At 45.9% G+C, this 60,001-nt stretch overlaps 1 protein-coding gene across 1 annotated transcript; it reads right to left on the bottom strand.

The window, feature by feature from the left end:
* Positions 1 to 29,328: 29,328 nt before the first annotated feature.
* Positions 29,329 to 44,448, bottom strand: LOC119434407 (alkaline phosphatase, tissue-nonspecific isozyme-like; the record flags this gene model as incomplete). The annotated part of the gene is made up of 4 exons (XM_037701565.1): positions 29,329 to 29,431; positions 32,113 to 32,246; positions 38,857 to 39,090; positions 44,114 to 44,448. Coding segments are annotated over 4 exons (806 nt in total), but the record flags the coding sequence as incomplete, so codon positions are not given.
* Positions 44,449 to 60,001: the final 15,553 nt, after the last annotated feature.

The following is a 60,001-nucleotide window of genomic DNA, read 5'->3' on the forward strand; positions in this document are numbered from 1 at the left end:
GCACAAACCTTCCCTCGCAGCTGGTGCCGCGCTTGCCCACGCATGCGCTTTCACAGCGGTTGTCTGCGGTCATCGAGAGTGATCGTGATCTATTCATATTTGCTTGTGCGCTCTGACACCATGTTTGTCGATTCAGTTAATATGCCCATGTATACAAGTTTACACGGCCGATAAAACTACTATCCTTATTTTGTATAGTTGTCCACAGCATGATAATAATGGTATCGTATCGCCTATGTGACGACGACGGCATAACTAGTGTCGGATCACGAATTTAAAACGACGACGAGGGAACGACCACCACGGCATCACTACGATGGTAGGACAACGAATGCATGATGACTGTGTACGACGACACAATCAGCCCGATGACATGACAACGCTATGAGGACAACATGATGATGAGTGTATAATGACAATGGCGTGACGACCACCATATCACAAACCCTTTATGACGAAGGTGGCGTGATGACGACATAACTAGAGTCGGATAACGAATTTGGAGTGACCTCGATCAAATAACCATGGCGGTATTACGCAGGTGGTGTGAGTTTGAATGCACGACGAGTGTATGACAAAAATAGCGTGAAGCCGTTGGCATGATTAGAGTTGCGACAAAGCTGCAATGATGACCATGGTGCAATGACAACCATGGCATCCCGACCACGAGGACGTATGAAATGTCCTAAGCTATTAGGCAACTGAGCTGCTGAAATGGGCTAGAATGCGTTACGACGAGGGTATGAAGATAATCAAACCCCGGTAGCCGGAATGGTGACAATGGCCCGACCATGACAATTTAACGACCACGAGCACGTACCTACTGGCGCAAGGAGGCAGATAACTTGGGCCACTGGTTTAGCGCAAAAGGCTGCATACATAGGTAGATAGATCGGCTCAACACGATCGAATAGGCAAATGATGCTAATCCCATTAAAAGGACTCACTTTATGTTTCTGAGTCCTTCTCCACCCAGTAATTCCCCAGGGTTCATATATTGTTTTTACAAGTGAGACCTCATATGCCTTACACTTAATCTTTTTACAGTTTCCAACTATACAAAATAATCGTATTTCCAATCCTCTTTTGAATTGCAGTTCGTGGCTGAGAAATCGCAATCCTGGACGATGGAAACCATATCACTGCTCGTCAGCGCAAGTTTTTGAAGAGTTTTTCTGAGCTACGACAAATAAAACTATTCCTGTCATACAATAACAGCTGTGTCAGTATTTTCCTGTCCGTAAACCCACAGTCTCTTTCGGACTTGCCCCTTATGGCAAGAGCATGTAACACATGGATATTTAGGCTTGCGTTTCTAATTTTGTAAAACCAAGGGAGCTGTAAGATGACGGAAAGAGACAAGAAAGTCAATAAAACGAGAACTTGCCGCAACTTCCTTCCACGTAAAACTGGCAATGACTATATTTAAATTTTGTTTTCATGCGAAAGCATTATGGCGCGAAAATCTGTCGGCGTCACCGAAAGATGGCACCAAAAATAGTAAAAACGCGTCAGAAATTTTATTAGTTGACGCCACATTTCTCAAAAAGGTTTCTGTAAACAAAGTAAGTAAATGGATGTGGGAATAAAATTTCGTACATTTCGGTCTGGGTGCGAATCAAACACGGGCCTCTAGGGTGCCAGGCGAGCGTGCTTCCCCGACGCCACGGCAGCTCCATGGTTATGGCATACTAAACGTGTGCATAGTGCGTACGTCATTGCACACATCATGTCGCAGCCATCTGGCTGACTAAAGGTGTGGCCTAGGGAACTGATCCTGCCCTTGGGAACTGATGTAGCTATGCAAATTTCTGGGAATACGGTGCCTATGCTTAGTTTATTTGAAACACGTATAAGCAGCTAAAGTAAGTAAACATTACAAAAAACACAAACTAAGAACGGTGTGTAAACTTGTCTATATAAAGCCACAAGTGAGACACAAAGACGGGTACAAACTGTGCACTGTTTAGTTTGGTGGGTGGAGCGAGGACTGAAGGTTTCGCGGAAGTGCAACCAGCCTTCTTTTGTATTGTTTTCGGCGTTCGATTATTTGTCTAAGGAAAAGAAAAAAGAACGCATTTTCTTAGATCTATCAAATCATACAAAAATATATTAACAACTGTAATGCTGCAGTAGAGACGGAGGTAACAAATTATTTGGTGCACCGCTTTTTCCTGAATACTACGGTGAGTCTCACATGGGAAATTAATGGGGAAAAAATGCACACAGAAACTCCTCTGGGAGTTGTCCAAGTATGCGTAAGCACTTAGAGCGCTGGCCCCTGGATTCAAAGCAATCTGCTATGAGGACATAGCGCGCCAAGCGGTCAAACGGGCCAAACTGTCAGCGATCAACCAACCATGCTACGATCAACCAGGTGCAAGTGGCACGTAAAAAGAAACTCCTGCTCTTCCCGAGTGGGGCCGGCGCAATGTACCGAGAAAGAATGGTTGACAAAGAAGAAGTAACACTGCTGATGGCACCCACGCGGCGATGCCTGAACATCGGTCAGCAGTGTGGGCAAGGAGGAGAAAGAATTAAACGGCACTTCACAGACTCGGTCGAGCAAATGGCGCACAATTATTGTACTCAGCAAAAATCAATTTTACGCTCACTCTCAACTCAATATCTCGAAAGTAGCAGAACAGTGCGCGTTGCGTGGAACCGGCTGGGTAGGTTCGCTGGAGCCGGAGATACGGGAGAGTTAACAGTTAAAATGATGAATGAGCGGCGACCAGCCGGTCGAAAAAGTGGCGGTTGCGGTCAGTACTATTCAGTCGGGGAAGAAACAAACCTCTATCACTTGGTCAGATTTTGTCATTGGTTCATTTGTTTTAATGGCCCAAAAGATAAAATACAATAATATAACAAAAACAATGGAATATCTTTACGTGGCACACGCAGCTAGTCTGAAGCACAGACTAGCTGCACTAGCATATAGCACTATGTGCACTCCAACATAAAAGTCGATAGAAACTATTAAAAAAAATCACCGCCCATGCACTCCGTACAAATCGTTAACCAGCGAAGCTAAAAAGTGCAGCGCTGGTGTTTATCACTGGTATATTCCCGAGGGTTCATTAAAATATTTCCCAATTATAGGTTACGTCTTCGTGCTTTAATGAAGTTAGACACACGTCGCGCTGTGATGGAGAGAACGACATCACTGACGGTATGCCCGCAGTCAGCCGTTGTCGCTTGCGTTCGATGTCTCGAGTTTGCTCGGCGGCGTAGTTAGCAGTATTTCAGTATTTGCCCGCCACTGTCGCTTGCGATTCTTCGAAATTAAATTGCTTACAAATTTAATGCCTCCGTTACGTAAGACAATAAATGGCTCATACCGCCGTAAACGCGGCGTCCCCATTATGACGACAGAAGAGCAGTGAAATTCTACAGAGAGAGAGAGATTTTTACTGATTGCCGGCAGATTGCTGGGCTGGGCACCCACCTCGGAGCGAGCGGAGAGACCGTGTCTCTCAGCAGCTTCCTCAGCCTAAGGGATCACCCAGAGTAGCTGGTCCAGCATAGGCGGACAGTTTTCATTGTGTGTGTGTGTGGGGGGGGGGGGGGGGGGGGGGCTGGCCAGCTTTCCGAGCCCTACCCATGTATGCATATATATATATATAAGTCACGGGCTTATATGAGCATTTGCAAGACCTCAGAGTAGGAGACAATTCAGTTCTACGATAGTCTGAGTCCCCTCGTACCACCAAGAGAGTGGCATCAACGAGCCATGCAACAAGCGGATTCAGTTACAATTGTTAGGCAGTTATCTTTGTTTTGTGCGCATTACGTCGCACAAATACACATTAATGAAAAAAGTCATGTAACGCCTTGTATACGTTTTAATACAAAACATACAATCAAGAAATCTTTTCCTGGCGAAAGGTCAGTTACTGAGAAGATAAGACATAACATATATAAAAATTAAGCGATATAGCACAATTTCTGAACACAACTTATGACGAATTATTACCATAAGTTTAATGTGATTTCATAACTTAATGTGATTTCAATACTTTCATTACTTGTCAAAGCATGCCTTATGTCCCTGGTTTCGTTTATTTTATTGCGATAGCAATTATATGGACACTTTTACCGGATTTCTGCCGTCGCCGTCGTCGTCGCCGTCGCCATCGCCGTCGCCGTGAGGTTCCCTATAGATAAAATCTTCGCCGCGCGCCGTATGCCCGAGCGGAAGCGTGCGGGGACGCGCGCTATCACGGAGAGCGAACGCACTCAATTACCCACGCGCAAGCAAGGAAGCGGGAAGCCAGCGCCGGAGGGTGCGGGGGGGGGGGGGGGGGGGGCGCACTTCTACGCTGCCAACAACCGCGCTCGTCGCTCGTCCGCACCGTCTCTTATCTCCACACGGCTCTGACCTTTATGCGCCGCGCATTCGCCGCTCAGTTTCCGTTGAAGCGATAGACCGCACGTACCTTCGCCCGCTGCTGCGGCGTATATATGCGCTTGCTGCCAGTGTTTTGACAGTCGTTGTCTGCAGTCATTCAGTGTGATCTATTCATGTTTGTTTGTGCGCGCTCACACCACGCTTGTTCAATCAGTTAGTAATAGTCGGGCCACATTTTCCAACGCACGCTACACATGCAATGCTGCCCGGGTCGGCAGTGCAGCGCTACAGGTGTGTCCCTTCGCACGCGCTGCCCACGGGAAGCGCTTCTCATCAACACCACCGTTTCACACGCGCCTCCTCGTGGTCATCGAGTCTCTCTTCATGTCGGTCTACTTACGCCGCAGCACACCTGCTTACTTAATCAGCTCATGTTTACTACAATTCATATTGCTACCAAAGCCGCTCACCTTACTTCGTATGACATTGCTGTGTTGCTATCGCATTCACTGCTTCGCCCTTAGGGCGAAACTGTGACCTTTTTTTCGGGGGCAGAATCAAAGATTATAGAGTAAGAATCATCAGGTTCCCAAACTTATAAGCATATTAACAAATAAATAAATAAGACAGCGATATCTCTAAAGCGCAAAAGGACTCGATAGCAAATATAGGAACAGCGTGGATTGTGTTATTGAGCGGCAAATGCAGCATATGACGAATAAAAATTAATAAGGAAAATGGACAGCATGAACTGGGGAGGTTTACAAATAACGCAACTAGAGCACTGCACGGGCCGATTTTACATTAGGCTGCCCGCCCGAGCCCGACCAAAAGTTTATGGCGAGACCCGGGCCCAGCCCGGGCCCGAAAATAATCTACGTTACCCGTCAGGTAACGTAGATTATCTTTGCCTTAGGCCCGAGCCCGGCCCAAGCCCGGCTCGAAACCGGCCCGAACCCGGCTCGAGACCGAAAAAGATCACCGAGTGGCATTAAAAAAATAAAATAAAGAAGATATTGGAAGGAATCTATTCTTAAGGCATAAATACATGTCATACAATCATTGCATTCTACCGGTGCTAACATATGATGCAGAAACTTGGAGGTTAACAAAAGCTCGAGAAGTTAAGGACCGCACAACGAGCGATGGAACAAAAAATGTTAGGCCTAACGTTAAGAGACACGACGAGGGCGGTGTGGATCGGAGAACAAACAGGGATAGCCGATATTCTAGTTGACATTAAGCGGAAGAAATGGAGCTGGGTAGGCCATGTAATGCGTAGGATGGATAACCGGTGGACCATTAGAGTTACAGAATGGATACCAAGAGAAGGGAATGCGCAGTCGAGGACGGCAGAAAACTAGGTGGGGTGATGAAGTTAGGAAGTTTGCAGGCGCTAGTTGGAATTAGCTAGCGCAAGACAGGGGTAATTGGAGATCACAGGGAGAGGCCTTCGTTCTGCAGTGGACATAAATATAGGCTGATGACGATGATGATGACATGTAAAATGCAATTATGAACACCATTTGAGTGGTCTGAACGCAAATACCAGTGCGCGAAGTATACGAATGACCCTGCCGAGCAGTATCGCCAGCAGTTTACAACGGCGCGACCTTGATGCGGCCCAATCCACTTCTGTCGCCGCGCCGCCACAGTATTTTTCCATGTCGGGCGCCTCACTGCAAAGCATGCGCCGCCCCAGCCGCTCGTCCCATTCAACCGTATTCTATAGTACACTCTAGCCGAAGCGCAGCCACGAACGTGAGAAAGAAAGCTTCTCGGTCGTCCATGGTGCAGCGTATTGCGCTGCTGCTAGGCGGCCGGTTGAGAACATGCATGCAATTTTTTCGATTAGGTGTGCCTATATCCGTTTCAGATTTCCCCTTTTTCCATTCGCAATCACCTTCGGAGCAAACTAGAAGCTTCGCTGCGAAAGCCATTACATCCTGATTTAGCGATGGAATTCACTAACCACGATCTTTGTTGTTTTTTATGCTAAGCAATATTTGCCTACCATTTAATCTTTTCGCCTTTGGTCGGTCTGGCGGCTGGCGATCGGTTGAAAAGTAACAGCGTCGTGTTGTTCTTTGCCTAAGTCTTTGTCCGTTTAGCGCTGTAACTTTTCTGACTTGCAGTGAACCTCTGGCTATATTGAGTCATCGAGTATGTGCCACTCCTTCTTTGTCGTTGCAGCCAAACACACTCCATGCCTCTGGACAACATTTAATCCTCCGCACAAATATAGAGTGTCGGAGGCGCGACAGAATGACTGTGCCTCGAAACTGCGTGTAATTCCTAGCTTAACAAGGACACGACATCTATTCTTATCCTTCTTACACACAACTGACATGTACGTGCCCTCAGGAGGTAAGGCGACAGATCAATCTCAACAAATAACACTAAGACAAAGCGCATGTACTAAACAATAACACTCATATTAGAACGTCGATATTATGTTCACTTCAGGGCCCACTGGAATGTCTGGTTCTTCTAAAACACTTTGGCTGTTTGATATTCCATGTGCACATGGTGATTGAAACGGTCGCGAGAACATACATAAACCACTTGCTGAAGCCGCAAGCAGTTCCCTCTGGCACATACCTAACTTCCAGGCGAGCATGCCACCCTCATGAGGCAAGCTCACACTGGAACATTTATTCCCTCAAAAGGTCTGCCTCATCTACCTCTTCTGACCCTCCCACCGCGGCCTCCACTGTGCGACGTATGCCCTTAGGCCGCACGTCCTTTGGAAATGCACCGCCATCTGGCCCCCACTCGACCTACTACCATAATCAGAAATCTGAATTGCACTTCACCTAGCCTAGCTGGCCCAGTGACATTGGTCGAAGGCCTGCACTATCTCGTGGCAAACATCCTGCGGATGCTGGGCATCTGCCTGTAAAATGCCAAGAAGTAAGGGTGTTTGTCCCTAGCGACCAATGAACATTTCATCATTATCATCCTAGGGGTGTCGTGTATAGTGCGCCATAATTACGAAATGGATTGCTACAGAAGCACACTATTAATCATAATCAATGACAGCTTAAAACGGTTTCTGAGAGTATTTGTAAGCATGTTCCTTGCCTCTATGGGTGCAAAGGTGTCCAAGAACGTTCTTATTTTTCTCAGGTTTCTTGATTTATAAGTGGTTCTCAGAGAACTCCCTTCTAAATTGTGTACCGCAAGAGGCGGCCACACATTTTACAGCAAAGCTATTTTAAAAGGTTTGGCCGCCGCTACCATGTGGCGAAGGCTGGCGAGCGGCGGCAGGTCTACGTCAAACCACAATGCAACCAGCGTCGAAGTCTGAAATTTATATATTTTATTTTCGCCCGTATCATTGTTGAAATTATAAAGTTCGTTTGTGAAATAAGGTCTGCGAGAGCTCTCCACATGGAGGTAAGGTTATGAAAGGAAAAAAATTCCTTTGCCTGACTGTAGTTCGAGCTACAAAGCAAACCCATAAGGATTTCTAAGAAACAATCCAGGCTAGGACAATTGTTCCAGCAAATATTTTTTTCTGTGAAACATGTGGGTTTCCATTGTTGCTTCATGCTAAATTTTGTTGGATGACAATTTTTGCCTTAAATAAAGAATAATTGTCATGCGTCGCACATAATTCAACAAAACTTTGCTCGCGTGGATTCAGCAATTCGTATTTTTTTTGTCATATCGCGTTTCAGTGGCTCCAAGTTGGAGGCCCGCTAGGAGCATGTGTGGTGTGGTAGTAAAGCGCAGCCGGAAACTCACCGTATGTGGGAGTCCCGCAGCCTCCATATTAAACCGGCCTAGGCGATGAATAATCTCGAAAGACATCCAGCAAACACACCTCTAATACTTACATTGCGGGTAGCAACTAGCGTATACAGGTTCCGTGTCTTTGATGTGCAAATTGTACATCAAATGTACATTTGACGCACAAGTTGGCATACAACTACAAATAAATATATTACCCACCGTGGTGACTTAGTGGCTATGGTGTTGCGCTAATAATCATGAGGTCGCGGGGTCAAATCCCGGCCGCGACGGCCGCATTTCGATGGGGGTGAAATGCCCGAACGCCTGTGTCCCGTGCAGTGGGAGTATGTTAAAGATCCCCTGATGGTCAAAATTAATCCGGGTTCTCCACTATGACGTCCCTCATAATCAAATCGTGCTTTTGGCATGCAGTACCCGCAACGTCAATTCAATTCAAGAATTCATTCTGCATTAGTGCGATGCCATTACAGGCAGACCTCACAATATTTTTTCTGTATCCTTCTGACAAAAAAGAACTGTGGCTTCAATTCATGCTGTGAAGGTGGTTGGACAGCGAAGCTGTAAACGAAACTCACAACGATTACCCATTGTCACGTCACTTGAATTCACACACGTGGCTCTACAAAGAGTGAAACCAGAGACAAATGAAACATACTTAACCACACCCTTTATTACTTCACAACGTCATTAAATTCACGCTGTTCTTCTGGCGTCTTTACTTTCCGTGGTCTACCCATGGTAGCCTGGAATGAACTGAATGAGTTCCTAGACCGTGGGGACGTCAATACGTGATTTCTATACTGTTGGGTACTTTTCCACCCGGAGTAGCTTACGCAACCGTAATCTTCACCGGGAAACACACGCGGGAGAAGGAACGTGTTTCGCATTATTCGCAGACGTCATTATCATACATCATGTACGGTCTGCACTTCACACGAGTGATTTGAATGACGTCAACCCCTTTAAAAGCAGCTGCAAACCTAATCTTTACCGTGAGGCGTCGGAGGGTGTTCCCTTTGTTCACGTGCCTTATCATTCATCATGTGGTTTTGATGTTCGTTTTGTGGTTTTTCTTTTGAAAACTAGTGCTGAGCTGTATGCTGTATGCCGGCTTTTAAAGGAGATATGCTGTTTGTATTCAATTTTTAGCCTGAAGTTATTTGCTTACGCCAACGACACGAAAATGTCCTTGGCTGTAAAAGTGTAGGCAGATCCTAAAGAACCTTGCGCAGCATCTGAAAGCGCCAGCTGTCACTAGAGAATTTTGCGAGAAGCTGGTGCATGCCGTATGCACCAGACTTTTCAAAGACGTTGGCACGATGAGATCGTGCTTGCGATTGTAGCCTAATGATTTCCGCACATGGGAACTCTGCAAGAACACAGCGGTCTGAACCCGTCTTCGCTCACACCTTTTTAATAGCTTAATAGGCCGATTTTGCCCAATTGATTTAACAGAAAACTTGAGGTGCGATGTGTGCATATGATGCATTCACAATGCATAAATCTCGAAAGAGGAAAATTAGGTACAATAAACGTCCCATTCACAAAGGTTTGTGTACATATGGCGTTCTTTTTATCCAGCAAAATAGAAGATTTTACGCTTTATTTCAATTACTAAAATATGTAAGGCTTGTAAGGCTGTAATAAATTTCTAAGGCTTGATCGGGCTCAGCAGACTGCTGTGCAGAGAGCATTACAAGCCGCAGCTCGCCGTCGATGCCGGGCGGAAAGTTCGGATCGTTCTTGTCAAAACGAGGCGAAGAGACTTTGCGGCGAAGACCCTGCTGAAATTGGTGCTTCTCTTGAGCTGCTCCACCAGCTTACGCTGTGGCTTTGCTGCGTGTGCCGCGCAGGCCTGTGACTTTTTTTCGTTAGTAAAATGAAAGTCCTCTACCTCCTGTCAGTGAATTAACTTTTTAATAGGCACGATAGACGAACGCAAAACGTTTCGTTTTATCCACTACGCAGTATTCTAAAAACGTATACATTATAATAAATCGACTGGGCACTTTTATCGACACTTCAGCTACATTGAAGGAAAAACTTAGAAAAACATGTTTCTATTTTTGGGGGGATATTTTGGCAAGACCCAACAAAAATGTTGCACTATGAAGCAAGATAAACAACGACGCGACCATCATAATCCACGCTAGATTAATTTTACGGCTTCGTTATCTTTTTGGTTGGAAGGACACTTTGACAAGGTTTAAAACCTTGCATGACAAGCTCACCTTTGTCACATCAAGATCAGTCACCAACTAGCCTTTTGTACAGGGGGGAAGCATACTAATGAATAATTCTGCATCAGGGTTTGTCAAAATATCGACTGTTATGCGCAAATAGCAGTCATTCGCTATGTGCTCAAGTATATAGCTGTCTGGCAGAGTGACCAGGAACGCCTATGTTCGAATGTCCACTCTGCTTCATCCGCAAACGATGAAAAAATGCTACAAAGCATTTGTTGAGTATTAATTCAAGCAGTCTATTTGGCATTTGTTGCCAAGATCCGAGCAATCATAGCTAGCCGTCACACTATAGCGGAGATCAGCTTAAAGTAGGAGGTGGAAACAATTCACTTGCAAGACCAGACAAGTTTAAGTGGTAGACATCTTCTTCCATGCCTGCCAGGGGACAGATTGTACATGTTTCGCATTTGTAGAGGGCAGCCTGTTTGAAGTACATTTTACAGCTGGTTTAAGGGTCAACCGCAACCCACGGTCATCTAAACCCAATTTTTTTCGCCCTAGTAAGGCTCTGTAGACGCATGGTGGATAAGACAGCGTTTGCCACGCAAGTCCAAAAGGGAATATTTAAGGGCGCTAAGTACCATGACGAGGTCGGAGGGGGTATAAAGAATGTCATGCTGCCAACATGTTGGGCCAGTAGGTGCTTGGACATCGGTTGAATCAGTATTCCAAACGGATCTTATAACTGTATTACGCCGCTTCTCGACGCCTATCACGCTGAAAACAAGGCAACTTAACCACGTTAACACACAAAATTAGCAAAACAAACGTGATGCAATTAATGATGTACATCTACTATTTCTAAATAATAAAATATTGGCCTGACTCGAGCTAAATAGTTAGCATAAGTATTTTCACTAACAGTTGCGAACACAGGGTTTTCTCGAACAATACATTTGAACTTAATAAACCTGGTCTAGCGGACTTAAAATTGATTTGAACTTAATAAACTTAGACTAGCGGACTTTTACAGTGCTAAAGATTGACCGTGTATTTCGACTTCTGCAAAACGCTTTACTAAACAATGCAGAAAATATCATAATTTGTCAACTTATTTATCTAAACAACATTGTTTTTCTACAATTTTAAGCATAGCATTTTTATAATAAAATAGTAATCTTATTAACAAATTTTCTAATTCTTGTATTTTCTAAACTTCTTGTTTATTTTCCTCTAGTTCATGGACGATTCCATTTGAAGAAAAAACAAAGTAGAATAAGAAGGCAATCTTTCCTGTCCGAAAATGATGATTTTGGAGTAACTGAGTTAAGAGCCGAAGGCGTAGTTGGTTTGCTGCCTTTACTTTTTCACATGTGTTCCTTTCTTGAGCGCAGCTCTTTGGCTATCGTTCCTGCGTTGGGTGCCTGCGCCCCTCGATGTTCCTCGTAACCGAGCGAACGAGTGCAGCGATTGATGAAAGAGCGAACGCGGAGCGCAGCGTGAGATTAAAGACGTCGAGAGCGAAGAGAGTGCAAGGAGGAACGCGGAGGAGGAGAGTGCAGCAGAAGCATGAGGATGAAAGCGGAGGATGGGAGCATGGACGAAAGGGTGAGGAGGAATGCGGAGCGATGCATGCTCAGTGGCGGGGACCAGGCATGCGGGGAACACTATGTAAACAAAGCGCTGGAGTGGGCTTCGGACCCAATGCGTATGCTCTACTTCGCCTGCGCCGTCGCCGCTAGAGAACGCGCTCCGCGCGCGCCACGGGTTCTCGTGTTCAGGCTCTCTTTTTGAGCCATTAGCGACCCATCCGGTTGAAATGCTTCGTCTGCCGCTGCTGCTAAACTATATGCTCCCATTGGGGAGCATAGTTCGGCATCTGATTGAACGCGCCGCTTGCGCTCCTATTCGCCAAATCTGGTCACATGCGCAAAATTCATCCCTTTGAGGGAAAACCAACTTCACAGCTGTGCCTGCACCATAGAGTTTCTATGGCCTGCACTGCCGCCTGCCGCGCCACCACGTTCGAGGAATGAAGGAGCAAGCACTATCGGCAGCTGAGCCGCGCCATACCTTGCATTCAAGAGGAGTGGCTTTTCTGCTTAACAAAGATGCATCGGCGGACAAGATGGCGGACCTTTGCGCAACTCTGCTCACGTAGGGCGCATATATGCAGTAACTCTCGCCCGAGCCGAGGCTCAGCGCCGGCTCGGGCGAAGAATACCGGCAAAGAATATGAAATTCTTTGACACAGTATACCACCAATTCAAAACCACTGAACAGCTGCACTCAAAATTTTCATTATTGAGTATCGCAATCGTCGGTGATCTTTGTGCACGGGCAACGAAGCGATTGAAAGTTCAGTGACTTCAAACTACTTATAAATGCTAGCCTTCAGTAAAATAATCGCTATTTTGCTATCGAAAGCAATATGGCTGGGTCTTGAACAACTTCTTTTACTTTCTTTTGTTCGCAAACAGAAGTGCATGAGTGCATAATATATTACAAATCTTACCTAGGGTTAACGTCTTAAGTGCACAAAACTCAGCGAGCCTTACCTTTGGTATCGAGCAGTCCTCATTTGGCAGCGCCTTTTTCGCTATTTGCATAAATTCGTATAAGCAAATGTAAGAGATACGTCAAAAAAGTGATTTCAGCGAAGTTCTATGTGCCTCTACAAGCACTCAAAACGATTAAAAAAAACGAATTTTTACGATGTAGAGCGACAGCTTTCAAAGTATAAGAGCACACTACAAATACTCACACAAACAGTCCGTAAATTTCAAGGAATTTTCAAAATAAATATCACTTGCGTTGAACACCGCTGCATTGCAGAGTAAAGATATGCAATGTGTGAAGGGGCGCACCGACACGAAAGTGTCACGTATTCCGCATGGTGTGGCGCGCTCTCCCAGCTCGTATGGTCGGCCTACGGGGCGTTTACAGTAGTTAAGCTGACACATAAGATTAAATGAGTAAGACATTGTTGAAGCAATCAATTATCTTGCACTGGAAAGAGTTGTCTTATAGAGCCGATATGTTTGCTACCTTGTGATTTACTAGATTAGCCTTTCGCGCGGGCCCGGCATCCTTTTTAAAGCAAGACACACGAGCAGCGTAGACGACCATGTTATTGCAACATAGTAACTTTAGTCTAGAAGGAAATTCAAAGTGCGTCGCCCCTATATTTGCGCTATTACTCTGCTTGAGATCTCTCTGCGGTTGCTAAAGCTATTTGAATGAGCTACTTTTAACTTTGAGGACTGCTTGCCAAAAAAAGATGCATATTTGGCAGCAAGTTAGTTTTGAGGAAGTCCGCAATTTGAGGGAAGGTTTTTGAAAGACAAAATGTTATTTACCCGATTCTAGGATGAAGCTAAAATACTCTTTGTAATACAGATATATATTTTATCTTGACGCTGAATGAACATTTTAATTTACTGTTGCTATTTTCTGTCTGACAGGGTGAGCGCTGTATCTCTGAGAATGCTTCAATAAGAAAACGCAGCTTCAATATCTACAATACGAAACATGGACCATGGTATAAGAATTTGTCACAAGCGGCAATTCTAGAACTAAAGTAGCTGTTAGACCAAGGTCACGCTTTATAACGAAAACTACTTAAATACGCTTCGTAAAACTTCCAAAGCAGCCAAGATCTTTCTGTGAGGTTAGCGGGATCAATGATACTCTGTGTTGCATTTGCTTCCATAGAAATATGCACCAAAAGTACGGGATTAAGTGACGCGATGACGAACAAAGTATGGTGTCTCTACAGGTGCGACAGAAATATAGCCGTTGCATGTGACATCTTCCTTGATAATCGGTATGCAGACCATTTAACCCCAAAAATTTTTGTTTTCCAGCATAATATAGTTCGTCGTAAATATTTATCGTGGTAAAGCGAAAAGTATTTCCATCCGACATTTACTACTGCTGATGGGGCCTTGTTTACGAATCATTGGACCGACTTCTGCATGGCGGACCACAGCCTAAGATAGCAATTCATCCAGCCGCCTTACAAATATACTATAAATAGCGCCACAACACGAATAGAGATTCTTGTACGTAAAATGGCAGTAGCGTATTTTAACGAATGCATTTTTTGTATAAACAAGACATCTGACGCGCACTTGGAGTTCTATTGAACTTTTAATTTCTCGCAGATATCCAAGTAGATTACAGAATATCTGTTCAGCAAAATTTTGTTAATCAGTTGACTGACAACCATAATATTCTTAACATAATGTGTGGGAGTAATAAGTAAAAACACACTGTACATATTTACGCACTTATCAAAGCATTGTGAGCGATCAAGTGCCCAACTAGGGTTTCTGCAATCAATGTATATGCTTTCTTTTTTTTAGACAAGTATGGATCTGCTTAGCTTAAGTTTCTTTTGTACTGCATTTAAATGTACCCCGTTTTCGTAAATTTGCGCTAAATTTTTTTTCACAATGCCTCCAAGTGCATGTGCCATGTCAGCTGCACACATTTTGTTGAGACATCAACACCGCTTTCATTCTGCGTAAGTTCAGAATGTCATTCTTGTTTAGCAATATGACAAAGCGTCAGCGTTTTTATTTTCACCTAATAAAAAGCTTGCCAGTGTCTTATTTTTATTGGCTGGTTTGAACAAAAATATTCTGGCTTCATTTGACACTTATCGCTTTCACTGCGACAAAGGCAGCCTCTCATAGATGAAACAGCCACTTTCTAAAAACCACAATGCACACAAGATTCTCGTCATATGCTACATCATTCCCTGTTGTGGCCTCGGAAATACGTGCACCAAAGCCACCATTCTGAAAGCATGTGTGGCGTGCAACACCCCACCGGGTGTGAACGTTGCGCGAAGGCAGAATGGTTAGGGTATAAAAATTGCGTCTATAGAATCGACGATGCCGAATCATTTTAAAGTGATAGGCATTAACGAAACTTCACGCATATCGATAAAGAAAAACAAATAGTACCTCTTTGACATCCAGATTTGATTATTATTTACGCCTAAAATTACATGACCATCTGTTAACTGCACTGAAATAGACGGGAGTCAATTTCAGTGCTGACACGAGCATTTTGTATGGAAATAGACGGAAGTGTCTGGGAAGCATGATAGAGATCAAGCTGAACTGCACGTGTTACAGATTGTTGTAGTTAACGTTGTTTTGGAGCAAATTTACTACAGTTTATTATTTAAGTCTTTTCCTGGAAATTCAGGAGGAGGTGTCGTGGCTTGGTGGAAACATTATCATTCACTGCTGTAACATACGCTGCTTCGCATGCAATAACGGTTTGTGTACAAGATCCTCCTCTCATATAGTAAAATCATTTCACTTGTGAATTTTATTGCCTCAAAATGCCTTTGTGGTTTTTGTACGAAGCCAGTTCACGTGATTCACTTTTTGTGCAAGCTTTTTCAAGTATACTGCGTGGGCCCTCCCTGAAAGTACGAGTGATAAGGTAGAAGGAGGACGTAATAGCGGGCTTAGTTTCAGTCGGTGCTAATGAAGCAATGTTGGTAATGAATAATAGTACATTGAACACTGCCTTATTATGGCAGCCCGCAAAATTATCAACCATCGCTTAAATGGGCTGGTGCACAATACTCTGATTCGCAAACGAACACTAGGGTCTCTAGTTTTGTTGAAGACTTCGCGGTGTTCTATGATTTTCTTCCACTTTGTGAATTGTTAGGCTTATGCATCTTCGTGCCTCCTGAAAGAATAACCACCCCGCACCTCGCCCTAGGCACCTCGATACAAAAGAAAGTGTTATATATTAAATCATAAAAAACATTCTTTTTACGTCAGGCCCTACACAGAATAGGGCATATGATAGCTGGGGTAAACGCACGAAGAACAAATGCGCACTTTTTTATGCATCATAACGCCTATATAAACGCCTGTCACTGAAAGCCGATATTATCAGATGTTTGAAATCGTTAGTTATGTCGACAGTTTCAAGCATGAATGTTGTTGTCATTGTGGTTGCATTTACCTTTCTACTGACTATGGTGCAAGTACAGGTTGGTGCATCTCTCTCGGCAGTTGTATATCATGTTGAAATTGAGGAAAGATCTGGGTATGGGAAGCGTCCTTCACAGCCTTCTACACCGCGTCCTACACCACGTCCACAGCCGCGCCCAATTGTTAGAAAAGGTGAGCATATTTTGCTATATTGTTCATTAGAAAATTCATATGACATGTTCATGCCTATAGCCAGAGCTGGGAATAGACATTTATCAGAATAAGCACATAATATAAAACATCGACGTGGCAATAAAAAGGAAAGGTCAAGTGAATAAAGAAATTAGCAAAACGCAATGATGACAGCTGTCCACACAAGTCATATAAAATTGAGTGTAATGTTAATTCAGCTCACAATATTTCACCTAGAACCCACAGTATAATACGCGACACTACAGAAAAACACATAAAAAAGGACAAAAAAAACGTCCAAACCCTTTTCAGTTGCTTTTGAGCGTTAATATTTTTCGCTGAGTCATTGGCATTTTTGCTGAGTCATTGTCATGACTATGAATTCTACTACCGTCCGTTTGTCTTTCCTTCACTTGGTACCCACGTCTGAACCCATTTCAGTAGTTTTTGAGTGTAATCTTTTTTTTTTCGTTGTGTCACTTTAATTTAGGCGGCTGTTTCATTACCTACATGACACGCATGTCATGGCATTCATATCATGACCTATCATTTATGTTCTTCATACACGCTTACCATGCTATGCCAATTTTGGTACCTATCCAGTTAACGAAACGACTATGAGAGCACCAAAACCTAGGCGGTTGTTTCATGAGTCATGACCTACATTAATGCATGTCATGACATTTATGTCATGATCTATCATTCATGTTCATCATACACTCTTGTCATGCTATACCAATTTGGTACTCACCAAGTTAACGAAATTCGGTACCCGTCCGGGACAGTGACCTTGGTAAACTGGGCGGTAATGCAGTTCCACTCAACGTCAAAGCTGAAGATGTACGAAGAAGTGATTTGCCGGTGTTTTCCTTGTGTTTACTTGGGTTTATCTTGTTTTATCATTTATTTATCGTGTGTTTAGCAATCCATCACCCGTTTTGACACTTGTGCTAAGGCAACAGCTTGTGGGAAACCGCCATGAAAATGAAACCAAACAACCACGCACCTGAAGCCAACACCTTTGCTGCACGTTACCCGAGGAGGCTTAAACCTCCTTTACGTGACCACAACGACATGTAGTCACATTACAATATTTTCACGGTTTTCACGAGTTTCTGCTAATTAATGCGCTTAATGGTTGTGTATTCCCATGTTTTACGTTATTGTGAATTGTGTTAGTTTATTTTGAACCAGTCTTCATCAATTGTGCACTCGTTTAGACCGTTTTTGCGCGTGACCACAACATTACACGCCGACAGCCTGGGCCCCTAAAGTGCTTCGCACTTAAGACAGCTTACAGCAGATGATTGAAACTGTAATATAGGTGGTATAACGTAAAGATTTTTCGATTTCTGCCAGCAGCGCACCATGATTGTTCGGAAACGTTTCGTACACGCAGACTTCCCTTGCCTGTAACGCGACGTCGCGAAAACTACAATAGTTTTGCATCCGACATAGCGACTATACACTAATCACGCATGATTAGACCAGGCAAAAGATTAAAAATTAGCGGAACTCCCCTGAACTGGAATTATGTAAGATATGCCTAGCTTTACATTCGGCTTCGGCTTGCTTTTCATGCTGTTGCGGCTGTTTTGTACACGTGTTTTGGCAAGAAGAATGTTTGCCTGTGTGTATGGACTTAAAGGCAAAGTACATAACACTCACGTTGTTTTGTATTTCACATTTGGCATTCCATTCACAGTATTCTCTTTCCCGCTCGTATGCCTCTTGTAATTATTCCTCATTTTAACACGAAAGTGTTTTATGCCGGGGTCCACCAAGACTTCACTGACGTATTTCCGTCACGGAAATACGTCAGCTTACAATGTACACGAACATAATACAAAGAAAGAAACCAGAAGAAAAAGTTCCACAAACATGCAAAATTTGGAAATCGAACCCACGACCTCTCGGTCCGCGACGATAGATCGCCGAGCGTTTAACCCATTGCGCCACAAACGCATTTGCAGAGAGCTACCCAGACGCGCCTTATATATCTAACACTCCTCCGTGTACCCGCGCTCTTGCTCGGGGCGGTGCCGCCGCCTACGAGCAGAAAAGAGAAGTACTGCATTATGACACTAAAGCCCGGCCCACATTCAGCGTTTTCACCGGCGTTTCCTGCCGTTGCGTCTCTCGGCGTCGTTGCATCAACGGCGCCGGAGAGGTCACCCAGCCACATGAGACGCACGCAAACAGCGCCAGTCCAGCGTCGCACAATGTGACCAGACAGATTTAACCAGAAGCAGTGTGCAATGTCATTCAAGTGAACTATGAATAATGTTCCCGATTAAGGTTTTTAAGCCCTGTTTATAGTTCTGCGGCACACACACACACACACGCACACACATTCACGGCAGCGCGCTCGAAGGTACGAGCGGCTGCTTTCTCAGACGGCGCCGCCTCGCCGACGAGACACTGGCGCCACATGGTGGCACGCACGCGAAATGGTTGCTGCGGAAGTCGCTTGCAAAAGTTGCCAGCAGCGCGGCCGCAGCCATGCGCTGATTGGTCGGCGCCAAGTCGGCGCTCATCGATCCGCTTCCGGCGGCGGCGCCGGCGCCGAGATTTCTGGTGTGCCTTGAGTACGACGTTTCGGCTTGGCGCCTCCCTCAGCGTCGACGCTGAGCGGCGCCGGGTCACGAAACGCCAGGAAACGCCGGGAAAACGCCGAATGTGGTCGGGCGTTAACGCGCACCGACAGTGAACGCTTCGGTGGTCTCAGCACTACGACGCCTCGATGCCAGCATTCGAAGGGACGCTGGCATCAAGAAGCACTACCAACGCCACCTAGGTGGCGTTCACCGTACTCAGCACAGTGGAGCGTGGCCTCCGCAATTAGCTCTGAAAATGTTTCTGAAGTTGATCGCGGAGGCTGCAATTACGACGCGCTGTACGCGCTGATTTGACTCGGTGACGATTCAGTTACGTGCTTTGTCTTGCGCGTTGTATTAGTGTGTCAGTTACGTGCTTCGTCTTTCGCGTTGTGCTAGCGTGTGCAGCGTAGTGCAGCTTCCATATGCACGACGGTTGCTCATGGTCATCGACGTTGGTAGTCGTGATGGAGGAGACGTGCCACCAGGCGTCAGCGTGGGTGCATCAACGCCTAAGGGCGCTTTAGCCACAAAACACCAATAGACATTATATATCAATGTGCAATAAACATTACACTACTTCTGTGAAGACACGTTTCACTTTCGTGTTCTATACCGATTCCTATATAAGAGGGATCAACCACTTCTTTTTATTTTGTGGCGCGCCCGAGGCGCGTAACGCTGCAGCGTTTGGCATCGTTGATCGTGACGGCATTCTGAACTCGATGCGCGTGTGTACTTGAAATGTTCAAAGATATCTGAGGTGGTTTAGGGGCGCTTTAGAAAAGTTGCAGAGGATCCCTAAGCATATCCTTATCAGATGAGAACGCGAGAGTGTTTCTTCTGGCTAGGTTGTTACGGAGGGCTGCTGCAAAGTGGTGTTGGCGAGTTGTGTTATAAAGAATGTGGCAATATGAGAGGTGCGCGCTTTCGCCTACCTAGCCAAGAAAAGCTGCCGTGGCTGCAGGTTGTTGCGGCGGTGGAATGGAGCGCACCCCGACTGTGGCTACGGCAGGCCTAGACGCCGGCGTCAGTACTGGTGCGTGCTTTCCGGAGGCGGCTTTCGCGGACGCCTTTTGCGTACGCCAGCTGCGTGCGCGCTTTCGCCAACCTAGCCAAGAAACGCTTTCGCGTTAAAATTCGGGCAGAAAATCTCAGGACGTCTGTCGACCTTAATACATTGAACATTGAAGCAATGTAGTGAAAAAACTTATTGCCACTGTTCAAACGCGAGGTATACGTATGTGGCATGCACTGCAGCCGGGTCCTATCCCGTGCTTCCTTTTGGACACATCGAGCCATCTAGTGGTGGCGCCGGGAGGTGCATGGGTTTGCGCGTGTCTGAGTATATATCCAGAAAAGTCTTGCTACGGGGAGCGTGGAAGCGTTGCAGAAAGAACTGTAGGCCACCCTAATCTTTGCCGAAACCAATCGAGCGATAGAGGAGCATTGCAAAACCCTCTCTAAGCAACAGTGGGATGAGGTTTGCAACTCTATGGACGGCCGAATGAGAAAAGGAGGAACCTGGAATCTCCCGAAGCACATACTAGACGAAACTAACACGAAATCGAATGAACGCAACACGTTAAGCGAAATGACTCATCCAAGTCAGAAGTTATTGTACAGCTAGTGAATAGGTACATATCCGTCGAGAACACGCAGCAGCCCCCTCCTCGATTGGAATATACGGGAACACACAACCCAACTTTAGATCCTGAGTTCAAAGTAGGAGAGGTCAGGGCGGTTTTACACGATCTTAATGAGAAATCTGCCCCCGTTCCCGATAGGATAACAAATAAGATGCTCCGCAATTTGGATGACGACTCCATAGAGTATTTGACACAGCTGATTAATGAGATGCGGAAGAGCGGTGACGTTCCTGGCGAATGGAAGACCGCTAACACCATTTTAATCCGAAAACCGGGCAAGCCCCTGGCCTCGGGAATCTACGACCGATCTCACTCACATCGTGCGTGGGAAAGGTTGCTGAAGACGCAATACTGAATCGATTATCTCGGTACCTGGAAGAGCACGAGGTTTACCCTCACACGATGATCGGCTTTAGACCTGGTCTATCTGCGCAAGATGTCATGCTCCTACTCAAGAACAAAATAATCAGCCACAAGACTAGGGACACAAGAGCGATACTGGGACTAGACATGGAGAAAGCCTTTGATAATATCATCCACACGTTTATACTCAAAACCATTTCAAACCTCGGGCTGGGTAGTCACTTTCATCAATACGTCGAAGCCTTTCTCAATGGCAGTATGGCTACGCTCAAGGCTGGGGACCTAACATAAAATACAATGAAGCTAGGCAACCGTGGCACCCCCAAGAAGCAGTCATCTCGCCCACTCTAATATATCCATGAAAGGTCTCGCTAGAAGACTCGAAGGCATAGAATACACCATTTAAACGAATGACGTCACGATATGGTGTACTGGAGGCAGCGACGGAGAAATAGAACAAAGATAACAAGAAGCCGTAAACGTCACTGAAGAGTACCTCATCCCAACGGGACTCGATGCTCACCCAACAAATAGGAAGTACTACTATACAGACCTAAGAGAAGAGGCCGCAAACCCAGGGGATGAATTCCTCCTGGAGAGAACGATATAACGCTCTATACCAGGAGCGGAAGCGTCATCCCAAGGGTGGACTCCATCCGGGTCCTGGGCTTGGTGATAGAAGCCAACTGGTCCAATAATGAAACGATTCTAAGTATCGCTAAGAAAGTGGACAACTTAATTAGGCTTAGCAAAAGAGTAACTAACCGCCGACATGGGTTTGAAGAAGACAACGTCGTTAGACGGCTTCACGCCTTTGTGCTATGTCAATTCACCTACGTAGCATCCATGCGCGAGTGGCAAAGATCCGAAAGACACAAACTAAATGCATTGTTAAGGAAGGTAATCAAGGTAGCTCTTGGGCTACCTATGTACACGGAAACTGAAAGACTCATGCAACTAGGGATGCACAATACACTGGAGGAAATAGCCGAGGCACAAGAAAGAGCCCAGTTCTTTAGACTCTCTACCACGCGATCAGGAAGACAGACGCTCAAACGAATTGGTATACCAATTACAGCAATTTTCATAGAGAAATTCCCAAAGATCTGCAGAAGAATATCACAGTCATGCCTGTTCCAAGAAATGTTCACCCAATTCATAACGTAGGCAGAAGGGAAGCCAGCACCAAAACCCTGCTAGAGAAAGCTCAAAATCAGGCTGAAGAATGCTCGTTCGTCGACGCGGCTTTCATGCCAAATAGAGGAGCCTTCACAGCAGTTCTTCTGAACGGCAAAGGTGAAGTCGTTAACTCGGCTTTCACGTACACCACGCAACCAGACATTGCAGACCAAGTAGCCATCGCATTGGCACTTTTACCAAATGAGATCCAGGATCGACAGCGATTCTAGGGCAGCCGTCCGAGCATTTGCCAAAGGAGTCATCTCTAGGCAGGCCCTGGCAATTCCAATCTGCCCACAATGCTACACGAGGACTTGCCAACCATGCAGCCACAATGCAAGAAGATATGCTGAGGTTCCTGATTGCAAGGATCACCTCCTCACGTACAACGAGCTAACCAAGCACTTTTACCTACAACGCGGGGTCTTCCCCCCGCCGCACAGGAAACTAAATAGAGCTTAGGCCATTACGCTAAGGCTCTTACAAACGAGACCTTATCCGAACCCTTTATTAATCAACAAGATCTATCCGGAGATCTCTACTCATACAACATGTGATAAATGTAACCACACCATAGATCTAATTCATATGCTCTGGCGTTGCTTCCGCGTTACGCAGCGACAAGGACCACACTGAAGAGCGGTGGGATGCAGCTCTACGCAGTCTCACATTAGATGAACAGCTATGGGGGCAGTCCAACGGGCCCGCGAAGTGGCTGATAGGCTAGGCCTTGCGGTCCCAACGTGGGAGCTAGCGGCCCGCTTCGGGCTAGGAAACTAGCGCGACCCAATGGACCAAAATATAGTTTTTCCATCCATCCACCCATCCACCCTAATCTTTGACTTAGTTGTCTCTTAGTGGCACCCGCACCTCGACGTTGGTGTTCTTTAGGGTAATTATGTGGGTGTATATTTTGAAAGAACGACAGAGACACAGAGAACCATCGTCTGTAGGTCTTCTTCTTTTTGTGGGTAGGCTGTGCTAGGCCCGGTGGCTTTCTCGTCGACCACCTTCATGGCGAACGCACCGCACAGACCGAACTTAGAGGAGCAAGCGAGCGAACTACTTTCCCCTGGCACGATATGCGCGCGAGTACCGAAGGAGGGCGAGGAGGAAGCGCGGCGCGCGCCACGTGGCGGGGCGTAGCCCCCTAGTTACGCGCCCTCTCCGGTGCTGACGTCAGAACGTGTAACGAGCAGGAGCACGCATCTGTGGCGAGCGAGCGAGCAGGTGCACGCCGGGAGAGGAGAAGCGAGACACGAAGGAGTGACGTCACATCAGCTCTGCTAGGCTGATGTTCAGTCTATGCCAGGCAACTGTTTCCCATTAATTAGCCAGTTAACTATCGTGCCACCTTCGTGTGTGTGAGGTCATTAGTGATGTCATTACTTACGCTTTATATTTCCGGGTTTCCAGAAGTTTGCCAAAGTCGTGCTCACGTGGCGGTTCTCTAAATTCTACGATTCTGTGCTTTGGTGTGCGGTAATCAGTATTTCAAATTAATTCTAATTATTCGAGACACTTCAGAAACTCATCTTGTAACTAAACTTATGCTCTGATATCATATCTATAATGGAACTCATGACTTTTCTAGCGTCCTATTTGTTTTCTGATTTATTTTGAATTTCGTCCCCGGTCGTCTCAGGCTGTGAACCGGAAGTGCTGCGCAAGAAACAAGAGTGTCACTCGATGCTCGTGCCAATAAAAAGAGACCAAGACAGGAAAGACGCTCACTCGGAACTGAGTTTATCTTGAGAAACAGACCACCAGGAGCGTTCTTGCGCATGCGCTGACATCCAATATATTTAACAAAACTTAAAATTTAAAAAGAAACCGCCTTCCCCCCTTCCCCAGTGTAGAGTAGCAGGCCAGAGCAAACTAACGCTCAAGCCGACCTCTCTGCCGTTATTCAAATAAACCTCTTTCTCTCTCTCACCCAAGCGCGAGGAACGTTAATTCTTTGTCCATCGGATGCATTGACGGTGCACTAATACAGAATTCAGCGTCAGCGTTAATCTGCCCAGCCTCGAGGATTAGTACGATTAGTACGATGTCCTGCACCATCTGCGTATGTGTGAGGAGCGTGGTCACAAGCTTGCGCGCGCCGGCAAGCGTACGCTGTAGTTCCGCCTTAATAATGCGCACTTATTAAAAAAAGATTTGTTGTAGTTGATGATGTCACGTGAGATAGCTTATAGCTCTGTTTAGGTTGCATTTTGGAATGTCAAATGCTGAAGTAGTACAATTACCTTCATAAGAACCCTTTGTATAGGCTTGGGTGTATAGCACAGGTATCTCAAACACCGGGTGTTTCAGCTAACACTTTCAAAACTTTTTAAGAACTGCCTGCGGCAGATAACACAATTCTAGACCGTGAGCTGGTCTACTCGAAGAGGCAGACATTACTTGCAAGAAAAATTGAAATGCATATTCGAAGAATAAAAAAATCACTAATTAAGTTTCTAACTAATTAACTTACGACACATTGCACTTACAAATTCTAGCCGGGGAGTTCGCAGTGCAGATCCACTTGGAACGAATTCTCATTGTGACAACTAATTTGACATATTAATTCCCAAACTTTGCGGGGAAATACATTGGCGTTGCAGTTACTTGTCTGCATCAATGCATAAAACGACGTTTCGTTAAGAAAGTAAGCGGAACGACATTGCATTTTTACAAGTTTGACGGCGCATATCTCGTAAATGGCCTACCCTGCATGCCGCCGACGTGGTGGTGCCCTCTCCCCTCGCGCAACAACCGGCGCGCTAGCGAGGCCGCAGGTGTCCCCTTTCGCCCGCTATCATCCGTAGAGGCGCAGCTCGTGAGGTGGCGTCTCAGCCAATGGCTATACGAGTGTAGGTGCCATTTCGCTGCTACAGACGACAGACGCCGGCTTTTTCGCTCAGTGGGCCATTTCACGCGTTCGCATCAATAATGATTAATCAGTCAATCAATCATTTATTTACCATACCAAGCATCAACCAGAACGTCTGAGAGCTGGCCCCCGCCTACATTAATACAGAAAAACAAACAAACAAAAACGTGGAAAGGAATATAAGTAAAAAAAAAAGCAGAGAATGAATAAAAAGAACAATTATGAACAGAAAACTGTACATACACCAATGCCCAGGGTATGAACAAAAGAAAAATGAGGAAAAGGGCAGTTGAACATTGTGTGAATCGACCGCAGAACAACGCAAAACACGGAAAAGAACGATGACAGTCATTTGTGAAAATGTTGAGGTCATGAAAATAGGCGTAATAAAGACTCAGTATTCTGTAGGTTTGTCGAACAAGTTAATGACAGCACAAAGAGCGGTGGAACGAAAAATATTAAGCGTAACGTTAGGAGACAGGGAGAGAGCGGCGTGGATCAGAGAGCAAACGTGGATAGGCGATACTCTAGTTGACATTAAAAGGGGAAAATGGAGCTGGGCAAGCCATGTAATGCGTAGGATAGGTAACCGGTGGACCATTAGGGTTACAGAATGAATACCAAGAGAAGGGAAGCGAAGTCGAGGACGCAGAAAACTAGGTATGGAAATTGATTGAAGTTAGGAAATTTGCAGGCGCAAGTTGGAATACGCTAGCGCAAGACAGGGGTAATTGGAGATCGCAGGGAGAGGCCTTCATCCTGCAGTGGTCATAAATATAATCTGATGAAGATGATGATGCTTCTGTAGATGGGTAAGTGTTGATGATGGCAGGCAAGAACACGGAAAGGTCGATGTTCTCTGGTGAGTGAAGTAAGGGCAATGACAATAGTCCAACAGAGCTTGAACAAGGTGCTGTGTCCGTGTTAGCAAAGCGGTGATGATATATGCTTAGAAAGCTTTTTGGACCCCATCCATAATGTCACTGTTGGATCGAAATATGCCATTCCAGATGACCGACGCGTACTCGAGTGGTGGAAGACAGGTTGCTGCTCACAACTTTCGGAACGGTGAAGCAGAAATGATATCCCTTGATAGTATGGAAACACAGCCAAGAGAGCGCATACTCCGCTTCGCAACGCGTTTAGTGTGAACAGTAAAGTGTAAAGTTGTATGAAAAAGTACACCGAGATTATTGATCTTTCAGACCTTACACAGTGGTACAGAATCTACAGAATAAGATAAAGAAATGCTTGCTGTTTTGTTTGTGAAAGTCATGACGTTGGTCTTTGAAACATTCAAGGTGAGGCAGCAAGGCATCATTTAGAAAAAGATAACAGGTGAGTTGCATGATGCAAAAGTCATTAACAGTATCCATTTCCTTTAAAATCTTGATGTCATCGGAATACAGAAATAACTAAGAATTCTAAATTTGGGAAAGAACGCCGTTAATAAAAATTTTAAAAATAAGTGGTCCTAATACTGATCCTTCAGGGACGCCGCTTGTTGTCAGGTGAATAGCATAATGATCGATCAATCAACCAACCAATCAACGAATCATGTTTGTGTACCCAGCCCAGGAACCACCCTAAGGGCTGAGTGGTGGCGCACGGTAAAAAAGAATACGAATACAAATACAGAAAAAAACATGAAATAGAGAACTACAATTATGAGAACGAATAGCTCGCAATCAACAAAAGCTGCGTGAACTCACAAGAGAAAGATGAAGGATATAGACGACCAACTGCGTGAGAGTCAATAAAAATAAATAATCAATCCCGCCTTTATATGATGTGCCAAAAACCATCAGGTTTTAATACTGGCGCACAGGTAACCAAACTAAAATATAATGTACAGCTTAAAAAAGAATACATAGGCAAAAGAAACATATGCATGTACAGAAAAGTTATCTGGCCGTAATATTAGCACAAAACAAATGACGTGGAAGGTTGCTAAAACAAGCTGATATCTATCGACAAAGGTAAGGCAAATCGAAAATGAACAGACGATTAGTGAGCAAATATAATGAAAAAAACTGTACAGCTAAAGGTACAAACATCATCAGCCTATATTTAAGTCCACTGCAGGACGAAGGCCTCTCCCTGTGATCTCCAATTACCCGTGTCTTGCGCTAGCTGGTTAGAACTTGCACCTGCGAATTTCCTAACTTCATCACCCCACCTATAGTTTTCTGCCGTCCTCCACTGCACTTCCCTTCTGTTGGTATCCATTCTGTAACTCTAATGTTCCACGGTTATCCATCCTACGCATTACATGGCCTGCGCAGCTCCATTTTTTCAGCTTAATGTCAACTAGAATACCAATAACATTTATTGTATAAGGAAAAAAAACGAAACCAAATAAACATTACACATGCCGCCACGCAAACTGACAATGTACAAAATCACGCGGCGAAAGAAAGCACGTACGTATAGCGAGGAAACCTAGCGCACTGCAATACGAAGCTGTGAACAGAACAACGAAAGTGACTCATGAAAACATCACGATCAGTGAAATAGGTATTAGGCCGATTTTGAAGTCTATACATAACAGAATGTTTCCGGTGAAAAGCAGGAACCAAGAATGGTCGGTGCTCCCTTGTTACCTTCTACGGAATCGGAAGCGCGACATAATTAAGTAGCTCAGCGCATATCAGGTTTCCGTGATGCACCTTATACAAAAACGAGGCAGGCGTAGTGAAGGTAAAGTGCATGCAAGCGCTACAACATTGACCAATACCATCGCAAAACCGATGGCGGTAAATTGCTGCGAACTATTTGAGGACTCTTTCGAGTCTACCTCTGTGAGACTTGGAAGTTTAATTCCACGCCACCTATGCGTATTCGAGTTGTGGAAGACATATGACCTGATGCAGCATTAGGAAAGGACTGGGGGTATCGAATTCCCGTGAGGCGTGGCAAACAGAATCTAGAGAGCGTATACCACGCATAGCAATGCGTTGAGTATAAGATGAAAAGCTTAACGAGGCATTATATAGTACGCCGCGAGAGAGAAAACTTTAATGATACAAAATGCAGAGAGGTGGGCCTGTGGTACATTCCTCTGTCCAGCTACTGTGCGTTGGGGGAAAGGGAAGAAGGGAAGAAAGAGGCGCATGATGGGTGACGATGACGAGAAGCAGGATGTGAAACATTTAGCTAGCATTTTGATTTACTCAAAGCCTACAGTCTAGGTCCGTACTTTTTAAAAAGTCCAGTAACGCCTGGATGGCCTTAAAGCTCGATTGAACGTCAGGCCAAGGGCCTGAAATAACGTCCTCCGACAACGGTGGGCTGTCGAGACGCGTAAGGTCATTGCTCAACATTTGACTCTCTTCCACGTACTTAGGTAAGTCACAAAGCACATGACGTATAGTCTCATTCACATTGCACAACTCAGTCTGGAGACTCGGTGTGTCGCATGAGGTGCACGTATCCGCGCGTAAACACTACCCCCAGCCTTAGTATGTGCAGAAGTCTGGCACAGATGCGTTGAACTTTCGGTGGTAGCTTAAATTTTATGGTAGGGCCCAATCTCTGCAGTTGTCTGTGTCGATTATCTGGATTGTCCCAGTGCTTTTCTATCGATTTTCGGATGACACTGGAGAGAAGGCAGTTGGCGTGCCCTCTTGAAAAAGTATTGGAAGCAGTGACTCTGGTTCTTAGAGCGCGTTCTTCGCTTCGGTATTGGCCAGTTCGTTGCCGTGTATACCACAGTGAATGCAATCCACTGAAATGTGATGTGGTGGCCGTCCTCTGGCGCTATAGCTCGGCAGTTTGAAGAGACGACACTCTGCAAGCGCTTTCTTTCAATTTTACTTTAAGTAGTTGCAGAGCCAATTTTGCGTCCCTGAAGACTGTCCATATACTTGAGGAGGCTGACGCGAAATATATTGAACTGCGTCTCTGATTGCCACTAGTTCCGAAGATGTTGTAGTTGCCTTGTTACGCAGACGAAACCGTCGAATGACTTGATGCGCAGGCACGACGAAAGCCGCACCAGATGCACGATTCGTCTGTATACGCATTCACCGAAGAGCCATATTCTTTCGACATACATTCGATAGTTGAATGTCTGAGGCCGACAGTAGGTACTCCCTATTTGTTAGAAATTCCGGGAATAGATAGACGTACCCGTACTTTGGATATCAACCATACGTGAAGGTCAGCAGAGGCAAAGTGTGATGATATGACGGGATTCTTGGCATTTATTGGCTCTTGACATCATCGTTGACATATACCAAGAACAGGAGTGGTCCTAGAATGGAGCCTTCATCGACGCTAACGTAGCAGGACTTCTCCAGAAGGAAGCTGCGAAGGAGAGCAACAAATTCAGCTTGACTACCATGATCCGTAAGCTTCACGAGGAGCATTGGATGGCTGAACACACCAACACTTTTGCTCAGGTTGCATTACACGGCATCCACTTGCCCCCTCTGGAATACTGGTGCCGAGATCTCTACCGTGAAACTCGTAAGAATAGTCACTGTTGAGAGACCACAGGGAAATCCGTGTTGGCTTGGAGTTAAGAAACCCTTTGCACTAGAAGACACTATGGTGTGAAGGGCTAGCTCAATAATTGTGGATGTGGCACTCAGGAATGAAATCGGCCTGTAGTTCGAGACATCAATTTTGGAACCAGACTTCTATATAGGAAAATCACAGACAGTTTTCGAAATAAGTGGAAAGGTGTAATAATTTTGATAGCTAATTAAAATTGATGTAAATACCAGCGCAATATGTTGGCCTATGCTTCTGAAATGGCCGAGGGAATTCCATCTGGACCACAAGACAATGAGGGTTTCAAACGTCGGATGCATTCATGGATGAGCTTCTCATCGAACAGCACTGTACTAGGCAGCGTACCTCAAGCCTGCTGCTGACATGTACTAACGTTGATATCAGAAATTTTACATACTGAAGAAAAATGAGGAACAAAACAGCCAGCAAGCGCTGAGACTTCTACCCAAATTGAGTCAAGCCGGCGAAAAGACTCTCCGCATTTACTGGAGCGATTCCGGATATGTTTTCAAATATTAACCGGCCGTCAAGAGGCGCTCTTTTCCAGGAATGCTATATAGGAATCATGATCTCACTAGTATAAAATAATAATAATAATAATAATAATAATAATAATAATAATAATAATAATAATAATAATAATAATAATATGTTATTATTTTTATTAGTAGTATTAGTAATGTAATATGCGCACAATTCATGTCCCCTTTTACACAATCTACGCTCATCCAACGGAAGAATTCCTTGTTGCAAGGGGAAATATGCGCAAAAGAAGTACAGTTCTGAGTTTTCGCTATTTCTCAACCTACAGCATCGCTAATGAATACTTTGAGCACTTTACAGGCATTCGAAATTCATTTGTGACTTTGGAGTGCCTATTCTGCGTCAATACGCACGGCTGTCCTTTTTCCGCGTCAGTTACATTGAAGCGGTGTCGCTCGGCGAATTGTAGCTTTGAGCCGTCGCATATATTGTTACGAATTTTATTAAGTGCTGCAATGCACTCGACTATGGGTGAAGCTCTCAGGAAACCGATATGCCTGTGAGTGCTACAACTTTAGACTCTAATTCAAGGACGTTTTTGACGAGATTTCATATTTGAGAGTGTGTACCATGTGTCATGCTTGTGGCTTCTGCCACGTAGTGACGGCTGCATATCGCCAAATGTTTCTTCCGCTCTATCTAATGAGCCATTGAATTAAATTAATAAATGTCTAACACTTTATAGCCAGATGGACTGCAATTGAACAAATTCATAACACTTATAGCAACTTGCTTCTTCATTATTATCTTTTCACTCAATGCCCTCCTAAGGTATTCAGACGCAAGCGTTCCACCACAAAATGCCCTTCCTCCGCAGGCAATTAGATTTTTCTTTCCCACCTGTTTTTCTAGGGGTTTCAGAAATTTGTGCACTATTGTGATTCCGCATGCAGAAATATATTAGTCATGATGGCAATCAGCCCACTATACGCAAAACAAAAGGAAAAAAACAAGAAACTAAGGAGGACGCAACGCTGTGTTCTTGTTACCTTCTAGGTTTTTCATCCCTTGTTTTGCGTTTTGAGCTGACCGCCATCATTACGGAACTGTTCCAACTCGGCCAGATCAGCACTCTGTGAGAAATATATGAACGCAAAGAAAAAGACCAACCTTTCCCCTACCGGAAAATGGGGGTAAGCGAAGCTTGTCGTGTGTTTCTTCGGTGTTGCTCGGAAGGAATTGCACTGACCAATACCACGTTGTGGTCGAACCACAACCGGCAACACGCATTGCAACTGGCTCCGAAGTTCCGGATGAGAAACTTGTGTTCAAAGCTGGTGGTCGCACCGGGGAAGTTGGCGCTAACGTTGCCGAGGCGTGACACCGTTGTCGGGTTCCTGGAGGGCAAGAGTACACTGACGTTTGGCCTCAACATCGATCTCCCGCAAGTCGGGATCCGTGGCACTTCGCTAACGTTTCGCCTGTGCTTCGGAAGCCCTCACGCTGGAATCGGGACGTCGACGATGAACCCATTGCCGAGCGAGTTCGCGGCGCCGTTGCTCAAACGCAGCCTGCTCCTCGGTGGAACGCACCACGCGGGCCCTTCCCAACCCGTTGCCGATATATACAGATCTGAGGCGAGGGAAGCCCGGCGGAGCGCGTGCCAACGCTCTTCCCTTTCTCTCCCCGCGACACATCGAACGACCCCGATTGGCCGCGCGCGTCACGTGATCTGGCGCCGGCGCAGCTGAACAGCTGCTGTACTCTGGTAGCAGCCGTTTTTTTTTGCGTGATCACGACAACGCCACGGAAACTTGTGAGCCAATACAAGCTTCGCTTGAAAAAGCAATCCAAATGAAGGCCTACATAGGATGTCGACAAGAAGTGAAATAGACACTTGTGGCTTAGCAAGCGGAGCATACTCACCTAACAAGTAATCCACTGACTTGGTGTCAACCGCTTCAAGGCCAGTTTTGTTAGATACATACACAGCGTTTGAGTGGTTCTTCATTTCCTTCCAAGCATTTATCAGATTTAGTCCATCGATTCTAGCACCCCTTTGCCCATCCTCATCGCATTCTGAAGAATTTAAAAATTTCTTTCTTCCACCCCCCATGATGACCTAAAAGAAATAAGTAAATACGATTAGCTGATGAGTGATTATAAAGAAATGCTATCTACATTTTGGTATACATAATTCCGTCATGGTATTACATCACGCAGTAGTGAAGTTTAAAAGTAGGAATCACTCTAAATAGCTCAAAACCTCTGCGCTGTGCTCAAATATCATCTGCACTTTATTCGTCCTCCTGATTAGCTTATACAAAAGCATAGCCCGAAAAAGTGAAAGAAAAGCCGAAATACGGAAAATGTAGACGCAAATGTGCGGGTCCGTTCAAGGTATGCTTTTCTTTTTGAAGCGCATTGACACAGATAGGAAAGTATTGACCTTTTTCGCGGCGCTCCCGTGGGCGCTGCCATGTTTGATCACGTGGTGACGCGTCCATTGCTTGCCTCAGCCGCCTCCGTTGCCTCCGCATTTACAATGCAAGCGCGTGACGCCGGTGCGGCACAGCAAACCTCCGTTTCGACCCATATTGTAGACGGTGACTGTGCATACGACACGAAGTTTTGGCCACAGCTTTAGAGGACATATGTAAGTGCTTTTAGAGCTCATTACGCCTTGTCCAAATGGCGCTAGCAGCGTATACGGAGCTTGTACTAAAAGCGGTGCTAGAAATGTATTCTAAGCTGTCCGAACTTTCCCCTTAGGAATTAAATCGGGATCACTGTGCTCTGCGTTCTTTATTTGGCAAACATTTTGAAGCAGCGGCTTGCCATATTTCTGACTCAGTAAAGTTCCTCGGTGCGGCCACTATCTGATTGTTTATTCTCAGCGTAATCACTCCCGGGTGTGCTCTGCTGCGATAAATTTGTTCTTTCTGTGCACAAAACTTGGAATTTAAATGTTCGGTACTTTGCGGTAGCTCGTAGCAAAGACATATTATTGCTAGTACCTCGCTTACTCTGTACACCGTCACGAAACATTCAGCTTCCAACATTCGTGTCTTGTTGGTGTAGTCACCGTCACTCATGCTTCGGCACATTGATTCAAGTGTGCGCCTATTCACTCACACGTTGGCGATAGGGTGGGTGTAAGTTTTCGTGCGAGTAAGGGTGGATGTGTGTAGATAACGTGCGGGAAACTTACTATGTCAGTAAGTGGCACTACTTCATTTTGTAACGAGCAGTACTCACTCCCAAGTGCCGACGTTCCGGAGTTGAAGTCCTTTCTTTGGAGGTTAGCTATACAGCGCAGGCGAATGAATTATATTTTTTATCTATCAGGAAAGCCGTGACTCGCGAAGGGCGGCAACACGGGTGGCGACACAGGTTGATTCATTCATTAATATGTGAATCACTATTTCCTTATGTGTGAATTATGTGAATCACACGTCTTCCCTTTATCGTTACACATTTTTCAGTATGAATTGGGCACAGTGCATTAGCGCACGCCCAGTTGCATTTTCCACAGCTGATCGCACAGTAGCAGGGCAGAAGCAGTAATGGTTTCGTATTCGTGCGCATTCGCTGAGGCAACGTATGGCGCGCGGCCGAAAGCGCCATCTCGTTCCTCTAGAGCAAACTGCTCCGTGAAAAGGGTCAATAGGACTAGAAAGAAACACAAGAAACAACACACGTTTTATTTATTTATTTACTTTACTTTACTTTACTTACCTAAATTTGACTATTTATGCATTTGTTTATTTCTGATACCTGAACATTTTAACATAAGACGTTGCATGACGGGTGGGCATATTAACAACGTTCAGGGATAATAAGTAGCTGATGATGAAGTGGTAATAAGTAGTGATGATGAAGTGGGTTGACTTGGAACGAATGAAATCTAGTTTGGCTGGTCGTGTTCTACCCTCCTGCCTCTGTATGCAAACTCTACACTGTAAAAACATTCCTTATTTACGGGTATATTACTACGGCCAAAACGGCTGTAGCGAAACAAGGAATCATCACGTTACAAAATATGAAACACAATTAACAATTAAACACAATTAAATTTGCTCCGCCGTGCGTTACATGGACTTTTCCTCCGTTATTATGTAAATCGGAAGAAAATCTGTTTCTGTAACACGGACGTTCACTATGTATAATATAAAACCAAATGTATGGCCGTTTCTAGACGACATGCATGGAATGTGGGGAATATCTGCGAATATCTGCAGGTCAACTAGTATTGTGCATGAGGAGTAAGTGTATATAGAGCTGAAGATGTCGAGGAAATGCAAATACTAGGATGTTCGGCGTATCCAGCAAACAATCTACACTATGATGAAATGCAACACTTGTAGCACTGCAACACTAAGCGTTAAAAAAACCGAAATATAATAATATTTCTATTTTTACTGCAGAAACTTTATTTGAAAGGAAACTACACAATTCTTTCATTCAATATTTTTGATGCTGACGCACGTTGCAACCTCGCTTATAATGTGGACGGCACTTCGAGTCACGTCGTCTGCTAGCCATCACTGTCTAAGCTTGTATGTGTGACGGGGACATCTTGAATTCTTTGTTCCGTGGTTTTAGTGCGGTCGTAGTGGCTTGTCTGCCGTTTTTTGTTTTTGGTAATGAACTGCAGCCCTAAGTATGTGTGTGTGGTTTCGAGCGTCCGGTTCTCCGTGTGGTCATTCCCACTGTCCGATGGAAGATTACACCTAATTTTTTATGTTGCCTAGCGCTATAAGTATAATATGAAAAGCACTGGAAGCGTTCGTTCTCAAGAGATTCTGGGGAGGTTCAGACCACCTTTGACAAAAGTCAGAGGATATTTAGTGACATTTAAACAAATGTTAACACATAATCAATAAACATGTGCCCGCATCGTGTACAGAATGCCCTGATTATGAACTTTCACGAACGAGGCACAGCTCCGCACTACTGTTAAGCAGCAACTTATGAAATACGCAGATCCAACGCATATGTAGAAACTATGTGAAGCGAAGCATTAGTCAAAGTGTGCGCAATAAATTTATACACAAGTGATGGCTATGCGAACAAATGCGTTCTCTTTCATCAATACAATATTCACCACTAAGGTGAATCGCGGTTTCGCAACCCACCCGTACCCATCCTTCCCATGGAACAGCGAGAGGTGACCCTTCGCGGAAAAAGTCGTGAGCGCCAGCGGGTGTTCAATCTCTGGGCCAATTAAGGCCATCGCAGAAAACACCACAGGTACCCTGGAGTAACGGTGCTTCCATGCACCGTTCCATGCACCGTTACTCCCGAAGTCAAACAGGCTTTCAACATCTTACCAGCTTACCATGTCTATGCCATTGGAACGCTACATACGTGGAGGGAGGTGTTTCACGGCGAAAACTTGGCAGTGTTGCCTGAAGTGGGAATGATTAATAGTGACAGCAAGCTTTTTCGTTGAGCTCTAAGTCCTCGGAACTCCTCGAAAGGCACCCTGCTGATGTAAATCCAGCTCCGACGAGGCTGACCTGCCCGACTGATTGACCTGCCTCCGCCACCAAGGCGATTGAGTGCAGCATTGGCAGTGCGTCCACATAGCTTCGTCGTTTTTTGAAGACCGTCGCTATGGCCCTCCGCGTGCGTGCCGAGCATGAGCCGTCGAGGGGGAACACACGAGGACGGGGCCTCCGACGGCGTGATAACACCTCGAGTGTCCGTCTTAATTATTATCACAAGAAAAGCGTCTCCAGATTCGCCGTCTGCTCGTTCAAATTGTCTCTAAACAAGAAACAGATTATTCGCAAGCACCATCGACAGCGTCCCTTAAACCGATTTGCACAATTCGTGGATTTTCATAATTTAGCTGAGTTCGCATAACTCCTTCACTACGATGTTGCTATAACAATTATATGGGCACTCCCAGTGAACTTCCGCCGTCGTCGCGGTCGGCGCGGCCGAGGGGCTTCACATATATTTAGGTATATGTATTCTATAGGCTTATGCATGCCGTATATGCGGGTCATGTTACTACAGTAATCAATCACTAAAGTTTCTCATAACAGGTCTTACGTTCTTAACTAAATTATTCCTCAAGATTTTGAGAACGGCAGCCTATGCAGACACAAATTTCTTGAAACATAACATTCACAGCGCATGCCTTTTATCTTAAATCTTCTCGGTCTATCGAATATTAATAGTGGAAAACAATATCAGAGTTCAAACCTAAAAGTGATGTAATTTTACTGGTGCGGCTCTTGAAGGGCTGGGTACTGGCACCTGTGTGATGTCATCACAGGCCCTACACGGCGTGTTAAAATATTTCAGGGTGCCAGAAATTTTGGCGCATCCGGGTATGTCGCGTCCGCGCTAATTGGACCCGCGTATAGTTAAGTGTGTAAGTGAAGTGTAATAGTGGGGTGGAAGATTATTATGCAGAAGACAAAGACAATGTTCAATAGCCCTGCAAGAGAACAAGAATTCAGCATTGTCAGTCAGCCTCTAGAGTTTGTAAAGGAGTACGTTTACCTAGGTCAATTACTCACCGGGGACCCGTATCATGAGAAAAAAAATTACAGAAGAATAAATTTGCGTTGGAGTGCGTACGGCAGGCATTACCATATCCTGACTGGGATCTTACCACGGTCGTTGAAAAGAAAAGTGTACCATCATTGCCTTCTACCGGGGCTAACATATCGGGCAGAAACTTGGACGTCAACAAAGAAGCTCGAGAACAAGTTAAAGACCGCACAAAGAGCGATGGAACGTGAAATGTTAGGCCTAACATTAAGGAGACAGGAAGAGAGCGGTGTGGATCAGAGAGCAAACGGGGATAGCCGATATTCTAGTTAACATCAAGAGGAAGAAATGGAGCTGGGCAGGCCATGAAATGCGTAGGATGGATAACCGGTGGACCATTAGAGTTACAGAATGGATACCGAGAAAAAGGAAGCGCAATCGAGGACGGCAGAAAACTAGGTGGGGTGATGAAGTTAGGAAATTTGCAGGTGCAAGTTGGAATCAGTTAGCGCAAGACAAGGGTAATTGGAGATCGCAGGGAGAGGCCTCCGTCCTGCAGTGGACATAAATATAGGCTGATGATGATGATGACAGTTAAACACCGTCTGAGAAGTTCAAGCGCAACGCTCAACCTTGCTATCGGAGTCAGTGCTTCGCCCTTCAGGCGAAACTCCCATTTCTCTAACGCCATTGACAGCTCATTGCACATCAGAACGGTATCTTTCAAACTTTACATATCAACTTAGAGAGGGAGAGCGAGGGCGGCTCATTGAGGAAAACTAGAAAGGTTTGCCTGGCGGCACGTATGTAACGTTACGTGACGTGAATGCAATGAGAAATGATACGCACATGACAAGAAAAATTTGCGTCGCTTGCGCTGGAGGTGCAATGCTAAAGAGACAGTGAAGCTGAAGGGCACCTAGCTATAGTCCTGGCATTTGGGCTAGGCTAAGCTCTAGCAAATCATCCCCAGCAATTTCCGAAATATATTTATTATTGATCGATTATCGATTAGCTATCGGTTCGGTTAGCTGTCACAAGCTATTGGCAACGTATTTTGGCTAGGCTAAGCACTACCCAGCACTTCCCAGAATTTATTGATTATTTGTCAATTATCACTTAGCTATTGATTGGCTATCGATTGGCTATTGATGACTGACTCAGCTTAAGTTGTCCCAACCATGCTTAGCTAGACTTAGCCAGGCGCAGCTTCGCTAGTTCACGTAGGTATGTGCCATTGCGCTTGGACCCTTTCTGCACAACTGCCAGGATCGGTCCGCATCCCACTTTTTTTCTGTTAACGCGCTACAAATTACAGCTCCGCTATTAAAAACAGATAATGCACACAAAACATTCAGCATCAATGCATCTCGTTCAGGCCAGTGTCTCGTTAAATGGTACAGGTGTCTGCGTAGCACAGAATACAGAAGTGCCGTATGTCTCCAAGTGTAAGTCGTCGCTGAAGGTGAGCTCATTGAAATAAATTCATTGTTTACCTTAGAGCTGTCTTCTGCTTTGTGAAAAGGCTCCAACCGCAGAATAAGTGGCAGGTGCGGCGTACAGTGTTGATCCTACCTGCCTAATTTTCGTACACGAATCTCTAGAGTACTGGGCGAGCTGCGCAGTCTTGTGTAAGCCATACATGTAATGTTAAAAAAAATGTAAATACCCCGCCCCCCCTCATGTGAGTGCTGATTGTGTCCCCCATTTCGGGCATAATAATCATATTTCTTGTTTGTTTTTTACAATGTGTACTTCATCGGCTCATGTTTTCATTTTCAATAGGCCTTCAGCTAAAAGACCGTGATTTTGTTGTTCTTACTTTTTCCTTGTTTGCGTCGGTCTTGGTAAATATTTAGCTTAGAAATCTGCTTAATTTTAGACAAGTATTTTTTATTGCTAACCCTCGGGTGAATTTGTTGCAGTGTCTGGTCAGAGAATGTTTATTGAACTTTGTTTTTTGAGTACCAAAACCAATATATGATCATGAGAAGTGCCGCAGTAGGGGAGCAAGGGTTATGTGGCAGCATGTGATTCTTTAACGTGCACCCAGTGCAAGGTACAAGGTGTTTTTTTCATTTCGCCCCAATCTAAATGCGGCCTCCGCTGCCGGGATTTCATCCCATGACATCGCAATTTGGAGCGCAATTCCGAAGCCACTACACTACCACGGCGGGTCATCAGCTCAGAAAATGCTAAAAGAACAGTTTAAGCTGCGTTACCCTCATTCCATTGCCAGGCGAGTCGTAGATCAGTTGCTTAGCGATATCCGATGCATTGCACCCTTTCGGGACATAATGCTGCCACCTGCGGTAGCCAGAGTGTGCGTAGGCAGCAGCTGGTGAGGCATCGGTGACTGTCGACGTGGTCACAATGCCCGTCCACATGCCGGCCTCCTGAGCCCACTTCATAATGCTGTCCACGTACGCTGTCGTGTCATTGTGGCACTGCCGACCCTGCAAACGTATTCATTATACCAGCGTTTCATTTCGGCACACACTAGGCAGACAGGGTAATCTCATTACTCGCTGATAATGCAATGACGTGATCGTTATACTTCGATATCATGACAATAACAATGCAATAGCCTCACCTAGTAGCTGCTCTACATACGTACCTGATTAAAGAAACAGTGAGAAAACATTTATTCTATCTGAATTTTAACTCAATAAAACTTTTATTCTCGATGGTCTCCGTGCTCGTTTTATACGCTGTCTTCAAACAATTCACTGAATTATTTCAGTAAATATTTGCTATTCATTAAGCGTGATAGCTCTAATAGAAATTCAAGGTCCGTGAGGTTTCTGAACATCAATTCGTAGTAAAGTATTAGTTATCATGTTCAAAAATACCAGCATCAGGAAATCATGGCAAATACAAGTGAATACAAATCAAGGAACCATTATGTTATCAATTATCATTAAAGGAGAGGAAGATATGCACTTATGGTGTCCGCAGCAACGTGTACAAGTATACGAAAACTGAGCTTTAGTCTCCAAAGCATTCCACCTGTTTTAATGCGAAAGCATTATGTGCCCCATTACGCGAAAATCCGGCGTTGTAGTCGGCGGCGTGACCGAATTATGGTACCAAAAATGATCGACGGCAAAGAGTAAAACCACATACAAAGTTCAGAGCCCATCCACTATGTGAAGAAGAAAGACCAGCGAAGCTGTTGGTTTTGATTAATTATATTTTACATTTTTAATTTCGTCGTTATGTTAAATGGTGGAAAAGACACAACACATAACGTCGTTCTTTACTTTTGTCTTGCATTATTTAATTCCATTCACTTGGTCACCATATTGATCATCACCTCATGGTCGCTATGGTAAACTGCAATTAGTTGCACATCGATTCTACACACATTCTTGCTAAATGCGAGATCAATGCACAATTCGCTGCATGTTGTTGTTATCACATCCACTTCATTGCAACATATTACGCCGGAACGTTCCAACATGAACGATGAGATCCACCTTCTGTCGGGTCTGCCGATATCAACGTTAAAGTCCCCCACGACGACGATGAATGTGTTGATGAACCCTACCAAACACGCCAGTCAGAAAGACGCTAATCTCTCTCTTTCAGGTTGCGGGAGAGATGTATACTGCGGCAACTTTTATGCCATGTTTAGCCTAACGGCACCGCACAATCTGAGACGGTGGCATCATTTACGACTGACATACCGAGTCCAAGGGGTAAATGATGATGTCGCTAAAAAAGCGGCTATGTCAAGAGTCTGTTTGGGCCCCACGTGTGACCAGGGTAGTTGAAGACCGCCTTACAGGTCCCCGGGCCCACAGTGCTATGTGCCAATGAGCTTGGACCCTTTCTGCACTATCACCAGGATCAGGCCACATGATGATTTTTTTTTTGTCAGCATCTCGTTCACATTTTTTCCAGATCCTAGCTATAGACAGCTTCGCTGTAACATACTCGAATTGACGTCAAATTTCTCAAGGAGGTTCCTGTAAAGAAACTAAATTATTGCGTTTGAAAAGAAAATTAGGTTAATTTCGGTCAGGGTGGGAATCGAACCCGGGCCTCCGGGGTGCGAGACGAGCACGCTTCCCCGCCGCCACGGGGGCTCCATGGTTGTGGTTCACTAAATGTGTGCCTAGTGCCTGCCTTGTGCACGTCACGTCGCAGTCATCTGGCTGACTAAACGTGTGGCCTAGTGCGTGCATCATTGGGCACGTGACGGCGCCGCCAATGGGTAGGGGGCGGCGCCACGTCACAAGTCTAAAAATCAGTGTAATAAATAAAAAGCATTATTTTCGAATCGAATGCCGCTGAGCGTCCTTCGACTTCTGAATTCTTCGCGGGCAAGCGAGCGCGTTGGGACGCTTGGCACGTTGTCATTTGGCCTTACCGCGAGGCGCAGGTAAAACGCTGGTGAGAGCTTGCGAGGACAAGGAACGCCCAGAAAGAAAAAGAACATTTTAACATAGCGAATATAACACTTTGGCATTCTCACCCGTAAGCAGTCTTAAGAATCTATGTCGACATTTTTTTCGAAAACAAGAAGCTCCGTGTTGTGGTAGTCGCCTTTGCCTTTCGCAAGCATTTATTTTAAGTTGTCTCTTGTTGATGAAAAGCAGGTAAAACTAAAGGAAAGCAAGAAAGAGAGAGAAGCCCGAGAATAGCTCTCCTGCTCACTGGACTTGTTCTCTGTCCTTGCTGTATCAGTTTTCTTGCGCTCTAATGACTTCTATGTTTAATAGACCAACTCGCACAAAAACGCGCGTCTTATTAAAAGGCTTTCAAATTGCTGCATGTGCTCGTATTTTTGTTCAAAGAATATGGCTTTTTCTGCTGCCGTAACATGTCAGGGATATCTTATTCCGATCCATAGAGTTTTATATACACTTACTAAAAGCGCTTCAAACACTCGAAAATTATGTTTTGATAAGTACACATAGATAATGTATACAAGGGCTGCACGCAAAAGCATACTGAATAAAGACTAGGATATGAAGTATAGACTCGTCAATAGCACTCTATTCCCCCCCCCCCCCCCCCCAGGCCGCCCCATGCGGAGCAACTCATTTGTAATGAATTCACCGCGATGGATAGAAATGCGAAGTTGAAAATGTTTGCTACCAAGCATATGATACATGCCTAAATGTTCTTTTGTTTAAGGCCAGACAATATTAGCAATCATACGGCTACAGTGCAAGAACAGCTCTCAGAAATATACTTTTCCATTTTATTACGATTTCCTGAGCGTGGTCACTCTTCAAAGGATTATTCTCAGAGCAAAAAGAAAAAAATATGGTTGACCAGGAATGATTATGCCAAATAGGCAACACAGCAGCACCAGGAAGATCTTAACACCGCGACGTCGCTGCTTGGGGGGTAAGCGGCAATTGTCATTAAGAACAGCATAATCTTGAGCGTCCTTCCCACTACTGCTGCACAGCACAGTGAGTGTCAACGAGAGCACTGCATGGGCTCGGGATTACCCGAAAGCGCGTACCCGGCCCGGCCCGTGGGCCGGGTAGGGCCGGGTAGGGCAGTTTTTTCACCGGCTTGGGCCGGGCTCGGGCACGGAATGGGCTTTTTGACCTGGGCCCGGGCTGGGCTCGGGTATTTCGACGCGGGCCCAAGCCGGGCTCAGACTTTCTGCTGGTGTGCATGTAACGTGCAGCGAGTTATACTCGCGCGTCTCGACTCTGAAAAACCTGTTGCCCGGCGCAGCGGGAAGCTAGCAGTGCTACTCCTGTGTACTTCTCTCTCCTTCTTCCGTCGTATTTTGAGCTGTTTCAACAGAATGTAAAAGTCCAGAAAGACCGAAGTCGCCACAAACCAAAGGATGCCATTGTACTCGTTACCTATACATCAATCTAATTAATGCTTCAGCACGGTGTAACTTGCTGATTCTTCAAGGGCGAATTGGTAAAACGATGACTGGTCGGATAAGATAATTTGTCACGCGGCTGAATTATGGCACTGCGTCCACCCATGATTGCACCCATGTTCTCAACCGGCCTCCTAGCAGCAGTGCATTACGCTGCACCATGGAGGAACCAGAAGTTTTCTTTCTCCATTTACTCCATCCATGCGCTGCGCTTACGACCTGTCGTGGCTGCGTTTCGGCTATAGTGTACTAGAATACGGTTGAGTGGGACGAGCGGCTGGGGCGGCGCATGCTTTGCAGTGAGGCGCCCGACGTGGAAAAATAGTGTGGTGGCGTGGCGATAGAAGTGGATTGGGCCGCATAAAAGTCGCGCCGTTGGAAACTGCTGGCGATACTGCTCGGCAGGGTGATTCGCGTACTACTTCGCGCGTGGTATTTGCGTTCAGACCGCTCAAATGGTGTTCATAATTGCATATGGCATGTACTCGTATTTATGCCTTAAGAATAAATTGCTTTGATTCTCTGCTTTATTTTATTTTTTTAATGCCACTCGGTGGTCTTTTTCGGTCTCGGGCCGAGTTCGGACTGGTTGCTAGCCGGGCTCGGGCCGGGCTCGGGCCTTAGGTAGAGGGGTGGCGGGCCGGGCCGGGCGGGCAACGTAGATTATTTCCGGGCCCGGGCCGGGCCCGGGTCTCGCCATAAACCTTTTGGTCGGGCTCGGGCGGGCAGGCCGATGTAAAATCGTGCCCGGGCCGGGCTCGGGCTCAAAAAATGGGCCCGTGCAGTGCTCTAGTGTCAACTACGACGCGACGAACATGCGCAAGACTCAAAACGATCATCAGACTGATGATCGCACAAACATTGTGACCATAATACCTGCTGATGTGTTTTTAATTGTTATTCATTGTTTGGGCTGACAAGCCAAACCTTCTTCTACTACCTGCCCGGCATGACTTGAGAGCTCTGCCTGGTCGCACAGCTGTAAATGCACTATCAAAGAACCGATAAAGCGTGACAGAAAGCGCAGTGGAATGCTGAGAATTGTTCCCAATACTCTGTGTCTGAACAGACAAACGAGTAAACCAGTAAACAAAGAAAAACGTGCACCGTTTAAATAAATTTTTATTGTTAATTATAATGTAAACACAAAGCTATAATCTCGTAGAGCAAACCACGTATCCCATTTGCGTATTGTGCATACAGTATAAAAGTCCCGCAATGTTGCATCAATCGGCACGTCCCTTATCCGTCAGATCTTGCGTGTTTTTATTGCTTATCAACTTACTCCGAAAGTCTCGCATCAGCATATTGCAAACTGCTTCTTTGTAAATTTGCTGCTAGTTCACTGAAGTGAGATACTTGGAATAAACGAGGGTACAACGACTAAAAAGTACTTTAAGGCAACATGTGCATTGACGGCGGTGCATTAGAAATAGAACAAGTTAAGCTAGCTGGATTCGGTTCATCGTGAATATACATAAAGTTCTCTCGTCTATCTTGTCGCCATCTGCTTTTTGCTCTTTATATTTATCGTGACCGGATGCATTACATTGTTCCTAAAAAGGTGTATCAATAATATACCTGCAATGCGGTAATCAGTCATTTTTACTGCCTACCTTTACAGTGGAGTCCACTCCAAGTGTACCAATATTGGCCTTGACTCCACAAAGATACGCTGTAGCTGAGTTGGCTGAGTCAGACGTTTGTGTGTCTAGTCCGTATGTCTTGGATAAGGACACGTATGGAAATTCTTCCCAAGAAAGAACAGTCTCTTCGCCACTGTTGTTCTTCTGGAGTTGGCCCTTGTAGATCCTAGCAGCAGTCACCGTACTGACGCCCATGCCATCTCCCAGGAATAGCACTATGTATTTTGCGCGATTCCTGTACACTTGCCTCTTCATGTTTCTCTCGATTTCTAGCTTTGCTAAATTACTCCAATGTGTTCTGTTTGCTGGAAAGAAGAGGAGTAAATTATTGTTAATCGATCAGTTTTAATACACAGTGCTGTAGCACGAATACATCTCTTTAATATACATTGCGCAGCAATTGAATGGTTACGCCCTTCACCTCCCTATGCATTAAAACCCACCAGATCCCACCACCTCTGGGAATAGATGTTATGCGAAGGAGTGTGTGGGGAGCCTACCAAGTTAACGAAACGACCGATAAAGCACCAAGACGTAGGCGGCTCTTTCATGACCTACATGGCATGCCTGTCAATACATTCATGTCATGAGTCCTCAGGAGGCCCTTGAGCTACACCTAAGAGACCTTAAGACGAAAGCCTTAGTCATGCTCATGACTATGACTTCTACCGTCAACCTTTAGCCTTTTACTTCACTTAGTACCACATCCGAACCCATTCCATTGGTTTTTGAGTGTTACTCTTTTTTCGCGGAGTCATTCTCATTTTTGCTTAGTCATGCTCAGGACTATGACTTCTACATCAATCCTTTAGTGTTTTCTTCACGTAGTACCTGCGTCCAGTGGTTTTTGTGTGTTCATCTTTTTTCGCAATCATTGTCATTCTTGCTGAGTCATGCTCATCACTATGATTTCTACCAGCATCTTTTAGAGTTTCTTTCACTTAGTTCCCACGTCCGAACCCATTACAGTGGTTTTTGAGTGTTCATCTTTTTTCGCATTGTCATTTTTGCTGAGTCATGCACATGACTATGTCTTCTACCAGCATCCTTTAGTGTGTCCTTCAGGTAGTACCCACGTCCGAACCCATTTCAGTGGTCCTGAGTGTTAATCCTGCTTCGCAGTCATTGTCATTTTTTGCAGAGTCATGCTCATGACTATACTTCTACCAGCATCCTTTAGTGTTTCCTTCACTTAGCACCCACGTCCGAACGCACTTAAGTGGTTTTAGTGTTAATCTATTTCGCTGGGTCATTGTCTTGACCTACATGACACGCATGTCATGACATTGATATCATCACATGTCATGACCTATCACTCATGGTGTCATACACTCATGTCATACTATGCCAATTTTGGTACATACCCAGTTAACGAAACGACGATGAGAGCACCAAGACGTAGGCGGCTAGATAGATAGATTGATTGATAGATGGATAGATAGATAGATAGATAGATCATCATCATCATCATCATCATCATCAGCCTATATTTTATGTCCACTGCAGGACGAAGGCCTCTCCCTGCGATCTCCAATTACCCCTGTCTTGCGCTAGCGTATTCCAACTTGCGCCTGCGAATTTCCTAACCTCATCATCCCACCTGACTTTCTGCCGTCCTCGACTGCGCTTCCCTTCTCTTGGTATCCATTCTGTAACCCTAATGGTCCACCGGTTATCCATCCTACGCATTACATGGCCTGCCCAGCTCCATTTCTTCCGCTTAATGTCAACTAGAATATCGTCTACCCCCGTTTGTTCTCTGATCCACACCGCTCTCTTCCTGTCTCTTAACGTTACTCCTAATATTTTTCGTTCCATCGCTCTTTGTGCGGTCCTTAACTTGTTCTCGAGCTTCTTTGTTAACCTCCAAGTTTCTGCCCCATACGTTAGCACCGATAGATAGATAGATAGTGTCAAAGTAGGAAATGCTCGCCAAGAAGTGATTCTCATTTAATAGTTGTTCATATCATGCAGCCGAATAATGCTATTGCTGTGTTGCATAAAAAAAATTTCCGCTTCCTTTCCACCCTGTGAAAGTGGATGTACAGCGAAACTGTATCGATGCCGCCGCGCATGTTCGCGGCATCTATACGCTTGCGCGTAACGAGCGTTAGTCACTGTAATTTTTTAACAGTCGTGGCCTGATGTCGATTACGGTGGCAGCACACTGCGCGACCGATGCAACAGACAGAACGCCCACTCATTAAGGACAGATATATCGTGTGCACACGTTCGTCACGCGCGCACGCAGGTGTACCGGAGTGCAGCATATTTACTTGTTCTAGTAGAACCTCTGTCAGGCGCAAGTGCGTTCGTTATTGAACTAATTGAATTTCTCAAAGTAAAGTGCGTCAAAAAATTTGTAAAATACAATTTACGCACAACCTGCAGCTATGATAGCATCGGATTGTGATTTGAACATATTCTGTTACGCAGAACTCAAAATTACACTAGTTCGGGAGGTGAAAATGTTTCTTTGTCGACGCGACGATGTACACGCAGGGATGCAGAAAACTTTCCAGGGTAGCCATATACAGCTTCGCTGTAAAATACAGGACGACGATGAATGTCCGCCAAGAGGTTCAGTCAGCCGAAAAAAGTCACAGGCCTGCGCGGCACACGCAGCACAGTCACTACGTAAGCTGGTTGAGCGGCACAAAAGTAGCTCCAATTTCGGCACCACGCACAACAGGGTCTTCGCGGCAAAGTGTCTTCGCCTCGATTTTCACGAGAACGATCTGAACTGTCCGCCCGGCGTCGTCGGTGAGCTGCGGCTCGTAATGCTCTCTGAGCAGCAGTCTGCTGAGCCCAATGATGCCTGGTTGTAGCCGCGCACATTTAGCTCTACGATTCGCTTCTTCAGCAGTGGTTCGTACCTTGCGAGGAGACGTCATAACGTGTACCGAAGAGGTACCCAGAATACGTGGCACACATCCAACATCGGGATAATGTAGATTGCGCGCCTCATCTGAATGGCATCTCGTCGTCTGCGCCTGCGCGCGCGGCGGTTGCAGACACTTTAACTAGATGGCGCCACCATACTGGCGGAGGCTCGGCTCGTCTGCGCCTGGGCGCCTTTTAAAAGGAATATTTCTGCTGCGTGAAAGCAAGCGCTTGTGTGGCGCAGTGGTGAAGTATCCGACTCCCACGCAGGGGGCCTGGGTTCAATCGCGGCGGAGAGCGGGTACTTTTTTCGCATTTCTGGCGATAGCGGTTACGGCCAGACACCAGCGGCCGCATCATCGCGAACCGAAACGGCTATTGGAATGAGCCCATAACAGCTTACGCTGTAAATGTTTGCGAGATCGGCAATGCGTGGCGGAGCGACGCAAAACTGCATCGATGAGCTATCTGGCGTCACACAGCGTGGTGGCGAGGCTCCCGGAACTTCCGGAAGTGCATGGGCTAACGTAATAAAACATAACAAAACGTAATCTTCAAAAATTCACCCATGTTTACAATACTCCTTAATGCAAAATTTCAGCGCAGCTCTAGACGTGTTTTCATTTCGCGATATATTGGCTGGCGCGGACAGTGTGTCTCGTGCGGCACGTTGCAGACGGAGCGATGTGTGACACGACTGCATCACTGATCGGGAGATCGCACGAGGCAGCGCGTGGGTTATTCGTGGGCGTGATGCACAGTTGCCGCCTCAGACGGACTCCGCTCAAGAAGCGCAGCTTTGTTTCCATATGTCTGACGCGCGCTACTCTGGCGCCATCTCGTAGCCATCGTTGCCGCAAAGCCCATCTTGCGCGGCCACTACGCTTCTCTTTCCACGCTTTCGCTATACCGTCCTCCTCCGCTTTCCTCCTCGCGCTCTCTTTGCTATCGCTGTCTTTCATTTACCGCTGCGCTCGGCGTTCGCTTTCATCATCCGCGCTGCTCGTTCGCTCGGTTACGAGGGACAACGCCGACACTCGCCGCAGGAGGGGGCGTTTAAGGGCCGGGCTCAAAAAACGCTTTATTTTCAGGGCTACGCAAGCTGGCTGGGCTATGTCCAACTACTTCAAGGCCCCTAAAGAAGCCTCGTTGTCGGGAGTAGCATTCGAGGTTTTATTCCACATGCGCAGCTTGCGTACTCTACGAAATTCCACTTACATGCAGAAGAGTCTATAAGGGGCAACCACTTCAGCACAAGACCATCATATTTCTATTAAGAACAAAGTCGTGTCCCGTTTGCCAGCACTTTCTTCTTCCTGTACCTCTAAGCCTTTGCTTCCTTGTATCCGAATTCTATGAGGTAATAATATGACTGCGGTGGCATGACGATTACTACGGTGGCATGGTCACTGCGTACGACAGCACGACTAATACAATGGCTTTACGAAGGCAACGGAATAATGACGACTATCGAAAGAGGAAGACTGCGACGACGACGCGTATATGGGAACCAGAATGACGACGACAGCCAAGATGATGGCGACAGGAGCACTACGATGGCGTGACAAAGACGGAATAACGACGACAATGGCAGGAAGACAATGACAACCACAGTGGCTCGGTAAACAAGCACATTGACATTGAGATGTCATGACAATGGCGGGAAGACCATATGAGTGTTGTTGCGCTATAATCGTGCAGTTTTATGTGGCAGCATTGTTTACTGTTTCAATTTTACAGCTGCAATAAAAGTAATCATGCGCAGTATGCACTCTAATCTGCCGACGACCGAACTGACATTTCGATTAATGAAGTTGGAGCCCAGCCTCGCACAAGACTTCAAGAGCAGCGGAATCAGCACTCAATGTGTGTCTGAAATGTAGGCGAAAATACAAGAACGTCGTATAGGTAGCAGAGGCATGTTGGCCATTTGAACCCTTGAAGCAAAGAGTCCATTATACGTTCGAACGTGGCTGGGACGTTGCATAGACCGAATGGCATAACTTTGAATTGATATAGACCATCAGGGCTATCGAACGCGGTCTTCTCTTGGTCCTTCTCATCCATAAAAATTTGCCAATAACCCGACCGAAGGTCTATTAATGAGAAGTAGTTGGCACCGTGGAGACAATCGAGGGCGTCGCCAGTGCGAGGCAAGGGGTAGACGTCTTTTTTGGTAATTCTGTTTAGATGGCGATAATCTACGCAGAAGCGCCACGTGCGATCTTTCTTTTTAACAAGCATAACGGGCGACGCCAAAGGCCTCGACGAGGATTCAACAATGCCTTTGGCAAGCATCTTGTTCACTTCATCTTGAATAACCTTACGCTCTAAAGCAGAAACTCGATATGGCCGACGATGAATAGGACTGGCATCACCAGTATTTATGTGATGTTTAGCGCTGGAAGTCTGGCCCAATTGCCGATAGTTGAGGTCGAAGATGTCGTTGTAGGCCAAAAGACGACATATAGCTGCTGCTTGTTTAGGCCATAGGTCCTCAGCAATCATGGGGCTAAATGTTGCGTCAGGGCAAATAGCATCCTGTGGACACGGTGAAGAATCGGAGCAGACGTCTACAAAAAACGCCGTGACGTGATCATCTCCTATAGCACGCGGCGTTGCAACCGACATGCCTTGGGGTAGACTTGCTTTGTCAGGCCATAATGGACGACGGGGAGGCAAGTCTGGTTATTGGCGACGGTTACGGCGGAGTTTTTCCAGACCAAAAGGCACGCGGATAGACGAAAGTTGTCTCCCTTTGAAACCTTACCTACGTTAAAATAGTGAAGAGTACGTTCTTTTTAACGTATGATGATCAAATCGAGAAGCACGTCACGCCTGCATTTAATTTTGCATGCCAGTAAACCAAGAACTTTGTGCGCTTTATTGCCGTAGATGCCTTGCGGTGCGTAGAGGAGTGAAAAGTTCACCAAAATCTAATACTGGGTCCAGGCGCCATAACAGCGCTTACTGTGAGTCAAATTAATACCACGATTGGAAAGCGTCATAGTGCAAAGTGATATTGCTAATAATAATGACATCAGGGAGAGGGGTGGCGACGTAATCACCATCGGGCACAGGGAAGATGATAGCAAATCGACTAAAGTCAAGGCTTTAGGCGGCAGGCGGACGAAGGCAGCCGTAATAAAGTTCGGCAGTACGGCACGAATATGCGCGAGTAGACGAAGTTCGAGGCAAAGGGTACCGGCAGAACAGTCGGTCAAAGCTGAATGCGCCGTAAGAAAGTCTATTCCGAGTATTAGGTCATGGGGACAATTGGTCAGCACTGTAAAAAGAAATGGAACGTGGCGGTCGCCGATACTTATACGGGAAGTGTTGCCAGTGGCGGCAACAGTGCTGCCATCGACGACGCGTACGGCTCATGTAGTAGCAGGCGTGAGAACCTTCTTCAGTCGACGACGGACCGTATAACTCATTATGGAAGCCTGGGCTCCAGTATCTATTAACGCAGTAAAAGGGACACTGTCCACGTGAACATCAAGTAAGTTCTGGTTCGTTGGGAGCGTCAATGGAGAAGTTGGACACGATGAAGATAACGCAGCACTATCCCCAGGACCTGCATGGTCTAGTTTTCCGTCCGGGAGGGTTCTTAATTGGTCGGCGACGAATAGCGGCGTCGCTGGGCGACGGGGACCGACGGCGCTGAGCGGGACGACTGTTATGGACGGATATACGTCAGAGGTACGAAGCATACAGCGACGCGAGTCACGGAGAGGGTGGGCATATGGGCGAGAAGACGGGAAAAGGTAGCTCGAATAAGGGGACGTCCATGAGGGGCGGCAGTGGTGAGCGACGTGGCCAATTTGGAGGCAACCGAAGCAAATTAGCAGTAAGGTTGCGGTATTTGGGAAGGGAATACAGATCCCTGCGAGACGTAGCTAGCGCACTGGTCTGGCGTCAGGTCGGGAGACAGAGCAGGCAGAAGGAAAACCGAGGTTGGAAAATTCTGGTCACACAACTGCCTGAATGAGGGAGATCGCTGGGGCGGGTTGGTCCATGGAAGGGTCAAGTGAGCGTGGATGGAACAGGGCAGGACTTGCAGCCTCGAGCTCACGGCAAACAATACGTGTGACGTTCTCATTGAAGGGGGTTTAAGCGTAAGGTCGACGCAGAATGACGTCGCAGCCGTGTTAGGGAGCTGGAAGAACCGTGGAATGACGCGGCGGCTTTTGGCGAGCTCAAAGCGGCGGCATTCCTTGACAATGGTGTCGATGGTGGACACATTGTTGAAGATCAACAAGTTTAACGCATCATCCGCGATCCCTTTGAGAACGTGGCCGACTTTGTCAACCTCGGCCAAGTTCTCGTCGACTTTCCGGAAAATAGTGAGCACGTCTTGTATGCACGAGACATACGATCCAGTGGAAGACTGTGCGCGGGTAGCAATCTCTTTTCTTGCAGCCCGCTGCCGACCGGTCGGATTGCCAAAGAGGTCGCGGAGCTTCTCCTTGAAAGCATCCCAGCAAGAGATCTCGTCCTCGTGTGTACGGAACCAGACAACCAGACACCAGGTGTTCCGGCCAAGAAGAGTACATTCGCTAGTTCGCTAGCATTATGGGAGGGTCCCAGTGGTTGTTTTGGCTAACACGCTCATACATGCCGAGCCAGTCCTCAACGTCGACATTATCTTGACCAGAGAACATGCCAAGATCGCGGGGAGTGGCAATCGTGACGTACGTTGTTGTTAGAGTCACAGGACAAGAAGCAGAAGAGGTGTCGTCACCGGCAGCCATGGTGGAAAGCTGGACGGTGCGGCCCCTGTGGAGCTCCGTGGCGATGAACGGGAACGGCACTTTCCACCGAAGTGGTACGCGAACGAAGGATTAAGCACTGGGGGCTATTTACAACGTATATTTACGAAAGACAACTGCAGCGCTGGCCATGCAGTTCAGCCGACAGCTCGAGAGCAAGGAGCAGTTCTTCTTCGTCGGGGCGCCCGCGCACACTATCTACAAGAAACACGCAATATGCATGTATCAATATTAAGGCATCGCAACGATCACCGCACCGACTGGCAGAGCCACGACGCGTGGCGCCATATCCAGGGTGTTTCAGCAAACACTTTCAAAAATATTTAAATGTTGCCCGTGGCAGATAGCATATTTCTAGTTTATTAGCTGCCCTACTCGAAAAGGCGGACATTACTTGCACAAACAATTCAAATGCATAATCGACTAATTAACAAAAATTTACTAAGCTTTTAACTGATTACCTTATGGCCGATATTGCAATTTACAAATTCTATCCCTGGAGTTCGCAAGTTACTTTTGTGCTTCACTGTATAACGCGACGTTTCGTTGAGAAAGTAACAAGAACGCAATACATCTCTCCGCAAAGTGTGGGAATTTATATCTCGAAACTGCTGTCATCCTGAGATACCTGCGATACAGTAGTGGTGCACGGCAATACATCTCTCCTTGATGCCTATCTCACTTTCTGTCATCCTGAGAATTACCTCCAAGTGGATTAGCATTCTTGTGAGTATTAATGCACTTCATTTACGCACCCACTCCGGGGGCTATCTTTCTATCCATCTATCGGTCTATCTACGTTTGTATCTAACAGTTTTCCGCCTATCTCGGTCAAAGGATAGTCCTTGGTCGATGGGTAGCGCATCGGGCGGCTGTGTTAAGGTAATAGAATTCAAAACCAACTTGAGTCACTGAGTATGTGGCAATGTGTACATACGTGCCATAGTTAAATTAACCTTTTTAACACGTAAACGGGTCACTGTAGGATGCGGGAATAGGTATGTACGACTGTTCGAAGAAACTCTTTGATGCCAATTTGGAGCACTGCATATGTGCCACGCGGCCTGCGCTGGTCTTCAGTGAACCTCTTTGAACCCAACTTGGGTCATTGGGTACGTGCCTGTAGGTGAGTGCCACTCTCTAATAAACGTCTTTGACGCCAAGTTGAGTAACTAGGCATGCCCAACTGTTAATCTGCCGCTCAACAGTGACCAAAAACATCCCTTACATTTCCCCAAAGCTGAACGGTATTGAACCCGCGTCACAAGGGTTCCTCGAGCACAGCAACCCGACGCATCAGCATGCTGCGTCACAAATGCACTGGGTATCGGTCGCTTTTCAAAGAACACCTTTCACGTCAATACTTCAATGAGCTGCGCCATGAATGCATTGGATATGTGCCACTCTTCCATGAACCTCTCGTCAACTTGAGTCACTCAGTATATGCCACTCAGTGTGCGGCAAGTGAGGGAACCAGTATCAGCGTCCGCAGGCGCCAGTGTGCCACGCTTCTTGTCTCGGAGGCCACGCGCGGACTTCTCGGATGTGCTACTAGATGGCGCAGCGTTTCCAGAAAGAAGCTCGAGAGAGGAGTTCGGTAGCCGCATGGAGCGTTTCTCAGCATTCGCACGCACCGGCGCCCCATGCATCTCTGAGGCAACGCGCAAGCTTTGATGCGGCGGCGCTTCATGTAGCCAAGTGTTCTTAGGGAAGCCCGAAAGAAGGGTTGCGCTGCCGTTATGTCTCATGCATAACTCCTTGCGATGGTGGCAATATGAAGTGTCGCTATACTGAGTCAATTTTAACGCATTAGCGTCGACAGTGATCTTGAGATGGGTCCTGCCGCATTTTTTAAAATTTGCCAATATCAGCACTTTAGGATAACTTTAAAAACCAAATGTATCCATTGACTGAAACTGCGTGAACATTAGAAACATATACTTGTAATACGGGTTGTCATTATAGCTACGTACAATGATGTGACAGTTCAATACACATACATACCTACTGCATTGCTGCTGCAAACGGTTCTAATGAAATGTTACACCAAGCTTGGTCTATCTTATACGCTCAGCGGCCACATGCACAAAATAAAAAAAAAAACATTTAAACCATTAGTGTACTCACCTTCTTGCGTAATATTAGGCACTGGAAATTGATTGCACGCAACGCCCATAATAGTTTGAATGACGATGAGAACCATGCAATACATTTCCTACCACCAAGCACTTCCACATCGATGCCTAATATAAGCGCAGCGGTGCTCAATAAACGCGCTTCTCGATATGTTGCATTTATATACGAAGTTCGTATTGGATGTGTTATAGAAATGCTTTCCGTACCGACGCGCTCTGTGTTCTATGACATTTCAATTTTGTAAAATGTCATGCCAGGCAAAACTGCTGATGAAGTGTTTCGCCACGGCTATATTTGAAACTTCGATTATAACTTTTATTGCCAAATGGGTATCAGCTTTATTATTCGCTCAGAAATGTAATATGAAGGACAAAAACAAGTTACCTTCCGCGCATTGCCTCACAGCCTAAAAGAATAGAACAAATATTTCGGTTCTATACAATGACAGGCCGAGAGCCTCGCGGAGGACTTTCTCTCCTTTGCGTTTATTCGCTCGCATTTAAACGCGAAATGCTCAACTGGATCGCGTGAAGCTCGGCAGTGTTTGAGGTCGTGGTCAAGCGGAAAATGAAATATATACATTTTACTTTATTACGTTGGCCGGAAATAGAGGGAATGGGTATTGCCCCTGTGTGAACCTCAGGATTACTTTCATGTTTAGCGGGATTCATATTATTCACGTATTGGATACGGTACCACTCATATTGAATTCTGTAAGGTTTTGTTGTACATTTCATATTGTTGAATTGTAGAAAATGTAAGGAGTACAACATTATTGAGAATTGCTTTTAGCATTCTGATTGAAGCCAGTGATATCGACCAACGGGTACCGTATTCCACTGCATTAAGCACGACTTGTCCATCTTCCCCTCGCTTATGGCCCCTAGGAAAAGAGGCTCGCTTGAAGCTTTCCGGGGTCCTGACTTCGAGCTCTACAATGTTCTATACTGGGCCGTGTAAAGGCTTCTATGAGGAAGTGCAGTAGTTCTTTTCGGTGCGCGAGGCTCTGTCCCAGAGAAGAATGCAAGTACACGACATCACAAATCTTTTACAGACTTTGTCTGTGTTGCATTGAGCAATAGTGAAACTATGATGACCTACTTTCTTCATTTCTCCTCTAGCTCTGTGTGTATTTTTAAATGTTTCCACAAGTATGTATAATGAATATGTTGTTCACGGGAAGGTGGCACAACTCAGCTTGCCGTTTAGCAGCTTTTCTCCTGCTATGCCCCTTGCTTATGTACATCAGTGTACTTTTATGGTAAATAAAATTCAATTCGATGCAATTCAATTCATCCTCCCCGAGCGCAAAGCCTTTTTAATTACAATAAAATGTCCTTTCTGAGAGGATGCCAGTAGGAATAAATGCGGAACAGGAGTCTAAATAAATAAAGAATGCAGCTTCACTCTGTAGAACGAATTTACCACCACTCATATCTGACAAGGAAGGCGAGTTCTTCCTCGTCAAGGCAGTCTTGTACGTTTGAAGTTTGAACAAGGCCGTAAACACCAGTTTTCTCAAAATTCAAAACAATACAACCAAGGGTAAAAGACAGGTGCAGACATTGAATCTTGAGGCAGCAACAACATGCACACTTAAAAGTTTTTCTCGTCATTAAGATAGTATTCTGTAGAGCAAACGACACCCGAATTCCAGGATGAGATGTGATATCGGCATTCTATAAAGGCCAAATGCACCCATGAAAAAGTGTTGGCGTTCATTCTTATCCATTCTTTAGACGAAGGCTCATAATTATTTTGTAGTGTTGTAAGAAACACGAGTAACCTCTTCGATCTCGCTGAAAACGTGCATTTCTAAAAAAAAACAATATTGCGAGCACTGCGCGAAAATGTGCGCCACGGTATCTATGTTCTACAGTTTTCAAATTTGCCGGACATTATATTAATACAATAATTCTAGAGAGGTAAAGTTCTCCTTTAGACCATTCTCGTTAACTCCAATGACGTTCAGGGTTTCACCACAACTGCATCTGGACTAGTCTTGTAGGCAGGCAGTGCTCAGCGATATCTTCATAGCATTGAATTATGAAAAACTCATCCAACAAAAAAAAATGAACACAACTTGCTGAAATTCTGGGCAGTATTTACGCATAATTCAAAAGTGAATCTTACAGGGCTATCAAAGCAACAGTGAGCATTTATACAAAATGAACAAATGACCGGAATTTCTGTTGTGAGATACATTGGCACAAAAGCCGGCAGCTTGTGGATGTGCTGCGCTTCCTTGGTGGCGATGCAGCTTACTGGTAATGGGGATCCTGCTGCAAAAAAGGAAAAATAAAACAGTCTGAATAACTAGTCTGACCCTAAAAACTTTGGTAAAAGGCGCCCTGCCGATAAGTAGGTACGTATTCAAGTCCTGGTCACATCGGATGGCCCACGTTGCGGCATACGATGTTTCATGACCTGAAGGAACGGCTGCCCCAAACGACTCGTCTCGCGGACATGGGGCGCTATAACGTATAATGATTCCAAACTGTTTTGATTCCAATTTCTGCAATCAGCCTCCACGATTGGTCAAAACATTTTCGGGCCACTCCCAACTTCGCCTGTCTGTCACGCGACGTCACGAAAACCGCGATAGCTCCCCATGTGATATAAGGTGTGCACACTGATTATGCATGAATAAACCGCACAAAAGAAAAACAATCATTCCTGATTCGACGCCTTTTCACCATTAGCCCTCTGCTATTGGTCCAATGTTTTCTGGCTACGCCCACTTCGCCTGTCTGTCACGCGACCTCACAAAACCGCGAAAACTCACCACGTCAAAGTGACATGTACGCGAAAAAAATGCATTATGCCTAACAAAACTGAACATTTTTCTGAATAGCCACAGACTGTCCCGTTCCGAAAGAAATAGAAGATGGCTGCCCGCCGATCGCTCAGGCCTTCGCTACTCGCACCTGCCGGTTAGCATGTATTTATTCGCGCATGATAAACCTTTTTGCGTGGCAGTAAAACGTTAGCGATGCCTTTCGGAATGCATACGACATCGCTCTGCCAACTCTTCCTTGCTGAGGATCAGCTTTAGCGGCATTCTTATCCTTCCGCTGGACGCCGCCGCGATTTTCGACCAGCCACCGCAAGCTAACTAAGGCGAAGCGGACTAGTCGGAGAAGCCAGCACCACCCTCTTAATGCGGTTATCTATTTTCACTGTGCTGGCTCTGCCCCATGGAAACCCTCTCCACTAGAGCGTGCTCCTCGCCTCTTGTCAGCCAATTAGATAAAAAAACCGCGGAGTGTAGACAATGTTATTGGTTTTGAAAGCGAACAAAGGTGACCTCATATAAACGAGGAGTGTGTTTGAGTTGCTCAGACAACGCTGCGGGTCACCGCCCGATGCTTGCGTCGGTGGTTACGTAAATTTGACGTCAGGAGTTTGGAATCAAAACAGTTTGGAATCATTTTACGTTATTACGTTATAACCCCCAAGCGCTATCACAGAACAAATTAAGCGAGGTGCGGAGCAGCCACGTAGGTGAAGGCTGTAATAAGAACACGTTTATTGCTCTTATATTGGCTCTACTGGTATTTCCTCAACTAGAAATAAAGTGTTTGAGATGTGTCGCTCCATAGTAACGCTCCCATCTCCCAGAAAGCTGATCTAAATATCCAAAGTAAGTAGCTATGAAGCCCCACCGACCTTTTAAATATGGTACTTCGCGATATTCATGTGATGTGCGACAGTTGAGTGCATAAAATTATCTTCTTTAGAGTGATATGTTTTAAACAATCTGGCTAGTGCGCTAGCGATTGGTTCAAAGGTGCACGGCACAGCTGCGATACAATCAGTGGAACTGATGATATTTCCAGGACAATTTTGACACACATCCATGCAACGGGTGTACTTAAGGGTTTACATGGCAGAAATTTCACTGTTTTGCCAAGCATGTTTTGCCTCTTTGATTGCTACAAGTGGTTCCTGCCGTATAAATTGCGGAAACTGTTGGGCAATGAAACCTATTGTGTACGTTCCAATGTTAGAACTTCGTGAACAAGAACACATTGAGTTAAAACCTGATCTCATCATCGACGAAATATGGCTTCTCTTGTGAAACCAGCAATATGTACTGTTCTGGTGCAGGTTCATCTTACCTGAAGGCTCACAAAACACAGCAAGCCGTTCCGGTTTCAACTGCTGTAAAGCTTACCGAAGGCTGCGGTGTACATGCTGCTACCACCTTTCAGCACTTAAGCGAGCCAAACTCTGTCTGCGGTCATTCGACTGCTTCCGTGGTTACGCTTATCCAGCCAGCGCAGCTAGCACAACAAGCGCACAGCACACCAATAAAGTAAAATTCAAGGGGCACTAGTTATCCCTTCGTGGATGAATGCAAAAGCATTGCGGCCGCGTCAGCAAATGCGCGGCGACGGCCGGTGGTGCCACTGGCGAAGTCATGTGACTCGAGCGGCCTCGTCAGCAGAAGCGCCGCGACGTGACCGACGGTGTTCGTCACAAGGCGCCCACAACGCAAGTTCGTGGGTCCGACTCCCACCAGAGGTAGTGGATTCGACTTCCACAAAACGTCGTAGGCTCGAGAGCCTTAATTAACTCTGCCCAAATAACTTCGCCTTAATTATCACCAAAAGTCGTGGCTTAGACTCACACCAAAGGTCGAGGATTCGGCTACCACCAAAGTCCTGGGTTCGTGTGTCGTAACTCTACCTTAATAGACTGTGCCATAATTAAATTTGCCTTAGTTAACTTCGCCTTAACACCAAAGGTTTGACTGCCACCGAAGTTGGTGGGTTCTAATGCTTTAATTATCGTTACCTTACCACCTGTGCCTTAATTAACTTCGCCTTAATTAACACCAAGGGTCATGGGTTCGACTCCCACTAAATGTCGTGGGTTGGACTCCCACCAGAAACCGCGGATTCGAGTGCCTTAATTAACTCTGCCTTAATTACCTGTAGCTTAATTAACTTCGCCTTCATTAACACCAAATGTCGTGAGTTCGAGCTCCTTAATTAACTATATCTTAACCCATTAGGTACCAGCGTGACCATATGGTCACGCAGATGTGCACGAAGCCTTTCAATTTATACAGGTAAAAAAAACCGTGCCCAACTTGCCCCAACCTGTCTTTCGAGAGCTTAGGATACAGCTCTAAGACACCAGGGGGCAGAAAGTGTACATTTTTATTTGAGAGCTGCTCAAGAAGGCGAGAAATACTGGTTCGCAGTTCTGCACGACGAGATGCAACGTTCTCGTAGGTATATGCATTTTATTGCGATAGCAATTATATGGACACTTCAACCGGATTTCTGCCGTCGGCGTCGCCGTCGCCGTGAGGTTCTGTATAGATAAAATCTTCACCGCGCGCCGTATGCCCGAGCGGAAGCGTGCTGGGACGCGCGCTATCACGGAGAGCGAACGCACTCAATCTCCCACGCGCAAGCAACGAAGCGGGAAGCCAGCGCCGGAGAGCGGGGGGGGGGGGGGGGGGGCACTTCTACTGTGCCAACAACCGCGCTCGTCGCTCGACCGCACGGTCTGTTATCTCTCCCACGCGCCAGCAAGGAAGCGGGAAGCCAGCGCCGGAGGGAGCGGGGGGGGGGGGGGGGGGGGGGGGCGGCGCACTTTTCCTCTGCCAACAACCGCGCTCGTCGCTCGCCGCACCGTCTCTTATCTCCACACGGCTCTGACCTTTATGCTCTATGCGTTCGCCGCTCAGTTTCTGTTGCAGCGATAGACCGCACGTACCTTCGCCCGCTGCTGGGGCGTATATATGGGCTTGCTGCCAGCGTTTTGACAGTCGTTGTCTGCAGTCATTCAGTGTGATCTATTCATGTTTGTTTGTGCGCGCTCACACCACGCTTGTTCATTCAGTTAGTAATAGTCGGGCCACATTTTCCAACGCACGCTACACATGTAATGCTGCCCGGATCGGCAGTGCAGCGCTACAGGTGTGTCCCTAAGCACGCGCGCTGCCCACGGGAAGCGCTTCTCATCAACACCACCGTTTCACACGCGCCTTCTCGTGGTCATCGAGTCTCTCTTCATGTCGGTCTACTTACGCCGCAGCACACCTGCTTAC

The sequence above is a fragment of the Dermacentor silvarum genome, unplaced genomic scaffold, assembly GCF_013339745.2.
Source record: "Dermacentor silvarum isolate Dsil-2018 unplaced genomic scaffold, BIME_Dsil_1.4 Seq1049, whole genome shotgun sequence".
Lineage (NCBI taxonomy): Eukaryota > Metazoa > Arthropoda > Arachnida > Ixodida > Ixodidae > Dermacentor > Dermacentor silvarum.